The 53,178-nt window shown below is 33.6% G+C and overlaps 2 protein-coding genes and 1 long non-coding RNA gene across 3 annotated transcripts; all 3 read left to right on the forward strand.

The window, feature by feature from the left end:
• The first annotated feature begins 2,636 nt into the window (after positions 1-2,636).
• LOC132756655 (von Willebrand factor A domain-containing protein 5A-like) lies at positions 2,637-30,044 on the forward strand. Its single transcript, XM_060747787.1, has 17 exons — positions 2,637-2,827; positions 6,502-6,704; positions 8,104-8,323; positions 8,781-8,950; positions 10,763-10,871; positions 12,340-12,444; positions 15,341-15,464; positions 16,019-16,166; positions 19,276-19,373; positions 19,833-19,947; positions 21,210-21,380; positions 21,735-21,918; positions 22,804-23,018; positions 23,590-23,670; positions 28,386-28,436; positions 29,457-29,498; positions 29,991-30,044. The coding sequence occupies exons 1-17, from the start codon at positions 2,740-2,742 to the stop codon at positions 30,042-30,044; spliced, it is 2,178 nt and encodes a 725-aa protein (XP_060603770.1). The 5' UTR covers positions 2,637-2,739.
• LOC132756653 (uncharacterized) lies at positions 17,021-18,840 on the forward strand. Its single transcript, XR_009629357.1, has 2 exons — positions 17,021-18,378; positions 18,795-18,840. It is a non-coding gene; the product is annotated as an uncharacterized LOC132756653 (long non-coding RNA).
• LOC132756654 (von Willebrand factor A domain-containing protein 5A-like) lies at positions 29,980-43,115 on the forward strand. Its single transcript, XM_060747786.1, has 5 exons — positions 29,980-30,035; positions 30,587-30,662; positions 37,003-37,047; positions 38,942-39,063; positions 41,377-43,115. The coding sequence occupies exons 3-5, from the start codon at positions 37,041-37,043 to the stop codon at positions 41,554-41,556; spliced, it is 309 nt and encodes a 102-aa protein (XP_060603769.1). The 5' UTR covers positions 29,980-30,035; positions 30,587-30,662; positions 37,003-37,040; the 3' UTR covers positions 41,557-43,115.
• The last annotated feature ends 10,063 nt before the right edge of the window (positions 43,116-53,178 follow it).

Raw genomic sequence — 53,178 nt, forward strand, 5'->3', positions numbered from 1 at the left:
CATATTATTCTTGTACAGTACAGATGTTCATATCATCAGGCTATAGTGAAAAGTTGGATGATAAGGATGACATGCTGACATAATTCTTGTACAGTACAGATGTTCATATAATCAGGCTATAGTGAAAAGTCGGATCATGAGGATGACATGCTGACATAATTCTTGTAAAGTACAGATGTTCATATCATCAGGCTATAGTGAAAAGTCGGATGATAAGGATGACATGCTGACATAATTCTTGTAAAGTACAGATGTTCATATCATCAGGCTATAGTGAAAAGTCGGATCATAAGGATGACATGCTGACATAATTCTTGTACAGTACAGATGTTCATATCATCAGGCTATAGTGAAAAGTCGGATCATAAGGATGACATGCTGACATAATTCTTGTACAGTACAGATGTTCATATCATCAGGCAGTATTAATAGCAAAGAAATAGTAGGTGATAAATGCATGTTTTAAGATCACCACAGCACACAATTTGCAATTTACATATGTCTTTTATAGATTCAGAGTTACATGTACTTTATGCTATTTGCTACATGTATTTGATCATAATTTTCATGGTATTGCATAGTTTCTTTGTATTAAATGCTTTCCTTCCTTTCCATCTTTACTTTATTAGCAATGTTCTACAGTTCAGCTGCATAACATACTTCCTAATTTTTAATCGAAGATATGTGTAGATATGTTTTTACTGCTTTGGCGCAACAGGGTGGACAACCGTGTGTCCTTGATCCAATGTTGTGATAAAATGGTAACATGTCGAGCAGAAAACTGAATTTTGAAATATTTGAAGTAGATGAAGCAGACACAATAGCAAATTATGTCAACCCGCCACAGTCACTGTTCATTTTTGTGTAGCAATGGACATATTCAGCTCGAACACAGGAAACAGGAGAAGTCCGTCAATCTTAACAATTTTAACAGGGTAACACATCAAGCAAAATTATGTTTGTACTGAAAAAGTAAATGTGGAACACAATATGTGTCATGCACGTTAAGTTCTCAAAGTTTTGACAACTCGAAACATAAAACACAGATATTTACAAAGGCTGGGACATAAGGTAAATGCATTTCCATGCTCGGTTGATACACACCTTGTTTGTCAACAGACAAAAATCATTTACAAAACTGCACATACTTAGATAGTCTATAATGAATAAATGCATCCGTTAATAGTAATTCCGGACACCACTTCGGGCAGCATGGACTGTCAGAAAATTTCCCGCCAAAAGGCCCCGCGCCAAGAGTTCGAAATGTTCCCGGGCCAAAGTTTTGGCGCCATTTTTAAACTTGTAAATATATGTATATAATCGTCCAATTGCTACACTTTCTTACATTATGGACAAAAAGTTTTCTACTTGAAGCTCAAAAGTTACACAATTTATAGTGTTGAAATAATTGAAACGTCTTTTATATTGACAAAAGTAAAAATACAAACAACCTGTGTAGATCTAATATGTTACGCTTCATGCACACGCTTTATATTATTGTGATCTTCCTATTGTTCTTTTCTTTCTATTTGGCATTTTGGGCATATTACAGTTCATTTAAACAAAATAAATAAACTAAAATAAGGAAAAGGAAAGATAGAGGATAACTGTAGTAAGCCTCATCAATATTGAAAACTAAATATACATGTATACATAAAAATTATTAGGGTTGATCAGCCAAGTTAACCTGGAAAAACAGATAAACTGCCCTATATCATAATGATATAGATCGACATTGCGTTCATTTAGGCTTTTTCCAAAAAAAAATTCATTAATATTAATTATTAACAATTATAATGAAATATGTTGTTTACTTGAAAAAAAAAATCCATTCTGCCAAGCTTACTGTTGCATGAATGCGTAAAGACAGTTGTTTAGAAATGCCATTTATTTACTGAATGATTTTGTTGCAGTGTTCCTAATGAAACAATTTTCTGTGAAGGCAATTGTTATTTTTTAACATTCTGTTTTTCCACAGCTTCTTCTTTATGCAGCAATTATCGTTAAAAATAAAGATGCTTAGCAATCCGATGGAAAATATACATATAAGGGAAAAAGCGCACAAAACAGTAAAAACTTAAGATTTTTCAATTGTAAAAAGGGTGGGGATGATGATTGTTACGGCTTTAAACTATATTTGTTTCATCAGAGACTTAAATTACATATATAACTATGTGCGTTATTGAAGGCCATCTTCTCTGATAAAAGTATAAGAAGCAGATAATAAAAAGCCCATATAATAATTTCAATGTTGAAAATGTTGTCATTACCTCATTTTTTTACCCAGTTAACCGTTTCGAACTCGAAAACAAACTGAACAGATGTACTGAACTGAACCAGGTAAGGCTTGACTAAGATATTAGAAATAGTTTTGCAGAATGAATATATCAATCTGAATGAACTATAAATAGCATATTTTATATTGTACACAGTCACTTGGGGTGTGGAGCTCAAAGTTAAATTGTATTTGTGTCAATTCCAGCATATATGTATAAAAAAAATCTTAATACAAGCTGTTTTGAAAAAAAATATCATATTTCAACGTCTATAATAATACACCATACAATTTATTTTGATTTTAGCGTATTTTGAGCCCCACATCCCAAGTGTATGTGATAGGGCACAGTCGAGACCACAACGACAAAATGATCATTCGTCCGGAAAAATAGCCCGGATACATGTAAACAAACTGTCTAATATTTGTTTTAACACTGTTCGATATTCCATAATTATATCGCAATGAGTACCAGGAAAAGTGAAACGATAGCTAAAAGAGATGTCCCTGATAAATCACCGTTCGGTTTTAAGTCGATTAAAGGAGAACCATGTAAGTTGAAAGCCTAATTAATCGCTAATTTGTACCAAATGTAGTGTGATTCGGATAGGAGCATCAATTGGACACTTGTATATGTGGCCGCATAATAAATCAAAGTGCTGCAGCACTGAATGCGACGGACATGCAACCGGAGAGACATTAAGGCTTTTTTAGAAAAAAAAAAACAAAACACAAAATATATAACAGAGAAAATTTGTTCCATACAAGTTCGAGATTTGTAGAGCAATATATTTTGTGTCCCAAACTGGTATAATTCAGATTTTCTACTTTCAAGCACTTAAATACAGAATGAAATTTATGCCTAAAATCTCTGGTCAAACTTGTATATCAGTGTCCTTATCGATTTATTCCAAGAAATGATATGTAAAAAGAGAAAAAAAATACTGTCAACGAAATATTTCTAAAATAAAACCATGCAAATAAACTTCAAGCATAATACATTATACATTTGAGAATGCTATTTAGAATTGCTTCGTGTTATATCATAGTGGGCATATAGACAATAAAATATAACTCATTTGTATTTTTATTTCTCTTGGATATGTCTCATTAAAAAAGTTTTAGTTAAAATCATCAGCAATTATTAATGATCAGCATTATTTTTTGTCCAATCACATTGTAGTATTTTTCAAATTTCTGCTTAGTCTAACTTTGGTTAATGTGTACTTACTAAATAAAATTCACTTAATCTGTCGTCTAACCAGTCTAACAAATTTCAATAATGCATTATATTAGGGAGGAGTTAGAGGTATGGTTTACACTCTGAATTGTAAAATATCAAGGTTAGAAAGACAATGCCAACATAAAAAATCAAAGGGCTGCATGCTCTGTGGTATTTTCTGATCTTTCCTGTATAAGTTTATTTTTATATACTATTATTCATCTTACGCAGCGACTGCGTTTAACAGTTTGTGATTGATACATATGGAATTTTGCATGCTTAGAGTTGCATCAAAAACCATTTTTCATTTTTTATTACAGCCACACTTTATCCTTGCATATCGTGGCAACTTCCTTAAAAAAGACACTTAAAAAAAATGTTGCCTCGACAAGGATTTTAACCTTAGGCCTCTCACACCCTAAACGAGGGCGCTACCTCTGCACCACAGTGAAGTAATACGTATTTAGCGTGAAAAAAAACAAGTATATTGTAATTCTAAAATTGAGAATTTTCATTTCGTATTTGTAATCCTTATTAATATCGAGGTATTTTGTTCACGATAAACCTGTTGTTAAACACTGATGAAAATAATTTAGCGAAAATCTTCTCGCCAAAACAGTCCGACATGTATATATTCCATTACTCGACAGTCAGATTTATTTGTGTACTACGCTCTGGAGTATTCGGTAATCGACATAGCTAAAAATAGCATTTTCATTGATTAAGCTTTACGGAAATAGTCGAACATTTGGACTATCAGGTGGAGGGGTCAGTTTACAATGAGTTTTCCAGCCAAAATGTAATCATTGTATTCTTAATTTCATTTTATTGTTAATGCAGTTCATTCCTATCAAGTGAAAGAAAATAATTTTTTTTTTGGTTACTTTTTCTAGAAAATATAAAGTTAAAACAGTCAGCAATTTATAACAGACATTTTTCTTAGAGTTAAAATATAAATAAGTTACTATGTAATCATTTGTCTCTGCGTGCCCCACATGTATTATCTATGTAATAAATCATTTGATTGTATCCTCACATTTAGAAAGCCTTATTATTTTTACGTTGGCATTGTTTTGCTAACCTTTATATTTTCCAATTCAGAGTGCAAACCACACCTCTAACTCCTCCCTAATATAATGCATTATTGAAATTTGTTAGACTGGTTAGACGACAGATTAAGTAAATTTTATTTAGTTAGTACACATTAACCAAAGTTAGACTTAGCAGAAATTTGAAAAATACTACAATGTGATTGGACAAAAAATTATGCTGATCATTAACAAAAATAATTGGTCGCCTGCCTGCGGCATGCTTGACCAATTATTTTTGTTAATACATATTATTAAACACTAACCTATACATAGTGTATTTTTTAGATTTTTTTTTATTTACAAGGTAAAGATGAAGAGGCCAGAGCACATCGTTTTTATTTTAATTTAAATGTCACTTAAGCACTACAGTGTTTAGTTGTCCTTTTCAATTTCACACTAAATTCCATTTTCAACTTGTTTGCTTCTTACAATTGTATAGAATTTCTTAAAGTATTGCATGTAATCCGCTGGTTTATTACATGTATAATGTGTACTCCCTAATCGCCTGTCCAAAAATCAGGCCAGGTGAAGCAGAATCTATTTTTAGAATAACGTGACCTAGAAAAATATGTAAACAAACCACAAGAATCGGAAGTAGAACTGATATTATAACTTCCTGACCATGAAAGACTACATGGTGGTAAAGTGTTGAAAAACTCTCTTCTTACATGCATTTTCAAAATACTAACCATTGTACTGTATCTAATTTATTAATAACTGCTGAATATTCAGCTAAACCCGCGGTATGAGTCACGAAAATAGTTCTTCTTTTATTAATGCGCGAGTTATCCTAGAGTCACGAAAAACTTTTGATTTGTTAATAATAATGTTTTGTATAAAGTAGAAATATTTATTTCCTACTAATAATGTCTTGGAACTCAGAGCTTACACCTTTATTGTAGTATAATTTGCTGTCCTACTTTTTCGACAGCGGTAAATCGTTTCGGCAGTAATTTGCATATTGCGCAATAATACTACGGGACTACAACATTTTAATCAATAATATACGTTCATATTTTAACTTGGATAACCTAATTTGAAATTGAAAAGGCTAAATATGGAAGATTTTAAGATATCCCGACAAAGTATGGGAGTTTAAAGGATCAAATTCATGTACTATTTCTTGGGCTGTTAATCGGTTTAGGACACTTTGCGCGATTGTAGCCGACGAAATCCCATGTGTAGATGACTTAGCTCTGAACGCACCTGAGGGCGCGTCCGTCGCAAAAAGCCATTATAATAATTTCAATGATGCAAATGATGTTGTTATCAGCTATTTATCTCAAAGTTTTTTGTCTAGTTTTTATGTAGACTAGTAGGGAATGAAAAACTAAATTAAAGGAATTAAATATCTAGTTATTGAGTTAACCATTTGGAAATTGAAAACAAACCGAACAGATGTACATGTCAACGAGGTTGATTTCAATCCTGTAGAGCCTGGTCATCTGTGTTCTTCTGTCTTTAAGATTAATGGCATCAGAGTAAAGTTTTACATGCAACATCTTGTATGCTTGTTTCTTCCCACATTTATTTGAGATTACTACATGTATCCAAAGTCATGAAAAGTCCATGACATTAGCATGGATTTTGACAGAATTATGGTCCTTCTTGAACTATAAAAGATTTTGTTATGTTATTTTGTGAGTTAAAGTTTTGCATGAAATTTCAATCTTCAAAACTACTGCAGGTATTCATTTGAAACTTAATAATTGTCTTCAAGATCATTTATCAAGGTCTCTTAGGTCCATAACTCTGACATGTATTTTGACAGAATTATGGCCCTTTGTGAATTTTCAAAATTATTTGAACAATATCGAAGATTCATTATCATGTCATGTACATTTTATGATATCTTCCTCTCTGTTAATTTGTACTTACATAACCTTTACATGTATTTCACTATTTCTTTTTAGTTCAAATCAAATCTGTCAAAGTTGATGTAAATATTGTTGGTCATGTCGCTGAAGTTACATCATGTTTGACTTACTGTAATGAAGGAAAAACACCTGTTTCATCAGTGTTCACAATGCCTGAAGATGAAAATAACACAGCATACCAGCTTGAAGCTGATATTGGTGGACAGCACATCGTTACATCTGTTCAAAGAAAGCCTGAGGTAATTCTTAATAAAGTTATAAATATACTGAAACTTCAGACTGGATTTATGCTCATGTTCTCTTGTGAGAAGTTAATGGCATGCTCTTGTTTAAAAAAATCTCCGAATATATAAAATAAATCATCAGATAGTGCATTTTTAGGCTTGACCTTAAATGATTTTAATAAATTTTAGCTTCGACAAATAATGTAGCTATCCTATTCATCCGTGCTTTGGTTAGCTTTTGATGAGCAACTTCCTGTACCAAATTATTTTTCATCAGTCACTGAGAATATTTGTTTGTATCTTCCACACACTTACTTGAGATCATAAAAGGTCATTATCCCAGGCCCATAACTTTAATATGGATTTTGACAGAATTATGGCCCTTTGTAAACTTAGAAAATTGTTAGAGTAAGTTTCCCATGCAAGTCAATCTTCAAAAGTGTGGAACTGACAGCTCTTGTTTAGCTTTAGTCATGACCCACATGGTGTCAGTGATGTTGCTTAATTTTAATTTGTTTTAATATTTTTATCATCATAAACTTCAATACTAAGAATGCTGTTACATTAAAACTTTATATTTGGATATGCTATTTGGGTGAGTTTTACTCTCCACACCCACTTTCAGGTCAAAATGTCAGTTGGTTTAAACATATTTATTTAAGCTTTATCGTGAAACAAGTTCTTGCAACTTCTATTAATCACTTTCTAGTCTGCTTCCTGGAACCAGCCAGTACTGGTGTCATATGAAGAGACATGGTCATGACCAGAGTAGGACTGGAACCCGTGATCTCTGGGTTGAGAGGCAGACACCTTAACCACTAGGCCACCGCTCCCTTGGGTCTGTAATAACAAAACAAAAAACTAGCCATTAAATAAAGTATTTTGGCCTGAGAGCTTCAAACATTGTAATGTAAATGAACCTTGATAAGTTCTATCAGCAACATTCATTTTCAGTTCACAAGGTCATGGTCACTTGGATCTATAAAAAGGAATCAAGTGGCCAATTAGTCTAAGTGCATTGCATAGAAACTTCAAACTTTGAATGTGGATGCATCTTGATGGATTTTACCTTCCAAATCCTTTTTTAAGGTCAAAGGTGAAGTTACTTGGACCTGTTAAAATTAAACATAAAAGTGGCCATTCAGTCTAAGTACATTGACTGGAACTATGTGGATGAACTTCTTTGAGTTCTACCTGCCCTACCCTTGTACAGGTCAAAAGGTCATGGAGAAACATAAAAGTGGGTATTAAATCAAAGTGCATTGAAATAGGATTTTCAAACTTTGTTGTAAATTCACCTTCATGAATCCTACCTGCCAGCTCACATTGACCTATGTTAAATTCTTGCTAGAAATATATTACATTCCTTTGCATAAAGTGTCAGTGAGCTGACATATTTTTTACACCACTACAGGCACATTTGACAAAGGAAGATGCAATAAATCATGGAACAGCAGCCATGATATACAAGGGAGACAAATCCTCAGATGGTGTCTTCAGTTGCATGCTGGGAGATGTTCCAGCTAAAAGTGAGGCTTCACTTGTGTTGAAATATGTGACAGAGTTACCACAAGAGCCTGACGGTCAGCTCAGGTTCACACTTCCTACAGTTCTTAATCCAAGATACTCTTCAGGTAAATCTTACCCTATATCTTGCTAGGTGTATGAAATGGCATAAGCCCTGTTTTGTATTTGTAACAGTCCATTATTAACATCAGATATTTCAAAATCTAGATAATATTTATTTTGTTAACACAAACACTCAATAGTTTTGAGTCTTGGAGTCATTTACATAGTTGTGTGGATTATAAAGTTATGAGAAAAAGTAGTTCACCTCACTGAAAGCTTCAGCTATATTTTATAAAAATTATCATGAGACTTGAAGCATCCTGTTTTAAAGGATTTATTTGTCTTTATTCATTTTGTATTTTATTTTCCATTACAAATTTAATAGAATTGACATATCTGAAATTTCAACAACATAAAAAAAAAGAAGATTTTTTTTCGAAATCTGTAACACTTTTATTAGTATATTCTTTTGCGTTTTAATCTGTAATGTTAAAGGAACAATAACTCTTGTTTATATTATAGATAAGGGAGATAAAAAAGCTGGTAAAAATGACAAAAATGTTGCTCCATCCAAGGTTCCATATAAGTTCAGTATGACAGCCACAGTGAAAGCTTACCATAAAGTTACCTCAGTGACTTCGGAAACTGTAAAGTTAAATGTTACATTTGAAGAAGACAACAAGATAGCAAAGGTGGGTGAATAGATTTACATATATGAGCCGCGTCACGACAAAACCAATATAGTGCGTTGGCGACCAGCATGGATCCAGACCAGCCTGCGCGTCCGAGCAGTCTGATCAGGTCCATCATCCATGCTGTTCGCTTACCAACCCTATAACAAGTAGAGAAAATGATAGCGAACAGCAAGGATCCTGATCAGACTGTGTGGACGAGCAGGCTGGTCTGGATCCATGCTGGTCGCAAACGCACTATGTTGGTTTTGTCATGACGTGGCTCAATTATTATGAAGTTAGTTGTGGTGAAAACAGCATGGATTCATTGCCTGCAATGGGAATGATTTTCATTATACGGTTATACTTTAGACCAAAGGCATTAAGCAAAATGCAAGTATCATCAGAAGCAGGTCAATAAAGGAACTCCAATGAGGTCTAATAGCGTAAAATAATTTAATATTAAATTGTTTTATAAATCAACTGGTCCACTAGGAATTAAAAATGATGCAATAGATAATATTTATAGAGGATATTTGTTTAGTTCAGTGTAAGATCGGAATATATTTCACCGAGTGGGCACCAAAGGTATATTTCACGAGTGGTGCAGCCACGAGTGAAATATGAACTTTTGGTGTTCACAAGGTGAAATATATTTCGATCTTACACTAAACTAAACAAATTTTCTTTTTATTATATGCAAAGAAACGTTTTAAAAAGACATTAAACCGAGCTAAAAGGAGAACAGTATAATACTGAATGAAAAGCGCACCAAATAATAATACAACGTGACGTCATTTACGACGTCACGTCATTAAGTTGGTACCCATTACTGTGCACGCTGGTATTTTACTGAAACAACAAAAGGGGCTTAAATTCAAAACAGTGAAATTATCAAAGTGGTAATTTCACTGTTTCAAACAGTGAAATTACCAGTTTTATATCACTGATATATTTCTATAAACCACCGAAAAGCATGTAATAAATATAAATAATCGGAATTTAATTGATAATCAATTTTATGCTGTTTTTGGCCTGTTTGAGTGAAAGGCCTTGCAACGAATGATCAGAAATTTTGTACACAAGTTATTTGTCAAGACCTACATCCAGTTATACAAATATCCTGAATTTTTCTTCATTTCATAAAACGTCAGTGGAGTCCCATATTAATGTCCTAGGCCCTGACACCTGGACTGACTGCAATACTTAAAATGGCACCAATGTCTCAAATACTTAATGTTTAATGGGAAACTAGTTTTTGAAGTAGTGATTTGTATTTGACATTTCTTCATAATTTATCTTGTTTATAAAATGAAGTACTTGTACAAATACATGTATATTCGGAATTTATTTACTATATGCAGAATTCTAGCTTGTGTAAATGTATTTCCTTTAATCATGCATCATGAATGAATATTTGCTCTTTTTACAATTTTCTAAGTACAATTAAATGAAATTCAATAATAAATCAGAAAATGAAAGTAGGGCTGGAGAAAGATCTATACAAATGTTTTCTTGAACAATTAATCAATTACTATGACAACTTTGGAGTGATAACTAAACACTGTTAATGTACAGTATTTATTTTGTTCCTACAGAATTTATTTTAGTATGATTGGGTGGAAGCCATTAGCTTATAGACACACTTTTGAATCCATTCCTTGAACCAGCCAGTACTGTGTAATGAGTGTAAAGGTTCTTGCTCAAAGAATCAACCACATGCCCCTGACGGGGTTTGAACCCATGCAGCTTTGGGATCATTAGATTACTAGTCCGACACGTAACCACTCAGCCGTGCCACCACTTAAAAGTGATACATGTATTTATTTACAGGTGGTAATTGGTGATGACTTTAAGTTTGACAGAGATATGCAGTTGTGTGTGTTATATGAGAAGCCATATTCTCCACAGGTCATCCTAGGAAATCGAAACCCTAAATCTGGTATGCTTTACATGTAACTTTTCTTGTATGTTCTTATTAATTAAATGCTTGTAAAATTTGAAAAATTGTATTTCATTTTGATATGAAATATATCTCATAGAAGTGAAAGATTTTCATTTTTTCATGAACATATTAAACTTTTTTCCATTATATTTGTTCCATAAATAGAGACTATTGAATGAGGGATGATTCAATATTGAATTATTGAACAAGTTGAACAAAATCATATTATGTTCTAGCGGGCACAAAAATCATATTATGCGAGCCTCTAGCGTGCACAATATTTTTTTATTCAACAAGTTAAATAAATTTTATACTGAAGCTACACAAATTTAATATATAAACTTTATCACATGTCCAAAATAAGAATTGTTTACATTAAAAAAGTATCACTTTTTCATTGGCATGCTTAAAGTGTAATGTTAACATTTTGCAAGGCTTTATGCTATACTTGTATAATGCAAATGTCATCACATCATTATGTATATATGTATGGCTATGCAATACCTTTTTTAATAAGTTGCAAATTCGGCATGTAATGGGTGGTATCCGGACAATTCCCCTCCCGGACGATCCCCCTCCCAGTAAACTTGAATGTTTTTTCACAACCCGGACATTTCCCCTCCCGTTATTTTTTTACGGCAGACAATTCCCCTCTTGTTCTTTTAACAACCCGGACAATTCCCCTCCCGCTGTTGTCAGAGCGGACAATTTCCCTCCCGTGGCTGTTGAATATATATATTATATAATATTGTTAATTTGAAAGGTATTTTTAATCGGCTTTAAATACATTTTGCTTGTCTCTAGGGCGGACGAGCGAATGGTATAACCCCAATTTTCATACATGAATATAAACAAAACAAAACGCATTTTTTAAAATAATCTTTATTTCGTCAATACATTTTTGCAGCGGCAAAACAATAAAAGAACAATTGATGAGAACAAAAAAGCAAAAATTAAGGACACATTTAATTAAGGGCGGCAATGATTAAAGATTTTTTATTGACAGTTTGTTTATCTTAAGCAGCGGCGGCAATGATTAAAGGCGGTATAATGTCACCTTTGTGAAGTAATGATTGTTAAAAGTTCCGATCTTTAACAGTTTGTTGTTAAGAGTAAAAACTGTCATCTTTAATAAGAATGTTTATAGATTTTTTTATACGCAGTGGTGGCTATGATTAAGGGCCGTATAATGTCACGTTGCGCTCTGTGAAAAACGGGAGGGGAATTGTCCGCTCTGCTAAAATAATGGGAGGGGAATTGTCCGCCCTGTAAAATTAATGGGAGGGGAAAAGTCCGCCCTATTAAACTAACGAGAGGGGAAATGTCCGGGTTGTGAAAATAATATGGAAGGGGAATCGTCCGGGAGGGGGATTGTCCGGGATTCGTAATGGGTATGTGATAAATGTTGTTCATGTTGCAAAAAGCATCATTTACTGAAAAGAATATTTGTATTATTTATTTTTAGAGGAAGTGTACAAAAAAGATATTTGTATGTTGAGTTTCCAGCCAGATTTGAGAAAGGTTTCTATTGCAACCAATGGAGAATATGTGTTTATCATTGAAATATCAGGTAAATCAGATATATATATATATATATATATATATATATAAAGGGAGATAATTAAATTCAATACAGTTATACTTTCTCCTGTGTGGGATCACTTAAGATACAAGTGTGCAGATACATTGTTATAGAAATGAGAGAATATATACACACATACCACCACATCGAGATGCCAGTCCAATTACGGCACAGCATATATATATGTAACTGGGGTTTTGTCCACTATATAAAATTTAGGTGTGGGGTTTTGTCCACTATATAAAATTTAGGTGTGGGGTTTTGTCCACTCTATAAAATTGAGGTGTGGGGTTTTGACGTGTGTGGTTTTGTCTGTCTTCCAAGTTTGACGTTCAGGTACTGAGATTAATTTTTCCCATTGCTTGTTTGTTTGAGTTTGGTCTTAACAAATCACAAATGTTTTCATAAAACAATATATGTGTTAATAACACTATAGATCTATCATATAACAAAAGAATGTTTCAAAAATATGACAAAGAAGGTATCCGGACAATTCCCCTCCCGGACGATTCCCCTCCCAGTAAATTTGAATGTTTTTTCACAACCCGGACATTTCCCCTCCCGTTATTTTTTTACGGCGGACAATTCCCCTCCCGTTCTTTTATCAACCCGGACAATTCCCCTCCCGTTCTTTTAACAACCCGGACAATTCCCCTCCCGCTGTTGTCAGAGCGGACAATTTCCCTCCCGTGGCTGTTGAATATATATATTAGGGATGTCATCTGGAGCCGAAACGGCCATCCGGATATCCGAATCAAACATCCGGATGTTCGGATCGTTGTCATATTCTTAGATGTCTGATATGACGTAACCATTTCTTCGCGACCTTTTTCAAATTGTAGTATTTCGTTTTTCTTCCTTTTTAATTGAATGATACATATCAAAAATCTTCCGTGATTGATTTTTATTTCTTCTATATAGAATACGACTAGCTTTTATTAATAAATTTAGTGCGTGTGGTACTTACGATTTCAAATGAAATGGAAACGAAAATCGCCGCCGATTGTCTGAATTCCTCAATTAGTTCTATAATACACAATAACATTCGCTCACATTTGTGAAATCAAAGTAATATCCGTAAAAAATTGAATATAATGTTTCCATTGTTCAATAACACGCATACAATTTACACACGATGACCTTTGACAGGCGTGTAGTCGGCTATTAAAAAGAATGTGCCATTCTTTGATGTTTACCTTCATGTAGCCCTGGCTGTTGATTCGAATCATCAAAGAAGTTGCCGAAACTTACATGAATTACACACATTTTAAGTGTTCATAAGTGAAAAAAGAAATGTGAAAAAAAATGTTTTTAAAAAAATGCACATGTTTGATTAATACTCAAGGAGAAAGTTATTTTGTCGGATAATTTTCGTATCAATTTCAATAAAAGCTTTGATAATTAACATATAATGCGTAAGTGAATTTCTTTATTTGCTAATTTTTTTTCTGCAGATTTTTCAATGTCTAAAAATAAGGAGTCGACGGGTCGGTAAGCCGAAATATATATAAATATAATAACCTAATTAAATATTTAAATTTGGACATAAAAAAATGTAACATCGTTGCCGATGAAAGTCGCACGGGACTTAAAATCTTACAAAACTTAAATTTGATTAACAACATGTTTCATAATTGACTCGTAATTATTATAGTAATTATTGAATTTTTTGTGGACTGCAGAGGTTATGATGTGTATTGTCAAACTAATCGTTATCCGAACGTTCGGATATCCGGACTCCGAATGACATCCCTAATATATATTATATAATATTGTTTATTTGAAAGGTATATACATTTTTGCAATCAAGGACACATTTAATTAAGGGCGGCAATGATTAAAGATTTTTTATTGACAGTTTGTTTATCTTAAGCAGCGGCGGCAATGATTAAAGGCGGTATAATGTCACTTTTGTGAAATAATGATTGTTAAAAGTTCCGATCTTTAACAGTTTATTGTTAAGAGTAAAAACTGTCATCTTTGATAAGAATGGTTATAGATTTTTTTATACGCAATGTGAAAAAACGGGAGGGGAATTGTCCGCTCTGCTAAAAAAATGGGAGGGGAATTGTCCGCTCTGCTAAATTAACGGGAGGGGAAAAGTCCGCCCTATTAAAATAACGGGAGGGGAAATGTCCGGGTTGTGAAAATAATATGGAAGGGGAATCGTCCGGGAGGGGGATTGTCCGGGATTCGACAAAGAAATGTGTGATCTGCTCCTTTATCAAACTAACAATATGTTTTTCAAACAATTATATAAATAATAAAGTATTGAACAACTAAATAGAACGATTACAGTAATGACATATTCTTAACATGAACCTGCTTTATTAATGATATCAGAAAAACAGTATAAAATTCAAGAAATCATACTTTGCGAATATTTCCTCACACAAAAAGTAAACTTTTTGACATTCGCAAAATTTTGTGAAGCTTAAATATCCACAAATACAGTACCTGATGGAACTGTGGTTGAACTCACACACTCATTTGTGCCTGAAATTATGCAAGGAGAAGCACCTAAGGTCTTCTTGCACCACTAAAGCTGGGCACCACTAAAGCTGGAAAGTCGCCATAAGACCAAAAAAAAATTATTAAAATTAATTAATGAGCCGCGTCACGACAAAACCAACATAGTGCGTTTGGGACCAGCATGGATCCAGACCAGCCTGTGCATTCGCGCATTCTGATCAGGATCCCTGCTGTTCCCTTACGAACCCTATAACAAGTAGAGAAACTGATAGCGAACAGCATGGATCCTATTCAGACTGCGGGGTCTGGATCCATGCTGCTCGCAAACCCATTATGTTGGTTTTGCCATGACACGGCTCATTTGTCTGTGACTTATCATGTATACTGACCCTTTGTTATTTACTATTTTCAGGAAAGATGGAGGGTACTAAGATGGAAAATGCCAAGAAAGCACTGCAGCTGTTCCTAAGGAGTTTACCAGCTGATTGTTTCTTTAATGTCATATCCTATGCCACTAAGGTCAACTCTTTATTTAGGTAAGAATACTTTATTTATACTTAACCACTTGCCGAAATATTATAAAGTAATATAATAATTAACCATTCCTCACAATTCCTATCTCATATTGTTTTGAAACTATTTATACACCAGGTACATCGATTCAAGGTAGTTTGTGGCAACTTTATAAAGTTAGGGTGTATGATGCTGAATAAATATGTTTCAATCTCAATTCAAAAAATAAAAGCATCCTTGGCCAAGTGGTTAAGGGTGTTGACTTCAAACCTCTTGCCCCTCACTGCTGTGGGTTTGAATTCAAAAGTGATTTTTGTTTCTTTCTTGTGAGGTAGCTATCCAGCTAGCCTATTGAACGATGGTTCTCCTCTGGTGCCCATTTGTGCCTGAAATTACGCATGGAAGGGCACTTGAGGTCTTCCTGTACCAGTAAAGCTGGAAAGTGGCCATATTACCTATACTTTATTGGTGCAACATGGTACCAGACCAAACGAAAATAAAATGACTTTAAGATAGAAACAAATGAAATTTTTAAGCAAAGCATAAAAATAGAGAGAAATTGATTTTTTTATTGCAGAAACAGTAATAAATACACAGAGAAAACACTGAAAGAAGCATTCATATTCTTGGAAAAGATGAAAACTGACATCACTTACAATGCAGACATATTCAAAGCTTTAGACCACATATATGGTAAAAAACCTATATCTGGCCATCCTAGAAAGGTAAGTTTTATATTATTATTTTTTATCTTTCTCTAAACAAAATTTTTTCAAGATGCATAATATATTAATAAATATGCAATTTCATGGTGTTTTAACAGTTTACAAAATGTTCTGAACTTTATGGATGCTAGCACGGACAATGATTAGCCTGTATTATCCATATAATTCAGGTGAGTATGAAAATCATCACTTTGTATGTTTCAAATATGATACTGTATGTGTGATGGTGTTAGTAGTTTTTTCACTTCGGATCACGGCAGTAAGCCACATTGAATTTACCAGAGCACAGTTCAGCCACCGCATTGTTCCTGGGCAGGCTGTCAGGAAGTTTACCAGTACTAGTTGCCTTCACTTTTGCAAGGAACTGATAACTTCTGTACATGTCATAGCAGAGGTACAGGTCGAATAACCATATAGTAAGGATTTTATGATCAATGACATGTGACCTGCAGGTCTGATTGACAGTCCAATGCTGTACCTATTGAGCTAACCAGAATGTTGATATAGTGTACATTGATAATGACTGTGATAAATTGAAATAACATGAGGGCTATGATGGCCCTGAAATTGCTCACCTGTATATAGAAACTCCATGACAAGGAACAAGTATATTTTAAACTATAAACAAAAGCAGTTATAAAATCTAAATCTTAAACAACAAAGTTTATATTTGTATCTGAAATAGTGCATGTGTTTAAACATTACTGGTTGCTATTTCTAAGGGAAAACAACAGTCCAAAATATGTGTGCATATAAGGAAAATCACTAAGTGACAGGTGAGCTTAAAAGCAAAGGTGTGGGGGGATTTATTTAGTCCATCGATATAAGAAAAAATGATGCTTTAATCATTAACCCTTACCATGCTTTATTATGCCCCCATTTCGAAGAAAAGGGGGTATATTGCTTTGCACTTGTCGGTCCGTCGGTCCGTAGACCAAATGGTTTCCGAGTGATAACTAAAGAACCCTTAGGCCTAGGAACTTCAAACTTGGTATGGTGATTGGTCATGACCAGTAGATGACCCCTATTGATTTTGGGGTCAAGGGGTCAAAGGTCAAGGTCACATTGACCTTGTAAGGAAAAACGGTTTCCGATCAATAACTAAAGAACTTTAAGGCCTAGGAACTTCAAACTTGGTATGGTGATTGGTCATGATCAGTAGATGACCCCTATTGATTTTGGGGTCAAGGGGTCAAAGGTCAAGGTCACATTGACCTTGTAAGGAAAAACGGTTTCCGATCAATAACTAAAGAACTTTAAGGCCTAGGAACTTCAAACTTGGTATGGTGATTGGTCATGATCAGTAGATGACCCCTATTGATTTTGGGGTCAAGGGGTCAAAGGTCAAGGTCACATTGACCTTGTAAGGAAAAACGGTTTCCGATCAATAACTAAAGAACTTTAAGGCCTAGGAACTTCAAACTTGGTATGGTGATTGGTCATGATCAGTAGATGACCCCTATTGATTTTGGGGTCAAGGGGTCAAAGGTCAAGGTCACATTGACCTTGTAAGCAAAAACGGTTTCCGATCAATAACTAAAGATCTTTAAGGCCTAGGAACTTCAAACTTGGTATGGTGATTGGTCATGATCAGTAGATAACCCCTATTGATTTTGGGGTCAAGGGGTCAAAGGTCAAGGTCACATTGACCTCTTGGGTAAAAACGGTTTCTGATCAATAACAAAAGAACCCTTAGGCCTAGGAACTTCAAACTTGGTATGGTGATTGGTTATGACCAGCAGATGACCCCTATTGATTTTGGGGTTAAGGGGTCAAAGGTCAAGGTCACATTGACCTTGTAGGTAAAAACGGTTTCCGATCAATAACGAAAGAACCCTTAGGCCTAGGGACTTCAAACTTGATATGGTGATTGGTCATGATCAGTAGATGACCCCTATTGATTTTGGGGTCAAGGTGTCAAAGGTCAAGGTCACATTGACCTCTTAGGTAAAAACGGTTTCCGATCAATTACTAAAGACCCCTTTAGGCCTAGGAACTTCAAACTTGGTATGGTGATTGGTCATGACCAGCAGATGACCCCTATTGATATTGGGGTTAAGGGGTCAAAGGGCAAGGTCACATTGACCTTGTAGGTAAAAATGCTTTCCAATCAATAACTTAAGAACCCTTAGGCCTAGGAACTTCAAACTTGGTATGGTGATTGGTCATGACCAGCAGATGACCTATTGATTTTGGGGTCAAGTGGTCAAAGGTGAAGGTCACATTGACCTTGTAGGTAAAAACGGTTTCCGATCAATAACTAAAAACGCTTAGGCCTAGGAACTTCAAACTTAGTATGATGATTGGTCGTGACCAGCAGATGACCTCTATTGAGTTTTGGGTCAAGGGGTCAAAGGTCAAGGTCACATTGACATTGTAAGTAAAAACGGTTTCTGATCAATAACTAAAGAACGCTTCGGCCTAGGAACTTCAAACTTGGCATGGTGATTGGTCATGAGCAGCAGATGACCCCTATTGATTTTGGGGTCAAAGGTCAAGGTCACATTGACCTTGTATGTTAAAACGGTTTCCGATCAATAACTAAAGAACCCTTAGGCCTAGGAACTTCAAACTTGGTATGGTGATTGGTCATGACCAGCAGATGACCTATTGATTTTGGGGTCAAAGGTCAAGGTCACATTGACCTTGTAGGTAAAAACGGTTTCTGATCAATTAACTAAAAACGCTTAGGCCTAGGAACTTCAAACTTTGTATGATGATTGGTCGTGACCAGCAGATGACCCCTATTGAGTTTTGGGTCAAGGGGTCAAAGGTTAAGGTCATGACCAGTAGATACTTGATAACCCTTATTAATTGTTTGATCACTGGGTCAGAAGTCATGCATAATAACCTTATCACATGACTAATTGGCTGCTGATAGGGGGCATACATGTTTTACAAACATATCTTGTTTTTATAGTGGACTTGTCCTTCTTATACTTTGGAACTGTCCATTGTTTGTGTAAATGGTTTTGATATCAAATTTTTATGCTAAAAATTCAGCAGAAGTTATAGCGTATGGTTAGACTATGGATTTCCTGGCTGGCTTTGCTCTGTTCTTTTACATAGGTGTACTCAAAAGTTTAATGACCAAATTTTGTTTCAACAGGTGTTTTTGTTAACAGATGGAAAGACGAAATATAATGCCAAAATAACAAGTCAGGTCACAGACCTTGTAAAGAAACAAGGACAGAAAACAAATTCAAGGTAACTGTAAAAACGTAGTTTAATTATGCAATTGTAGCGCTGTATTTCACTTACTATGTACATGTATGTAAGCAGTTGGTGTATTTTAATACAATGAATTTAAATGAAGGCTCCTTCATCATTAAGTGGTTCAAGTCTTTGACTTTGAGGCGCTCACCCTTCAAGCAAGTCTTGGTTTGATCCCATATGCGAAGTTTGGGGTGTTATGTGAAAAATACAAATATGTAATTAACTGAATTGAAAGCTCATGAGTTTTTTTTATACCCGTAGATCCTTTTGCTGGATACAAAGTACAAATGGCATCAAGGATTGTTTTCACATGACTACCAGTCACCATATTCTGTCTAAAAGAAGTAAATAACAAGATATGTTTAGATACATGAGATTAAAAAATGATTCTTATTTTCTTATGTTTCTGTTATGAGATGTACATATTTTTATTTTCTGCATTTTTTACAGGATTTTCATCCTGGCTATGGACTATGGCTATTCAACTGTTTTGTTGAAAGATGTTGCACATATCGGATTTGGTAGAGCAGAGTTTATTAAGGACAATGAGCGTGTACAACCAAAGGTAGGTTATATCACTGGGATTTAAAACATCTTCATAATTCTAAAGATATAAGTTTAGAAAACAAAATTTTGACAATTATTGATATTTGCACAAGTTTTTATGGTTCTTTGTCTAGTATTAAGGTCTTTTTATTTTTTTGTTGTTGATATACTTTAGAATAATGAAGTATGATTGAAGGTGCAGGGATGTGGAATTTTGGATTTTTTCCAGTTGCCCATGGACAAGTTGGACTAAAATTCATACAAGTACGCCGCTCAAGTTCACTTGCCCAAATAAACAGTAGAAAAGTTTATTACAAATGCCTACATAATTTAACCAATGGGTCCTTGTTTACTGGGGTTTTGCTAAAACTCGTATTTGGACACAAATGACACGTTTGAACAACATTTGATGTGATGTATGAGTGAACTTTCTTATTAATGATTTCCCTTCATAAAGGAGCGAGGTAGTATCTACCATTTGCGGGAACATTTTGCAAACATGACACAGACAGTAAAGTTTGTCTAAATTATCATCTTTTCAGAGCAAAGTAAAATTGGTTAATCAGCTATCTTTTAACACAAGAATGTGTTTGCGTTCATACTCTTTGTCTCTTTGCAAATTTGATTTATGCTTTTCAGATTATTTTCAGACCTTGTGAAAAATTAGTCCATTTTGTATCAAAACAATAAACAACACAACACCTAATATATGATGCTGCGCATTATTTACTAAGGCACGGGTCGGTTGCCTCGATACAACCAATCGCCAAGCTTGTTTTCCAATAGAAGCAAGAGGCCTCATACAGGCTGAATTAACATCATACAGATTTATTTGTGCTGTTGGAGATGGTGTACAAATAAAATTTACGCATTGTAAATACAGATTAAATAAAATCGGGAAAAATTTTATTGTTCACGATCGAGTACAGTTAGACTTTCGGCATTTTGCTTTTTTCTGACTCACAAATGCACTTGTCCACAGACAACTGCTATGTGAAAAACCACTTGTCCGTCAGCAAAAAGTCCCGAGTCGGGCAAGTCAGGCATAATAATTCTGCACCCCTGAGGTGTAAGAATTGCCTTTAACAGTTTAACCTGGGAATATCATAACAAGAAATGAAACTGCTGGCTAGATTATATTATATCGCAGCTTTTACTGATGAGAACTTAAGTAACTTTGTAGCAATTAAATGAAACCTTGACACAGATTTGATTTCAGTTGTCATTTGATTATTATTGTCTCGAAACCTCACCTTATGAAATTGTCTATTATAATTACAGGCTATAGCACTACTTAAGTATTCTATGCAACCAGCTATAACATATGTAGAAGTTAAGTTGGATATACCATCAGGTTTGACTGTAGATCTGATTCCTGAGAAACCTCAAAATGTGATATCTGCTGGAGAGAGGCTGGTTATATTTGCTGCTATACAGGGAATGAAGGAAAATGTAAGTTGTTTTTAGCTCAATTATATAAAGTATATGGATAATTTTTCTCAAAATCAAGAGGCTAAGGCCTCTGCCCATTAAAAAGTGATACCAACTGTTATAGTCATAACTGCTGACAGTTTAGAATCTAAAGTCCCTAGCATGGTTTGAATCTACAATATTGTAGGGCAAGTGTTAAGATGTCAGCCATCTTAAAAACCTTAACTACAGATGCCCCATCTTAAACTTTTCAGCTGGTTGGTGTAAACATATAAACATAATTGATTTGTCCATTATTGATTTGTCCAAAGTTCAGTTTTAATTTTTATGTAAGATTTCTTAATTGTTTACAGTAATTGTATTTTATCTTTACAGACTACTAATGCTCCCTGCAAAGTGACCTTGAAAGGTGTACAGGATGGGAAAGCTTTGACTCACAGTATGACCTTTGACATTCTTAAATCAGATGATGTCACTGTATCTGCTGCAGTTCGTCACCTAGCAACCAAAGCTCAGATAAAGCTTCTGGAAGATCAGGAAGAGGAATTTGTAGCCTTACGTATGACTTTTTTTAGCTCATCTGTCACAAAGTGACAGGGTGAGCTTTTGTGATCGTTTTTCGTCCGGCGTCCAGCCGTCGTCCATCCGTCGTCCGTAAACTTTTACTTTAAATGACATCTCCTCATAAACCACTAGGCCAATTTCATCCAAACTTCACAGGAATGTTCCTTTGGTGGTCACCTTTAAAAATTGTTCAAAGAATTTAATTCCATGCAGAACTCTGGATGCCATGGCAACCGAAAGAAAAGACTTAAAATATCTTCTTTTAAAAAACCTAAAGAGGTAGAGCTTAGATATTTGGCATGAAACATCTTCTAGTGATTGTCTACCAAGTTTGTTCAAATAAAAGCCCTGGGGTCAAAATTGGCCCCACCCCAGGAGATCATTGATTTTCCCTATATGCATATAGTAAAACCTTAAAAAATCTTCTTTTAAAGAATTCAAAGAGCTAGATCTAAGATATTTATCATGAAACATCTTCAAATAGGTGTTTACCAAGTTTGTTCAAATAAAAGCCTCTGGGTTAATATTGGCCCCGCCCCGGGGGCTTTTATACAGGTGAGCGATTTCAGGGCCATCATGGCCCTCTTGTTAAATGTATTCTTCAAAAGTCATTATTTTGAAAAGAATGATAAAATTCAACACTTAACCCATTATAACATAACCATGTAAATAACATTCACAACAACTTATAATTACAGATGACTGATTTTGTAAATTTTCAAGTGTACTTTCTTTCAGTACTGTGTGAATAGATTATAAAAAAGATATAACTACTTGAATATAACTATAGCGTTAATCTTGTTAAAAAAAGAAATATATGTGTAAAAAAATAAACCTGTATAATTTTTTTCAACATTATATATATATTTTGTTGTTATAGATAATCCAGAAATACCACAATGGGTTGAGTTTTGTTCTGACATAAGTTCTCTACGACAAAAGATAAAGAGTCTTAGTTGCCAAAGTAACATCATCTCAAAATACACTTTTTATACTGCATTGAATGACAAGGGAGATAATGTAGTTAAGGATCCTGGTCTCAAGTTTTCTAAAGTACCTACCCTGACAGATATATTCATTTGTGAACTAAAAGTGGTAAGTGATGAGAAATGTTAATATCTTGTACTAGAATAGAACCTTAAATCAGTGATATGGAAATTTTTTATGAAATACCACAATTTTGTGCTTCATGTAAAACTTCCAATTATGCGGGGGATGTTGATTATTCTGTTACAAATTCTTGTTTTACAGTCAGCTGCAACAAAGTAAACATTTGTTCGCGTAGTTAAATATCATTTAATTTTGTTTCATTTCATATGCAGCTTGTCAATTGAGTTACTGTTGAAATAATTGGTAATAATGGAAAATATCAATAAAATGTTTTATTAGGCTTTTTTATCCATCTTATCAGAGGGAGAATAAAAAGAACAGCCACATATACATGTACATGTAGTCCTTAACCAGTGTTTATTGGTACTTTAACCCCATTTTTTTCTTCTTTGTGTATAGTGACAAAATCACATGGCATATTGGAATTTTAGTATTTCAAAAAAATCAGAATTTTATCTTCTAGAAATGCTATTGTATTTAACCTAGAATTTTACCATGATTCTTTTGTGTTTTTATTTGAGATATACAATGTATGAGCTTGTTTCTTTCCTTTCAGAAATTGGATATACACTTCAAAGCAAATTTGATAGCAGGTGGTTTATTTGACGAACCAGGTGGGGATGACCTTTTCTTCAATGTAAGGCTTTTAATGTGTTAGTGTATTAAAGTATATCTGGAATCACTCATACAATACAATACTTCAATTCAATTTAAGCCTCTTGCCCATGCAAAAAACAAACAAACAAAAACATTATTTAGCACAAGAGTGTAATCAAGTCATGTTATAATAAAATTACTTTCAGAAGTACAGATTATCATGATATCTGTTTTACACACCTCAATATGAAAATATAGAATGTCTTTGTGAAGAAATACAGTCAGATGATGTCAGTCATATAAAACAGAGGCAGCAACCATTTGGCCATGACCTTCATGTAGACCAGACAGAACTTTGCGTTGATTCTTAAATGACCTTGACCTTCAATGTCAAATGTTTGAATCTTGCTTGATTTTTAGCCCGACTATTCGATAAGAATAAGTAGAGCTATTGTAGTCACCCGGCGTCTGCGTCGGCGTCGGGGTAACCACTTATGTGAAAGTTTTTGTAATAGTTCAAATATTTTCAAAGTCCATTGACATATGGCTTTGAAACTTTGCACACTTGTTCACCATCATGACCCCAACTTGTAAACAGGGGGAGGTACCTGTATCAAGCATTTTGACAGAATTATGCCCCTTTTTCGACTTTGAATTAACATTAAAAATTCTGGAATACCTCAAATATTTTCAAAGTCCATTGACATATGGCTTTGAAACTTTGCACACTTGTTCACAGTCATGATCCCAACATGTAGACAGGGGGAGGTAACTGTATCAAGCATTTTGACAGAATTATGCCCCTTTTTCGACTAAGAATTTACGTTAAAGTTTTTGTAATACCTCAAATATTTTCAAAGTCCATAGACATATGGCTTTGAAACTTTGCACACTTGTTCAAAAAAAGTAAAGTTTGGCTAGCGCCAGGTGGTAGCTCTTGTTCTATATCAATTCTAGGTTATATATGTTAGTGCACTAAAAAAACAAAATTGCTTATACCAACTTACAAAACCTTGAAAAGGTTTGATCCCTTAGAAACAACAAACACATCAATATCATAATGAAAATTGCAGACTTTGTTTCATTGAGTCTGTTTGCAAGAGATAACGTAAAACCATCTCTCTGTAGAGTTGGCCTTGGCACAAAAAATATATCAATTCCTTCCAAAGTAAAACTTTACAATAAATTTAACCTTTCTAGAGCTGCTACACCTGTAAGCAACAACTAAACTTTTTTAAACGAAAATTGTATAATTGCACTTAAATTTCATTAGATTTTCATAGGTAATTGTCCCCTGCCTTTTCGAAGAAAAAAGGGGGATATAGAAATAGGCTTACTCTGTCTGTCCGTCCATCACACTTTCATGTCTGCTCCACAACTTTGTCATTTATCAAATGAATTTGAAATAATTTGGCACAAATGTTTGTTATAATAAGACAATGTTTCAAGTACAACTTGGTACAAATAGTCACAATAATAAGACAACATGTCAAATACAACATCTGCACCCCTACCTCCAAGGTCAGGGTCACACTTTGAGGTCAAAATTAACATGATAGATTTTTAGCTCGACTATTCGAAGAATATGAGAGCTATTGTAGTCGCCCCAGCGTCGGCGTCGGCGTCAGCGTCCGCGTCGGCGTCTGCGTTGGTTAAAGTTTTTTGTAAAGTCAAATATCTCAATTATTACTTGAGATATTCAATTGAAACTTACAATACTTATTTATAGTAACAAGGTACATCAGATTGACAAGTTGGATAACTCTGCCTACAATATTGACAGAATTATGCCCCTTTTTTAACTTAGAAATTTTGGTTAAAGTTTTTTGTAAAGTCAAATATCTCAATTATTGCTTGAGATATTCAATTGAAACTTACAATACTTATTTATAGTAACAAGGTATATCAGATTGACAAGTTGGATAACTCTGCCTACAATATTGACAGAATTATGCCCCTTTTTAACTTAGAAATTTTGGTTAAAGTTTTTTGTAAAGTCAAATATCTCAATTATTGCTTGAGATATTCAATTGAAACTTACAATACTTATTTATAGTAACAATGTACATCAGGGTGACAAGTTGGATAACTCTGCCTACCATATTGACAGAATTATGCCCCTTTGGAACTTTAGAAATTTTGGTTAAAGTTTTTTTTGTAAAGTCAAATATCTCAATTATTGCTTGAGATAATCAATTGAAATTTAAAAATACTTATTTATAGTAACAATGTACATCAGTTTGCAAAATTGCATAACTCTGTCTGCAATATTTGCAGAATTATTTGCCCCTTTGAAACTTAGAAATTTTGGTTAAAGGTTAACGGTCTTCAAAGATATTTACTTGAAACTTTACACATGCACTTAGGGTCATAATTGGAGGGTCATAATTGTATGTCACTGACCAAGTTCCATAACTCTATCTTGCATTAAGGCTGATTCATATCCCCTTTTCTTACTTAGTCTCTTGGTTAATGTTTACAGGCAAGTTTTACATATCTCAATAACTATTAAAGATATTTATTTAAAACTTCACATATGCATTTAGGGTCATAATTGTAGGTCACTGACAAAAGATCCATAATTCTATCTTGCATTTAGGCTGATTTTTCTCCCCTTTTTCAACTTAGAAATTCATGGTAAAGTTTTGCTTGTAAGCTGTTATCTCAATAGCTACTGAAGGGTTTGTGCCTTTTTGGGACAATTTTATGCATTCATAATAATAAAGTAGTGATTTACTTGATAAAACATCTTAATAACAAGCCCTTTGTACCTTTTCTGTCAAATTTATGTATTATAGGTAATTAGTATTATTATACTCAATAAAAAAAACCTTGTGACACATTACCTTCTGAATAGTCAAGCCAATTCTGTATAATTAGACTCTCTCTAAGGCCTATAACATGAATTTTTAAAAAAAAATTAGCCCTTTTGTTAACTTAAAAAATTTAACAATATCAAGGCTCTTTTACTATCAAGCACTTAGAATAGTCGAGCATGCTGTCCTACAGACAGCTCTTGTTAAATTTCGTGTTTCATTTTATTTCTTTAATAAATTTATTGTTGCATTTGCAGATCTAGCATTGATCATAATTTTGGACTGAAAGTCCTGAGATCCATACCTCAATCTTGTGAAATAGCACTATTTTATGCTTCATATAAAACTTTCCTGAGGCTGGGGACGTTGGTAACTCTGTTAAAAATTCTTGGTCAGTTTAGCTGTGTTATTTTGGAAAAAAAATGTTAATTACTTTTCAGTTATAAGGTATAAATAGTAGTAATAAGATAAACATCAGTAGATATTGTGAATCATAAATTGTATACACCACAATAAAAGTTATTCAACATGACCTACCTGAGCGTAAAAATTTCAGTTTTTGCACATGAACCCATTGTATGCTGAACTATGTCAAATAGACAGTGATGTTAGTCACTGTACATGTGTTCAGTAACAATTTAGTGTTATTCACACCTAAAGGTGATAGCTTTCACAATGCCACGTTTATCAGAAACAGAGAGAAATCATGCAATACGAATGCTGTTGGGTGGGGCATCTGTTGGTGACTTGAGTAGAATGTTTAACTTCAGTCGCAACACAGTTCATGAACTTGTAAGACGCTATAGACATACAGGAGATGTGCACTATTTTCCAAGGTCAGGTAGGCCAAAGGCAACTACCCAAAGGGACGACCGGGCAATTGTTTTAACTCACTTAAGTGACAAGTTCTGACTGGCGACCTTGACCCCGCCAGCTTTTAACGTAACTGCGCAAACCATTAGCAATCGGTTTTGAGCGCGATTAGAGGGTGAGCTGTTTTCTCACTTTAGGCCATTGTCAGGCCGGTATTAGGTGGGCAAGTGCGCATTGTCACTGGCGGGGATATGACTGGAATACTGTCCTGTTTTCAGATGAGTCTTGTTACAATCTCAGTCATGCCGACGGCCATGTAAGAATTTACCGGCGAAAGGTTTGCACCTGTCTGTATTGGAAAGCATGATCATTTCGGTGGTGGAAGGGTCATGGTATGGGGGGGGGGATAATGGGTGGGCAAAAGACCCGGCTTATTGTTATACACGACAACTTTAATGTCCAGAGATACATCAATGAAGTCTTTAATGCCTAGGCTGTTCCGTTTATGCAAAGAAACAGTCCTGTACTCACATGGCGAGGATAACTCGCGCTTGCTTAGCTGCAGCCAACATCAATACTATGCAATGGCCAGCAATGTCTCCAGATATGAATCCGATAGAGCATATCTGGGATGTGCTTGGCAGAAATGTCCGACGGCATCACACCCCACAGAATATCCTCCAACTGACAAATGCATTGATAGCGGAATGGAACAATCTTCCAAATAACATGGTTGAACGTTTCTTCAATTCTATACGTTGACACGTGGACGCACTACTTAGAGCCAGAGATGGCCACAACCGATATTGAATTAAATGAAAAAAATTGCATGCATTTAAAAACTTATAATGAAATGATTAAAACCTATCTGCACGTAGTCAAAACATTATAGCCACAAAATTGATAAATTGAATTTGACCCTTTCCTTAGAACTAGTGTAATTTATCAAACTTAAACATAATTAATAAACAACAAAATGCAGATCAATGTCATGCATTTATCTCTTTTTCATGCCCAACATTTGTTTTTACATTTCTGTCATTGATTTCCTAAAAATAATAATAAAATATTCTATTTTTGCTGAGTGTATTAAAATTGCCTTACTAAAATATGATTTTGATTTTAGGACAAGGGGGATGTGGAGGGGATATTAGCAAATAAATTTAAAGAACAAAAGGTATTAATACTAGATATAAGATAAACATCAGTTGCGATTATTTAGATATTGTGAATCATAAATTGTATACACAAATAATAGTTATTTTAACATGCAAAGAGTTATAATAATTTGAAATTTAAATTGTTACAGTTTCATGAGTGAAAAAAGCAAAAAATAATACCCATCTATTAATGATAAGCAACCTGATTTTTTAAAAAATAGATAATCCCCTTAAAAAAAATGTTAATTTAATCTTAAGAATTATAAAAAATTTAATAAGGGGGATTTATAAAAAATTTTTTTAAAAAGGGAAAAATTGTTTAAAAAGTATAAAAATTTAAATTTTTTTTTCAAAAGACAAAAAAGGGGTTTTTTTAAATTTAGACAATAAAATATTACCAAACTTTTAAATTTCCCTTTGGAAAAATACTCTAAATAAAAATATGGTAAAAATAATTTAAAATTGGGTTTTCAAAATTGAAAAAGAAATTTTTTTTTTAGGGGGGAAGGAACCAGTCACAAAAAATTTTAAAAAACAAGAGGTAAAAATAGTAAAATAAAACAATAAAAATTCATTAAAGATTAAATTTTTATATTGGAGTCAAAATTGTATACACCACAATAAAAGTTATTCAACATGCATGAGTTATAATAATTAGAAATTGAAATGTTACAGTTCATGAGTGAAATGGCAAACATAATAAGCATATCTTATGATTAAGCAACTGAACTTTTAGAAAAGTAGTTATTTGGTATATATATAAATTATAAATAATCATTATGAATAGTGTGAATTAAATCTGTAAGAATTATAAAAATTGAATGAGCATGGGTTATAATAATTTGTTTATAAAGAATAATTATTGTAATTCAGTATGAATGAATAAATATTTTTCTATGACCTTTTGATTTTGATTATTCAGACATTCAGCAAAAATTACATATCTTTGATAATTTCCTTATGGGATATACTCTAACATAAACTATGGTATATAATAAAATTGCCTTACTAAAATTGATAAATGATTTTGTTTTTAGGAGGAGGAGGAGAGATCAGCAGAAAAATTTACAGAACAAAAGGTATTAATAATAGTAATATAAGATAAAACATCAGTTATGATTATTTAGATATTGTGAATCATAAATTGTATTCACAAATAGTAGTTATTCAACATGCATGAGTTATAATAATTAGAAATTGAAATGTTACAGTACATGAGTGAAATAGCAAACATAATAAGCATATATTATAATAAAGCAACTGATTTTTTTGAAAGTAGTTATTTGGTGTATATATATAAATTATAAATAATCATTATGAATAATGTTAATTAAATCTGTAAGAATTATAAAAATTGAAAAAAGGTGAGTTATAATAATTTTTTTATAAGGAATATTGTAATTCTGTATGTAAGAATAAAGTGCTTTTCAATGACCTTTTGATTTTGATTATTCAGACATTCAGCAAAAATTACATATCTTTGATAATTTCCTTATGGGATAAACTCTAACATAAACTATGGTATATATTAAAATTGCCTTACTAAAATTGATAAATGATTTTGTTTTTAGGAGGAGGAGGAGGAAAAATCAGCAGAAAAACTTAAAGTACTGAAGGTATTATAATAGTAATATAAGATAAAACATCAGTTTTGATTATTTAGATATTTGAATAATAAATTGTATACACAAATAGTGGTAGATCTACTCACACAAAGGGTGAGTTATGGTAATTTATTTATAAAGAATAATTATTGTTATTCAGTATGTATGAATACAGATTTTTTCTATGACCTTTGGTTTTGATTATTCAGACATTCATAAAATATTACATATCTTTGATAATTTCCTTATGGGATATACTCTAACATAAACTATGGTATATATTAAAATTGCCTTACTAAAATTGATAAATGAGCCGTGTCATGACAAAACCAACATAATGGGTTTGCGACCAGCATGGATCCAGACCAGCCTGCGCATCTACACAGTCTGATCAGGATCCATGCTGTTTGCTTACAAACTCTATAACAAGAAAAGAAACTGATAGCAAACAGCATGGATCCTGATCAGATGGCGCGGATGCGCAGGTTGGTCTGGATCCATGCTTGTCGTAAACCCATTATGTTGGTTTTGTCATGACGCGGCTCAAATGATTTTGATTTTAGAAGAAGAGACCAGCAGATAAAAAACAAAACTTTTTTGCTGAAAAATTTTCCCTGTCTAATCAGTCTTCCTTGGCTGGTAAGTGTTCAAGTTTTTAGCTTGATTTAGTTTTTAGAATTAAAATTGGCTGCATCCCAGGGGGTCATTAATTTTCCTTATATATACATGGTGTAAACTTAAAAATCTTCTTTTAAAAAAACCCAAAGAGCTACAGGTTTGATATTAAGTATGAAAAATCTTCTTATTGGTGTCTACCAAGTTCGTTCAAATTGAAGCCCTTGGTTTCAAAATTGGCCCGCCCTATGGGGTCATTTATTTTTCTTATCTGTTACTGTACACATTTGTTGTTTTCCCTAAGCAATAGCAATTGGTTATGTTTTTACACAGAAGTATGCACTATTTCAGATACAAATATGAACTTTGTGATATCAGTTTTAGATTTAGATTTTATCTCTAAATAGTACTAATATATGTTCCTTGTCATGGAGAATTTCATATTTCAAGTCAGCAATTGCAGGGCCATCATGGCCCTCTTGTTTCTTCCAGCTAGCTTTTCTGAAAGAAAATGCTGGTTATGGTCTCGGCCTGATGAATTTTCATATTCTCTGTTCTATAGTAAATCGGTCAAATTTGAGACTAATTCTGGATCACTGTTCTTGATGAATTATATACTGTCTTCAACTTTAAACATCAACAGTATCTAAGTCAAATGAGGCCCAAAATACTAGTAAAACAGGTTAGCCATCTACTTTTTTTTCAGAAATCCGCATTCTGTTGTAACACTGTTTAAATTCACCACTTTAATGTTACTCCTGATTGCTGGTGGGTAGTACATCTTTAATCCTTCCGCCAACAAATGAGTTCCTGAAGAATACACAAAAAACAACTTTTAAATTCATCATATAACACACAAAAAACTACACACATGCAATAAATACACTTTAATTCTGAGCAATCTAACTAGAAATGACTTAAATTGGGCCACTTCAAAATTTTAAAGATCTACATTCTAGATTACAACGGGTTGGGGCTAATTCCGTACCTGGTTGATACCTTATAAGATTGTTGAATGTGTTGGCAGGCAGGTTCAAAAATTATTTCTTTGTGTAACTTACCCTTAATTTCTCAAGGAATTTCAACTATACCATTGCATAACTATTTTCACCAAGAGACTTTGGGTATTTTATAACATTTTTTTTATGCCCCAGCCATAAAATGGCTGGGCCGTTCCATCCTTCAGTCATTCCATAAATCCATCATCATTATCTTAGTAACGGTTGCACACATTCAACTGAAATTTGACATATGGATATGTCAAAGGAATGTGCAGGTCAAGTTCCAATTTGGATATGGTTCGATGATTTTTGGCAGAGTTATGCCCCTTTCATTTTGAAAATAATATGAAATTTTCTCTTTCCGTTCAATATATCCCCAACTGCATTACACATTCAATTCGAATTTGACATATGGATATGGCAAAGGAATGGGCAGGTCAAGTTCAAATTTGGTCATGGTTCAATGATTTTTGGCACAGTTATGGCCCTTTCACTTTGAAAATAATATGAACTTTTTAGTTTCCTTTCATTATCTCCCCAAAAGTATACACATTCAACTCAAATTTGACATATAGTACAATTCTTAGCAATAAGCAGTTCAAATTCGAATTTTGTCATGGTTCGATGATTTTCGGCAGAGTAATGCCCCTTTAAGTTTGTAAAAAAGGAAATTTTCATTTTCCGTTCATTATCTCCCCAACAATTGTACATATTCAACTCAAATTTGACATATGGATATGTCAGAGGTATTTGCAGGTCAAGTTTGAATTTGGTTTTTGTTTGATGATTTTTGGCAGAGTTATGCCCCTTTCACTTTGAAAATAATATAAACTTTCCAGTTTCAATACATTATCTTTCCAACAGTATTATACATTCAACTAAAATTTGACATATGGATACGTCAAAGGAATGCGCAGGTCATGATCAAATTTGGTCATGGTTTAATGATTTTTTGCAGAGTTATGCCCCTTTCACTTAGTAATATGATATTTTCAGTTTACGTTCATTATCTCCCCAACGGTATTACACATTCAACTCAAATTTATCAAATTGATACATCTTAAAATTTTGAAAATAAGTTCGAATTTGGATATGGTTTGATGATTTTTGGCAGAGTTATGCCCCTTTCACTTTGAAAATAATATGAAATTTTCAGTTTCCATTCATTAACTCCCCAACAGTTGTGCATATTCAACTCAAATTTAAATATGTATATGTCATAATAATACACTGGTTAAGTTCGAATTTGGTCATGGTTTGATGATAGCTGACAAAGTTATCTCTTTTGAACTTTGAAAAAAATCAGAAATTTTTAGTTTCAGTTCATTATCTCCCCAATGGTTGTACACTATCAACTTAAATTTGACATATAGTTACATCTTAGGAATAAGCAGTTCAAGTTTGAATTTGGTCATGGTTCAATGATTTTGGACAAAGTTATCTCTCTTGAATGTTGGAAAAATTTTGAATTTTCAGTTTCAGCACTCATACTTTTGTGGAAATGTATGTTGTCATTACCTTTGTTACAAATATGAAATATGCAATTTACAAAAGGTTAACGCTGATTAGTTTCAGTGCCTTGAACTTTGTATAAAAAAAGGTTTGTGTTTGCATTGAATAATTTTAAGTGCTTTCAACTTAAAATGAAAAAAAATAGTTTATGCAAAAAATTTGTAACTAAATATTATTACATCTAAAACTTTGGCTGCATGCCGGGGCATCCTTGGCATGACGACACATGTTTAGTTTTTGTTGTGCCCCCACGTTAGTGGCGGGCATTTAGATTTGCCCTTGTCCGTCCGTCCGTCTGTCCGTCCTTCCGTCCGTCCGTCCGTTCACTTTTGTGTCGCACGTAACTCAAAAAGTATTTGACCTAGAGTCATGAAACTTTACAGGAATGTTGATCAGCATGTGTAGTTGTGCACCTGGGTATTTTCGTCTGGATATTTTTAGTATTTTCAGAGTTATTGCCCTTGACTTAGTAAAATTTTGCAATTTTCAACTTGTGTCGCATGTAACTCAAAAAGTATTTGACCTAGAGTCATGAAACTTTACAGGAATGTTGATCAGCATGTGTTATTGTGCACCTGGGTATTTTCGTCTGGATATTTTTAGTATTTTCAGAGTTATTGCCCTTGACTTAGTAAAATTTTGCAATTTTCAACTTGTTTCGCATGTAACTCAAAAAGTATTTGACCTAGAGTCATGAAACTTTACAGGAATGTTGATCAGCATGTGTAGTTGTGCACCTGGGTATTTTTGTGTGGATATTTTTAGTATTTTCAGAGTTATTGCCCTTGACTTAGTAAAATTTTGCAATTTTCAACTTGTGTCGCACGTAACTCAAAACGTATTTTACCTAGAGTCATGAAACTTTACAGGAATGTTGATCAGCATGTGTTATTGTGCACCTGGGTATTTTTGTCTGGATATTTTTTGTATTTTTAGAGTTATTGCCCTTTACTAAGTAAAATTTTGCAATTTTCAACATATGCCGCATGTAACTCAAAAAGTATTTGATCTAGAGTCATGAAACTTTACAGGAATATTGATCAGCATGTGCAGTTGTGCACCAGGTATTTTCGTCTGGATTTATTTAGTATTTTTAGTGCTATTGCCCTTCACTTAGAAAATTTTTGCAATTTGCAACTTGTGTCGCAAGTTACTCAAAAAGGATTTGACATATTCATTAAACCTTACGGGCAGATTGCTCAGCATATTTAGATTTGCACCTGGGGTTTCGCTTGTGGATTTATCCAGTATTTGTAGAGTTTTTTCCCTTGACTTAGTAAAAAGATTGACAGAACAGTGGCGCGGTGGGGGCACCCGTGTCCTATGGACACATTTCTAGTTTCTTTTTACTTTATCCTTTTATGCAGAGTTATGGCCATTTTTTGACAAATGAAATGAATAAATACTCCTGTGCTCTACTTCTCTGAAGGGATTTCAACCATTTTCCACAAAAGTATTGTCACAAAGTGCCCTAGTACATATAAACTGGGTTTGGTGATTTTATTTTATTTCATTTGGAGGAATCATGGCCCTTTATGTTTTTCCACCAGATCTTCCAATACTTCTTAATTATGAAGTAAATTTGATGAAAGTCTACAGGAATGATAGTTTTCTATGAAAATTAATCAAATGGTACTAGTCTGCTGAACAAGATGGTTGTCAGAGCTATGAATAAAGAAATAGTGTTATATGTCATTTTATCCTCAAATGTGTAATCATTGATTTTGATAAAACTCTACAGAAATGATCATTGGGGTGTTCCTTTACCAAAGTTGCTAAAATTGTACAGGTGTGCGTAATAAAATGGCTGCCAGAGCTAAATATAGGAAAAACCTTCATACCTTAACTATGGGGTAGATTTTGATAAAACTTTAAATAAATGTTGGTTTGATATTCACCTATAAAAGTGCTTAAATGGTTATGGTCTGCTGATCAAGATTGCTGCCAGAGCTAAAAATAAAAACTTTCAAATAAATGGTCAATCTTGTTCTTTTGAAGCATCTACTAAGGTGAGCGGTTAAGGGTCATAATGGCTCTCTTATTTTTTATGTGTGTAGGTTGGGGGATGTCACATATGTTATATTTAGAGAAATAATCTTATTTGTACATTTTCTTTTTCACTTCTTAAGGATTTGTAACCATTTTCTTTTACAGAACTATGTATCCATGTAGCCTTGTGCATATTGATCATCTTTTTGCAAAATTATGGCCCCTGTGTTTTTATCATCTGTAAGTTATGTAGGAATACACTTATGTGCACAAGATGTCAGATATTTCTCAACAGATGAACCAATTTTCCTTGGCAGACAACCTGGTTTTTTTTAGCTCACCATAACCCGAAGGTTCAGGGTGAGCTATTAGTATCAAAAGGGGATGCTCCGGTGCCTGTCGATCGTCGTCAAGCGTCAACAATCGTCTTCTTTTCTAAAACTGATGGGCAGATTCACTTTAAATTTGGTCTGTAGTATCCTTGTGACAGTCATACTTAAATTAAATTTTGCTCATGCCATTTCATTTCACATCTTTTATGGGTCTCTAGACCTAAAAAAAAGAGAAAACCTTTAAACATCTTCCTCTACAGAACTAATTGATGGATGATCACCAAAATTTGTTTGTAGCATTCTTAGGTAGTCTTTTATCAAGTTTGCTCATATTAATTTGATTGGCCCCTTTTAGGGGTCTCTAGGGCTAAAAATAGAAAAACCTTTAAACATCTTCTCCTACAGAACTAATTGATGGATGATCACCAAACTTTGTCTGTAGCATTCTTGGGTAGTGTTTTATCAAGTTTGCTCATATTAATTTGATTGGCCCCTTTTAGGGGCGACTAAAGCTAAATATAGAAATACCGTTAAATGTCTGTTTCTAGAGAACTAATTGATGGATGATCACCAAACTTTGTCTGTACCATTCTTAGGTAGTGTTTTATCAAATTTGCTCATATTTATTTAATTAGCTCCTTTAAGGGGCCTCTAGAGCTAAAAATAGAAAAACCATGTAAATATCTTCTTCTACTGAACTGACATATGGACTGGAAATTTGGACTAGTCCATATGTCAAAAAACAAGAAAGTAGGTCAAGCTCTATCAAAAATATCAAAATATCACCCCCTAGTACAAATTTCAAGTCTGTATGTCAAAAAATAAGAAAGTAGGTCAAGTGATAGGTCAGATAATATCTCTATTCAATTCGGCATCAGAAATTACACCCCTGGTCCAAATTTAAAGTCTGTTTGTCTAAGAACAAGAAAGTAGGTCAACTGGTGTCTGGTGTCAATAATATCAAAAGTAGGTCAGTTGATATCAAAATTCAATACGGCATCAGAAATAACATTCCTGGTCCAAATTTCAACTGTGTACATCAAAAAACAAGAAAGTAGGTCAAATGGTTTCAAAATTATCAGTAACAGCTCAACTGATACCAAATTTTAATGATGCACATGAAACAGATTTCAGGTTCAATGGTGTGTCCAAAAATTGAGTGAAATGTGCTTTCTCAAAGTTTGACAAGTTTGAATCCAATTCAACAAAAAATGAAAAAATTACAACAATTTTTAACATAATTTAATAATAAAAAGTTGAGAAAAAAGTAAGGATATAATGTTAAACACACATCAAGGTGCTTTTATAAATTGAGGTAAACTTCAGAACTTTTGTCTCTCACTACTTTTGGTTGTTACACTGTCATAAGCAAAGCATCTATCAAGCTCTTGTATTGAATTATGTGCCATCTTATACCTGAAACAGTGCATATAGGGGCATTTAAGGTTGTTTTTCCATCAAATTTATTAGTGATATAAAAACATTGAAACATGTTCAATAAATTAAAATTATTTCGACTTTTTTTTACAGCATGTGTATCAGATAACTCTGGTGGGGCTGTTCTTGTAATGGATGGTATGTTTTTATAGTGTTTACATTTTTGAGGTTCACAAAAAAAATTTCTGTGTTTAAAAGTGATGAAAGTTTATTCATGTTCTTGATAACTAGTTATGAAGTTTTGAGTCATTGTGTTGTAGCTTAGTTATTAGAAGAAAAGTGGCAATAATACCATGGCATTGGAATAGCATTTGCTGACGGGGGCTCCATTGAGGTCAAAAGCCTAAAAACATAAAATATGAAAATTTTTACATGGACCAAGTGAAGCACTTACCATGCTAATATCTGCAAAGGATACTCAGAATTAAATTGAAAATCAATTGTAAGTGCCATTCTTAGCCTGATTTGAGTACTTTGGGGTCATTTTGCACAATGAAAATAATTATTCTGGTAAAACAAGCTGAGGGAATAATTTGAAAATTAGTGTACAAGTCATTGTTTCAGACCTACATCAAATGGTACACAAATCTTGAAAAAAATATTTCCAATCCCATTATGTCAGAAAACTTCAATGGAAACCCTTCAAGGTTTTGAATGCAACTTCATATCTCATGTAGCTAACACGTGTCTTTGGAGTTACTATCCAATATCAATGACCCTAAGTAAAGTAAAACCCAATTGTGGACTGAGGAAATTCTTTATTAGGCATTATGTTATTGCATAAACTGAAAAAGGTCAGTTCTTTTAGCAACTTCCTATTAGAAAATTTAATGCAGATTTACATCTTTCATTGAATACTTAAACCATGAATTATTTTTACAATCAAAGTCAAAACATTTCATGAATATCTTATTCCAGTCTTGTTAGTTTTGTTCACAAATAAAATTGATCACATATAAAATTTTGTCCATGCTCTTGTTTATTTATTCATTGTTGATAACAAATTTAGGGATATGCTTTTGATAATACAATATTTGATCAGCATCCTGACAAAACCAACATAATGGGTTTGCGACCAGCATGGATCCATACCAGCCTGCGCATTCGCGCAGTCTGATCAGGATCTATGCTGTTCGCTATCAGTTTCTCTACTTGTTCCCTGCGGTCTGGTACGCGTTTAACTTTTGAGGCATGGAGGAGCACGTGACCTGTTTTCGGTACATGGAGGAGCATGTGATCTGTAAACCGTACATGATTGGTTAATTGACCTTTTCGAAAACCTAGCTAAATACCGTTTGCCGGTACGTTACGGATTTACCTCCGAATTACACTATTCTGGTTCCCGGCATCTAACAAGTATTATCTTTGCGTAGCGAAAGGGGAAGGAACTCCAGACTACGAATTACACCTCATTAAGAACAAAAAACTAATTACGTGATATTTCTAATTTTCTATAATTATTTACCGTTTAAGGTAGAAAAACTTTAATGATGTGTTTGAAAATTATCAATGTTTCTTTAATTTTTACAAACAATAAATTGTTTATACTGAAAATCTACAAGATTAAAATATACGTAGTGGCATCTAATAAATAGAGATATTTTCTGCGTAAACTTGTGTGTTTACTTTTCTTTTGCTAAAATGGTAGGCCTATTTAATAATTTTCTTAAAATAAATAATTGTTTTATGTTCGACCTTCTCTGGTCTTCAACGGTCACCAGTCACCAAAGACCTTCTTCTATATTGATCGATTATTGTCAACTATATTCATGATGCAAACGTTTATTTATCCCCCCAAACAATGTTGAAAATAGTTACATGAAATATCTTTGTATCATTAAAAATGTTCCCCGCAGGAAACCATTTTACTTGTAATAGAGTTGGTAAGCGAACAGCATGGATCCTGATCAGACTGCGTTGATGCGCAGGCTGGTCTGGATCCATACTGGTCGCAAACCCATTATATTGGTTTTGTCGTGACGCAGCTCAACTTTGTAGGATTATTTTTAAAAAAAATTTACTTGTTCTTCAGATGATCAGATGATGACAGTGTTATCTCTACAGCAGTTTCAAGGACAGTGGATGATATCTGCTGAGCTATTACAACTAGTCGGTATTGTACAAGAGGATGTCGAAAAAATGGACATTTCTAAGGTAGGGTTGAAATTAAAGTATTTGTTGCAACAGTCTCTGTAATTCATTTATTTAAGAAGAAAAAAGTGAACCTTCATGTACTGACCCTTTTGCCAAAACTGGCATTGGTTAACCTTTTTGTGAAGATCCATTTCTCAGAAACTGTGTAAACTATGCACTTCAAACTTTTACATTTTCTTGAAAAAAAAATGTGAACCTTTATCAAAGGACAGATTATCATTCGTTTTTCAAAGTAATGCCCTGTTTTCAACTTAAAATTTCCTGCCCAGGTTAACCTTTTTGGTAAAGGTTTTTGGTAAGTCAAAGCTTTTTGGTAAAGTCCGTTTGTCAAATACTATCAAATGGTTTGTTTTAAACTTGAAATACTTGTTCACTTTTAAAATTGGAATGTATTTTTAAATGGCAGATAACCAGGTAAGTTTTTATGTTTAACAATGTTAGTTTTTGGCTCAACTGTTCACAGCATATAGAGAAGAGCTATTGTACACACAAAGGTGTTCATGTTGGTGTCATAGTCACATTTTGATTAAGGTTTTGCATGGAAGTTGGTATCTCCTAAAATATTTGAAGGGTATGGGTTGAAACTTCACACAATGATTCAAGAACATAAAAGGAGGTCAATAACCAAGGCCTATAATTCTAACATGGCTATTGACAGCATTCTTGCCCTTTTTGAACTTTGAAAACTCTATATTATCCAGGCACTTGTTTAACAATTAAGCACTAAGAATTGTTGAGCATGCTGTCCTATTGAAAGTGCTTGTTTATACTTACAGTGTTTTTCTTTTTGTGCCCCCACTTTAGTGGCGGGCATTTAGATTTTTTACCCTTGTCCGTCCCTCCTTCTGTCCGTTCTCTTTTGTGTCGCACGTAACTCAAAAAGTATTTGACCTAGAGTCATGAAACTTTACAGGGATGTTGATCAGCATGTGTAGTTGTGCACCTGGGTATTTTCGTCTGGATATTTTCAGTATTTTTAGAGTTATTGCCCTTGACTTAGTAAAATTTTGCAATTTTCAACTTGTGTCGCATGTAACTCAAAAAGTATTTGACCTAAAGTCATGAAACTTTACAGGAATGTTGATCAGCATGTGTAGTTGTGCACCTGGGTATTTTCGTCTGGATATTTTTAGTATTTTTAGAGTTATTGCCCTTGACTTAGTAAAATTTTGCAATTTTCAACTTGTGTCGCATGTAACTCAAAAAGTATTTGACCTAGAGTCATGAAACTGTACAGTTGTATTGATCAGCATATGTAGTTGTGCACCTGGGTATTTTCGTCTGGATTTATTTAGCATTTTTAGAGTTATTGCCCTTGACTTAGTAAAATTTTGCAATTTTCAACTTTTGTCGCATGTTACTCAAGAAGTATTTGACATAGAGTCATGAAACTTTACAGGAATATTGATCAGCATGTGTAGTTGTGCACTTGGGTATTTTTGTCTGGATTTATTTAGTATTTTTAGAGTTATTGCCCTTGACTTAGAAAGAAAATTTTTGCAATTTTCAACTTGTGTCGCATGTAACTCAAAAAGGATTTGACATAGAGTCATTAAACCTTATGGGAAGGTTGCTCAGCATATTTAGTTTTGCACCTGGGGTTTCGCTTGTGGATTTATCCAGTATTTGTAGAGTTATTTCCCTTGACTTAGTAAAAACTGTTTCATTATGTTATTATTTGTTCTTGAGTGCTTGAGTTAGAATCAACCAACTTTACAGGAATAATGATCAGCATCACTAAATTACAGGAATAATGATTCACATCACTGTGAAGCTATGCACCTGGGACTTTGCATGTGGATTTTTGTTCACTTTTGTTAGAGTTATTGCCCTTGACTTACAGTAGTATAAATTTGCAATTTTCAACTTGTTCATGCATAGCTCAAAAAGTATTTCACTTGTAGGCCTGAAAGTTTACAAGAATGTTGGTCAGCATGTGTACTTATGCACCTTGGGGTTTGCTTGTGGATTTATTCAGTATTTGTTAAGTTCTTGCCCTTTACTTAGTAAATGATTTTTAGTTTTCAAAAAATATTTGACCTAGAGTCATAAGATTGACAGATCAGTGGCGTGGTGGGGGCACCCGTGTCCTATGGACACATTTCTAGTTCTGAAGTAAAATTCAAAGATATTCACTAAAACTTGGATAATGCCGAAAGAGAATTGATCACTTTTACTGCAAGCATTAATGTACAAATTAGCCTGGTTCAGTACTGGCTTTATTGGCAAATTATCATTGTCACTGCCAGCATTCATACGAGAGCCCATCAATATCCAGTTACCGTTCACATATTTTTGTTGTCTTTTTTTCAGGACCAGAGTATTGTATGTACAGCTATTGTACTAGGATGGCTAATGGAGATGTACCCACACAGACAAGATGAATGGGAGATGATAGAAACTAAAGCATTGTCCTGGATGTCATCTCACAGTCAGACAACACCAGTAGAGGAGGTCATTCAACAAACAACACAAGCTCTGTGGCCTCACTGATCCTATTGTTATATGAACGATTTGAAATAGTAGGAGCCTATCGATTACTTAAATTGCATTTTCTTATTTGAATAAGATGTTATGATATATTGATGATGGACAAAAATTTTCTGGCTGTTTAAGCTGTTGCAAATACTTCTGTATGCTTATTTTAGTAGAGTATTGTGCACATTTCATTGTGTTATAGTAGCTATTGAATATTAAACTGAGTGATTTATGTATAGAATATAAATCCTTCAGCAGATTTATAAATGAAGTGAAGCATTTGTATGGGATGTTCCACTGTAAAAAATTTGTATGGTATTTTCCACTGTGAAGAATTTGTGTGGGATGTGCCATTGTTAAGACTTTGTGTGTTATTGACCACTGTGAGAATTTTTGTGGAATGTTCCACTGTGAGAATTTTTTGTGGTATGTTCCACTGTGTAAAATTTGTATGGTATGTTCCACTGTGTAGAATTTGTGTGGGATGTTCCATTGTGTAGAACTTTTGTGGGATGTTCCATTGTGTTGAAATTGTAATGTGATGTTACACTGTGAATAATTTGTATGGGATGTTCTAATGTAATGAATTTGTGTGGGTTGTTCTATTGTGTAGATTTTTTGTGGGATGTTCCACTGTGAACAAATTTTTTGGAGGACATTCCACTGTGTAGAATTTGTATAGGATGTTCCACTTTGAAGAATTTGTATGGGTTGTTCTTCTATGATTTTTTGTGGTATGTTCTACTATAAAGAATTTGTGTGGGATGTTCAACTGTGAAGAATTTGTGTGGGATGTACCACTGTTAGAATTTTTTGTGGTATGTTCTACTGTGTAGAATTTTAGTGGGATGTTCTACTGTGAATCATTAGTATGGGATGTTCTGTTGTGAAGAGTTTTTGCGGGGATGTTCCACTATATGAAGAATTTGTGTATGGTGAATCACTTATGTATAAACTTTACAGAATCATGCAATTTCAATGGTTAATGATCTTTATTGTCTAGAAATTATATTATAACCAAAATATTACTAGAGGAATATGAGTGCATTTTTATAAGTTTTAATTTAGATACAAATAAAACTGTCTGTGATATGTTTGTATATATATATATATATATATATTTGTGTCGCCTTGAAAAAGGCAACATATAGGGGTTACTTTTGTCGTCGGCGTCATTGTCGGTGTTGGCGTCCCCTTAAGCTTGTCCGGAGCATAAGTCAGTCATTATAAGTCGGATGGACTTCAAACTTGGTATGCATGCTTCTTATAATGACCCAAAGTGCAGTGCACAAGATTTGGTACTCTGAACTTCTTAATTTTTGAGTAATTGCCCTTTGTTAATTTTCATACTTTATTTTTGTCCGGGCCATTTCTCCTAAAGTATAAAAGCTATGGACTTGAAACTTCATAGGATGATAGATCTCATTAAGAAGAAGTGCAGTGCACAAGAACCGGTACTCTGCATTTCTTATTTTTTTAGTTATTGCCCTTTGTTAATTTTCATGCTTTATTTTTGTCCAGGCCAATTCTCCTAAAGTATATCACAGGTGAACGTCGCGTGGCCATGACTTTCACTATACCCTTGTTCCCCCTCTACAACCCAAAACCCTTAAACATCATCCAAACATCATAAGTATTGACAAAAATAAATTTTATGAAAAAAAAAATTTTTATGACTAAAAAATTAGTCATAAATTAGTCATGGCCACAGGACGTTCACCTGTGAAGTATAAAAGATATGGACATGAAACTCATCATAGGATGATAGATCTTATAAGAAGAAGTGCAGTGCATAAGAACTGGTACTCTGAACTTCTTAATTTTTGAGTAATTGCCCTTTGTTAATTTTCATACTTTATTTTTGTCCGTGCCATTTCTCCTAAAGTATAAAAGCTATGGACTTGAAACTTCATAGGATGATAGATCTCATTAAAAGAAGTGCAGTGCACAAGAACCGGTACTCTGCATTTCTTATTTTTTGAGTTATTGCCCTAGGTTAATTTTCATACTTTAATTTTGTCCAGGCCATTTCTCCTAAAGCAGCAAAGCTATCGACATGAAACTTCATAGGACATGTAGGATGATAGACATCAATAAGAAGAAGTGCAGTGCACAAGAACCGGTATTCTGCACTATTTTTTGAGTTATTGCCCTTTGTTAATTTTCATTCTTTATTTCATAGGATGATAGATCTTATTGATAAGAAGTGCAGTGCACAGAAACTGCTGCTCTGCACTTCTTATTTTTTGAGTTATTGCCCTTTGTTAATTTTAAAATTTCATTTTTGTCCTGGCCATTTCTCCTAAACTATATTGTTCACAAGGCAACACATCCGACTGGCGAAGTTCTAGTTATCATTTACAATTGGTTGTGATTAGTATTGTAGCTACTTTAACAATTTTAGGAGCATAACCGATTTGTTAGTTAGATTTTCTAATACTTGTTTATTTAAATAGTATTTTTACATCTCAAATGAAAATCTGAAAAAAGCATTACTATTTTAATCCATACTTGTTTTACATATTTTGATTTTACATACTGTTCTTATAGCTTTTGTAACTTTTTTAACTTTTGATTTTATAGTCATTTTAGCACTAAAAAAAGTCATTTTATACAAATGATTTATAATTATGCTGTTACAACTGGTAATTTTAATTTGCCTGAACACTCAATGCTCAAAAGTGAGTTAATATGATTGCATAATGTCTGTTTTGATCCATCATGTCTTTAAACACCAGCTAAACTACAAAGTGGATTTTGACCAAACTTCACAGGAATGATCTCCTCTTGGCCCTGCATGATAATTATATAAATGCTTTGAGTTTGGTGCACAGGTAGATCTTTGAACCTAAGAATAAACTTAAAATTAAAATGTTGAAACCTTAGATATGCATATGGTTTCCTACAAAAGTTACATAATCATTCGACCGTGGTGGAAATTATCCGACTTAGTTTACATAGAGTTACGCAAAAAATGATTGAATTTTATCAGAAACTACATGGCAAAGTTCTAGGTATTTGGCTTGTAGCTTTGTAAGAAGTAAATTATAACATGTTTATTTATAGCAACATATCCTCTGTGAGCGATTTTGGGTCAATAGAGCCCTATTGTTATTTAAAAATGCATTATGAGATTGAATTGTTTTATTTTTATATACATTAACAATATTTATTAGCAAAGACAGGGTACTTTTGACTTTTGTCTCTTTCTAACTTTACTTTTTAGCTCACCTGTCACAAAGTGACAGGGTGAGCTTTTGTGATCGCTTTTCGTCCGGCGTCCGGCCAACGTCTGTCCGTCCGTCCGTAAACTTTTACTTTAAATGACATCTCCTCATAAACCACTAAGCCAATTTCATCCAAACTTCACAGGAATGTTCCTTTGGTGGTCACCTTTTAAAACTGTTCAAAGAATTTAATTCCATGCGGGACTCTGGTTGCCATGGCAACCGAAAGAAAAATCTTCTTTTAAAAAACCCAATGAGCTAGAGCTTAGATATTTGGCATGAAACATCTTCTAGTGAGTGTCTACCAAGTTTGTTCAAATAAAAGCCCTGGGGTCAATATTGGCCCCGCCCCAGGGGGTCATTGATTTTCCCTATATGCATATAGTAAAAACTTAAAAATTCTTCTGTTAAAGAACCCAAAGAGCTAGAGCTAAGATTTTTAGCATGAAACATCTTCTAATGACTGTCTTCCAAGTTGGTTCAAATAAAAGCCCTAGGGTCAAAATTGGCTCCGCCCCAGGGGGTCATTGATTTTCCCTATATGCATATAGTAAAAACTTAAGAAATCTTCTTTTAAAGAACTCAAAGAGCTAGAGCTAAGATATTTAGCATGAAACATGTTCTATTGGGTGTCTACCAAGTTTGTTCAAATAAAAGCCCTGGGGTCAAAATTGGCCCCGCCCCAGGGGGTCATTGATTTTCCCTGTATGCATATAGTAAACTTAAAAAAATTTCTTTTAAAGAACCCAAAGAGCTAGAACTAAGATATTTAGCATGAAACATGTTCTAATGGGTTTCTACCAAGTTTCTTCAAATAAAAGCCCTGGGGTCAAAATTGGCCCCGCCCCAGGGGGTCATTGATTTTCCCTATATGCATATAGTAAAAACTTAAAAATTCTTCTGTTAAAGAACCCAAAGAGCTAGAGCTCAGATTTTTAGCATAACACATCTTCTAATGAGTGTCTTCCAAGTTTGTTCAAATAAAAGCCCTAGGGTTACAATTGGCCCCGCCCCAGGGGGTCATTGATTTTCCCTATATGCATATAGTAAAAACTTAAAAAATCTTCTTTTAAAGAACTCCAAGAGCTAGAGCTAAGATATTTAGCATGAAACATGTTCTAATGGGTGTCTACCAAGTTTGTTCAAAAAAAGCCCTGGGGTCAAAATTGGCCCCGCCACAGGGGGTCATTGATTTTCCTTATATGTGTATAGCAAAAACTTAAAAAATCTTCTTTGAAAAAACCCAAATAGCTAGAGTTTAGATATTAAGCATGAAACATCTTCTAGTCAGTGTTTACAAAGTGTGTTCAGATAAAAGCCCTGGGGTCAAAATTGGCCCGCTCCAGGGGTGTCATTGTTTTTAAACTATATTTGTATAGTAAACTTAAAAAATCTTCTTTTAAAAAACCCAATGAGCTAGAGCTGAGATGTTTAACATGAAACATCTTCTTATGGGTGTCTACCACGTTTGTTCAAATAAAAGCCCTTGGGTTAAAATTGGCCCTGTCGGGGGGAGGGGGGGAATCATTATTTTTCATTATATGTGTGTAGTAAAAACTTACCATCATGAAACATCTTCTAATGGGTGTCTTCCAAGTTTGTTAAAATAAAAGCCCTGGGGTTTAAACTGGCTCCGCTTCGGGGGGCCTATATACAGGTGAGCGACCTCAGGGCCATCATGGCCCTCTTGTTTCAAATTATTTATACATATTTTACTTATGTTAAAACTATTTACATGATCTCTCTCTCTCTCTCCAATGTAGAACAATCAAATATACTTTACATAAACTTGCATTTTGTTATTTTTATACCCTATATTATACCATATTTCTTAGCTTGATAATTTGAATTTAATTATTGAAGTATTATTAAACAATTATTTGACCTTTCTAAAGAAATAAAACAATATTGATTTCTGAGCCCTAATGTGCCTTTAAGGTTTCACCTGCATTTTCTATATAACAATTGAAGGTATTCACTAGAAACTTCACATATGTCTCTTGGGTTTTAATTGTACCTATAGATCATGCAGAGTTTCTATTCTCTTGCTTATAGACTCACTAACTACACCCCTTTTGATCTTTCTTGAAAGCTAGTGAGTGTATTCACTGTAACTTCACAGTGACTGGGTTGGTAAATGTAGACCACCGTCTAAGGCCCATACATTTTCTAGCCTGAAGTTTGAAACTTCTTGAGGTTCAAGATCTAAAGTTATTAACTTGAAATTTCAGTGTCCTCGGAATCATAATTATCACAGTTTAAAATCCATTACTATGATCTTGTTTGCCTTGTGACTTTGTCCTAAGTTTTACAAATATATTTTGAATTGGGAAAACACTCTTTCAAACTCGAGTATGATGTGCTATCTTGTTTGAAGAAAAATATTAATAAAAGTTTTACAAAATTTTAATTCTGAGTGAAATCATATGCAATTGTTAAAGTTGCATATCTCCAGACATGCCAACATATTTCAATAAAATCAAACTGTAGAAAAAAATGCATTATGGGGCTGTTTTTAGCTCACCTGAGGACAATGTCCTCAAGGTGAGCTTTTGTGATGGCCCATTGTCAATCGTCCGTCCGTGTGTCAACAATTTCTTTTAACAACTTCTCCTAAACCACTTGCCCAAATTTGTTGAAACTTTGCAGGGATGTTCCTTGCATGAAGCTCTACCAAATTTGTTCAAAGAATTAGATTCCATAAAGAACTCTGGTTGCCTTGGCAACCAATAGATTATTTTACAAAAAATCTTCTTGTAAAAAAACGAAAGCATTAGAGCTTAGATATTTGGCATGAAACATCTCCTAGTGGATGTCTACCAAGTTTGTTCAAATAAATGCCCTAGTGTCAAAATTGGCCCGGCCCCAGGGGTCATTGATTTTCCTTATATGTATAAACTAAAAACTAAAAAAAATCTTGTGAAAATCCAAAAGAGCTACAGCTTAGATATTTGGCATGAAACATGTTCTAGTGTATGTCTACCATGTTTGTTGAAATAAATCCCATAGGGTCAAAATTGGCTCTACCCCAGGGGATCGAGATTGACAGTTCGCTAACCAGCCAGGACAGCTGTTTGTTTACCTTCTCTTTTTCCGACATCTTTTTATTAGCTCACTTCTCACAGTGACAGGCTGAACTGTTTAATCAAATGGCTGCCAGATCTAAAATTAGAAAACAACATCTAAACAACACCTCGGTCACTGGTTCAATTTTGAAATAATTTTACACAAACATTTTCTTGGGGACAGTGTATAATCAAAGCACAGAAGGCGCTGAATTTGTTTGGGTCAGAATGTCAGAAAGGTGAAGGTTGTGAGATTATAAACCAATTTGTTTTTGTAAAGTGCCACCAGTGCTTTCCAGCGTTTTAATTGTAGTTAATTGGCTTTAAGACTAATTGCAACACTGATATTCAATTCAATGACGACCCAAACAAATAAAAACAATTACAATAAGCTATGAAAAAAATGCCATATTTTTTTCCAATTTTACGTGTCGTCTGCTAGAGAGATGCCATACCTGTAAAAATCAAAGGGCTGCAAGCTCTGTGGTATTTTCTGATCTTTGCAATCTAAATCATACTGTCGATCTGTATGTATTTTCCTATATAGGTTTATTTTTATATACTATAATTCATCTTACGCAGCGACTGCGTTAAGATTTTTTTTCTATAACAGCTTGAGATTGATACATATGGAATTTTGCATGACTAGAGTTGCATCAAAAATCATTTTTTATGACAGCCACACTTTATCTTTGCATATCGTGGCTACTTCCTTAAAAAAGACACTTCAAAAAAAAAGTTGCCTCGACTAGAATTTGAACCTTAGGCCTCTCACACCCTAAACGAGCGCGATACGAGCGCGATACCCCTGCACCACGGTGAAGTAATACGTAATATGTAGCATGAATAAAAACAAATACAATGTAATTCTAAATTGAGAATTCCCATTTCGTGTTTAACACTGATAAAACTAATTTAGCGAAAATCTTCTCGCCAAAACAGTTCGACATGTATATATCCCACTACTCGGCAGTCAGATTTATTTGTATACTACGCCCTGGACTATTCAGTAATCGACATAGCTAAAAATAGCATTTTCATTGATTAAAATGATATTCATCCGCGAAATTTGTGATTGTAACCTCATATTTCTATTGACTAATCTGAACTTTCAATGCACTGTAATTCGTTAAATGCCTACATTAAAATTATTCTGTCTTTTAAATTGCTGGTTTTTAAGCAGTTTTGAGTAAGAACTACTTTGCGTTGTTAGGTCTGTTAGGAAATTTTGTGTTAGACCGTGGATGTTAGCTATGTATTTACTGATCTGGCGATCAGAAAATACAATCAAAGCACTGAAAGTACTGAAGTATACATTGCTTGATAATATAATCCATTTTTGACATCAAAGCCATGTTGATTTTAACCTACTGACCTCGAAAACAATAGGGATCATCTTCTGACCAAGATCAATGTCCCTAACAAGTGATTCACATGCACCAAGGCTTTTTTCTTCAAAAGTTATTTATGAGTCAAGGAAGATGTAATGTTCCATCTGTGTATTGCTAGGACAAGCTGATAGATGAGCAATAAAGAAATCATTTTTTGAAACACCCGTTAAATGGACTGCAGTATAGAATATTGAAACAGTCATATTGAGTTTCCAGTGATGCTATCTGATAAAATACATGATCTGGTTTGAACTCTATACAAAGTCAATTAATTGAATCATCCTACAAGACTTAATTACCAAATTACAGTACATCTATGTACTGTACTTTGATGCATTAATAAATATATTCTGGTGTGTTGTATTAATCTCTACACATTAATTTTCAAATGCATTACTTTATCGTTAATTAATAAAAAATGAAATCTATAATCACAACAATTCAAATGTACAGTAATATTTTCATTATTCAATAATTGTTACATATAGTCTTCATGAACAACCTTTCCAAGAAATCCATTTATATTGGACAGCAAGTTAACAAGGGTTTTTCCATAATCAGGTTGTGTTACCAACTTCTTAACTTTAGATGAACCATTGAGCTAAAACATTTTTTTTCTATTTTTTGACTACTGTGACATACTTCTGATTTTCAACCAAGGTGATCCATGTTCAAACTCGAGAAACACCTGTCACACACATTCTTACGATGTTGTTTGACATTTGGGACAAAGGGTGACCAGTAGAGTGTTAACAAACTAAATGACCAGCAGATTGTTAACAACTGTAATGTCAGCATCGGATACACGTGGTTGATACCTAACTGATAAATGTAAATGGTTCGGCCGTGGGTATCCGACGATGCTAAATGCGGACATACCAGAGTTGACATAAGATGGATGGCCGACATTCAACAATCTAAAACCTCACCTAGCCTGGGATTCAGGCGTTGATAGCTTTTGCTTATTCATAACTTCTTTTTGTTCATAACATTTGCGCTTAATATTCCGTATTCGTTCGTCGTTTTGATAGTGTCGATTTTGCCAAACAGAAACATAACAAAAAATCGACAGACTGGAAACCAGGCTAACCTCACCCTGAGCTAGCCAACCTATAAGTTTCACCACTGACTTTTTCATACTGTACTTATTACAAAAAATAACTGACATTTTACAAAGGTAATAAATTCTATGTCATAGTTATTCATTTAAACGATTGAAAATATATTTAGCAGCATTTTTTTAAAAAATATATCTAGTATTTTTTTGCAAGTAAAATGTGTTGTTTGTTTATTTATTTTTTCTATGTTTTTGACGTTAGGCAGTATCATAGCCGATAAACAATTTCATACAATGTTTATTACAAAAATATTACTGATATTTTACATTTCTTACACATAAATTATAATGTTATAATCATTCATTTAGACGGTTAAAATTTTATTTAATAGTTTATTTTTTGAAATGCCCATTTCATCGCAAGTAAAATGTGTTGTTTTTTTTTTTTTTTTGGGCTTTTCCATTTTTTGACGCTAGACCGATACGTAGCCGAAAAACACTTTCATGCTGTATTTATAAAAATATAAACATCACTGACATTTTACATTGGTAACAAAAGAAAGTAATAGTTATTCATTTAAAAGGTTGGAAAAATAGCGGCTCTTGTTTTAACTACGACTATTTTAATGCCCGTAAAAATGTGTTTTCCGGCTTTTCCATGTTTTTTTGACGCTAGACTGTAACTTTGCCGAAAAACACTTTCATATCGCATTTAATACAGAATAGAATCATTCTCTAATTTACACTGGTTGCAAAAGAAAGTAAATTTTTATCATTTAAAGGGTAGAAAAAAGTAGATAAAACTTATTTTGTTGGAATTATACCAATTGTATATATCATCGATTTAAAACTGATATTATTGAACCCATTTCATCAAATAACCGACAAAAACCAATTTCATCAAATAACCATCAAAAATGGTTTATATTGCTGAATTAATATTTCTTTGTATTTTAAGTGTTTTTCGGTATTTTTTTGGTGTTTTTCGGCAATTAATATAAGCAGATAAAAATAACATAATGTATTTATTTCTTAATGCTTACACTGATTTACAGTTTCAAATGATTATTTCTTCTCGTCGAATCTTGCCACATATGCCTAATATTTAGCTCCATATACGTCAATATCCCAAGTTCGACGAATTGTAATGGGTCGAACGGTCGAGCGGCCGAATCTTTATTTTTACCCGTACTGAATCAGGCAATCTTCGCTGAATTTCGAAACATATTTCTTTTCAAAAATCTAAGGCATACAAAAGTGAAAGGAAAATCATGTGTAAAAAAGGTATTCAAAAGAATAGCTTACGTAATTTTTATTTTTCGAAGTCACGATAATTGCCAGTTAAAAAAAAAAAAAAAAAAAAAAAACATTTTCCGGTATACGCTGGTAAATTTTGTGACGGTGCTCCATACTTATTTTGTAAAACATTTTAGGGCAATTTTATTGCATAAATGTAAATCGGAATTTTATTTGATTTAATATCTATCTGAGATGTTTCGTCCCATTTATATAATACACCGATATACACTTTTAGAACTAGCAGACGACAGGCTATTCTTATCATTGCGTATCTCACTGTATAAATCGCATGTAAAATGGTCTGACATATGGTAGGTTTAACAGTTAATTAAATACTTTGGAGTCAAAAGATGTATTGAAGTTTACATTGTGATGAAGCTAAGATCAAAGCTTTCTATTGGTGTAATACATTTTAAAATCGGACATTTAATCACAACACACTAGCGGTTTAAAAAAAGCTTATTTTGTATTGTTTTAGCATAAGCGCTGACGACTTTACTATATTTACGATGTATTCATTCATGCTAGCAAGCGCATGCGTATATGCGAAGTTTAACGCGTAGGTATAAACTACGATTTTATCAATGAACTGTTATTTTTTGTTTTCTTTAAAGGAATGTAGAGACTATTATTTCATGAAAATGAACGATTTGGAAATTTCAAAGCATTTAAACAACTTTGCAAAACACTATTATAATGATGTGTAGTCGGAATGTAACGCTACTGCAGAATGAAGAACTAGTTTCTATAGCGGTTTTTATCCGGGAGTGGATGTTGTTCGGTAATGCATTAAACCTGTATCTTTTCTGAGATATAGCTTATAACTCTGTATACATTGCAAGCAATGTATACAAAAATGGAATAGTACATGTACATGTCGGAGGGAAAATACAATGTCGCCGTACGTAATAAAAAAACACATAAATTGTATCTAAAATGAGTTATGTAATACTTTTATTGTCTGTATACAACATATTAAAATTAGTTAGTATTGAATACTATAATTATTATAGCTGTGTTTAAAAATAGTCTAGCTCCGAGAATGAATTATATTTTAGAAATTTAAAAAAAAACCTAGAATGAATCTCGCTGTTACAGTAAGCAGACATTATTCCAAAAGGATCCGTCAATGATTATTTCATATCCCGTTGTTTGCTTGTCGTCTGCAATTATTTTGATCGTCTGCTACTGCTGGCATATAGGTTGTCGCGTGCTCGTTTTCAAGGCCGTGAAAATTCACCAACTGGATTAGGCGATCTGCTTGATGGATTCTCGTTTGTAGTGAGCAAATGTTTTGCTTAGGTTTTAAGTATTCAAAAGAGATACGTCTGTCTATGCTGAAAGCGTAAACTTGATCGCGTACTTGTTATAGTCTGATTTTATTGACCTGTCAATTATGAATACGTTATAGCACTCATTTAAATATTCGATCCCACTTCGGTTTTGTCCGTTTAAATTACGAGAATTAATATGGAGTATATAACTTATGTTTGGAAAACTCCCACAAGCTTAATGGAGTTTCTCGTAACATCCGCAATAGCACAGTCGGTTAAGTGATTACCTTATGCATGAGAGGTCCTAGGTTCGATCCCTTCTTT

This window comes from Ruditapes philippinarum, unplaced genomic scaffold, assembly GCF_026571515.1.
Source record: "Ruditapes philippinarum isolate M1 unplaced genomic scaffold, ASM2657151v2 ctg1507_1_1_1_1, whole genome shotgun sequence".
NCBI classification, from domain to species: Eukaryota; Metazoa; Mollusca; class Bivalvia; order Venerida; family Veneridae; genus Ruditapes; species Ruditapes philippinarum.

Bases quoted from the DNA above. Each gene is read 5' to 3' on its own strand.
- LOC132756655 (XM_060747787.1), top strand. From the start codon at position 2,740: ATGAGTACCAGGAAAAGTGAAACGATAGCTAAAAGAGATGTCCCTGAT. The intron at 8,324-8,780 runs GTAAATCTTACC...TTTATATTATAG, and splicing joins TAATCCAAGATACTCTTCAG to ATAAGGGAGATAAAAAAGCT. The intron at 21,919-22,803 runs GTATGACTTTTT...TTGTTGTTATAG, and splicing joins AGAGGAATTTGTAGCCTTAC to ATAATCCAGAAATACCACAA.
- LOC132756654 (XM_060747786.1), top strand. The intron at 39,064-41,376 runs GTAGGGTTGAAA...TCTTTTTTTCAG, and splicing joins AAAAAATGGACATTTCTAAG to GACCAGAGTATTGTATGTAC.